This window comes from Lactuca virosa, chromosome 9, assembly GCF_052849685.1.
Source record: "Lactuca virosa cultivar CGN04683 chromosome 9, Lactuca_virosa_CGN04683_v6, whole genome shotgun sequence".
Taxonomy (NCBI): Eukaryota; Viridiplantae; Streptophyta; class Magnoliopsida; order Asterales; family Asteraceae; genus Lactuca; species Lactuca virosa.
This window is the reverse complement of record NC_136434.1, coordinates 155,418,136-155,490,224: the sequence shown is the minus strand read 5'-3', so window position 1 is coordinate 155,490,224 and position 72,089 is coordinate 155,418,136. Positions and strand designations below refer to the sequence as shown.

At 38.6% G+C, this 72,089-nt stretch overlaps 3 protein-coding genes across 4 annotated transcripts; 2 read left to right on the top strand and 1 right to left on the bottom strand.

The window, feature by feature from the left end:
• Positions 1–23,406: 23,406 nt before the first annotated feature.
• Positions 23,407–34,850, bottom strand: LOC145137694 (uncharacterized). Of its 2 annotated transcripts, none has more exons than XM_079071832.1 (2): positions 33,289–34,850; positions 23,407–23,859 (listed from the first exon to the last, which is right to left on the bottom strand). In XM_079071832.1, exon 1 carries the CDS (start codon positions 34,748–34,750, stop codon positions 33,308–33,310), a length of 1,443 nt encoding a protein of 480 aa, XP_078927958.1. In that variant the 5' UTR covers positions 34,751–34,850; the 3' UTR covers positions 23,407–23,859; positions 33,289–33,307. The 2 variants fall into 2 exon arrangements, with proteins under 2 accessions (XP_078927958.1, XP_078927957.1); XM_079071831.1 differs by lacking the exon at positions 23,407–23,859 and adding an exon at positions 24,221–24,511.
• Positions 34,851–43,668: 8,818 nt separating this feature from the next.
• Positions 43,669–44,064, top strand: LOC145139933 (uncharacterized). Its single transcript, XM_079073588.1, has one exon. It carries the CDS (start codon positions 43,669–43,671, stop codon positions 44,062–44,064), a length of 396 nt encoding a protein of 131 aa, XP_078929714.1.
• A 1,917-nt stretch (positions 44,065–45,981) lies between these two features.
• Positions 45,982–47,100, top strand: LOC145139932 (uncharacterized). Its single transcript, XM_079073587.1, has 2 exons — positions 45,982–46,311; positions 46,684–47,100. The coding sequence occupies exons 1-2, from the start codon at positions 45,982–45,984 to the stop codon at positions 47,098–47,100; spliced, it is 747 nt and encodes a 248-aa protein (XP_078929713.1).
• The last annotated feature ends 24,989 nt before the right edge of the window (positions 47,101–72,089 follow it).

Below are 72,089 nucleotides of genomic sequence, written 5' to 3'. Positions count from 1 at the left end.
TTTCCTATTGTAATCGACATTAGGTCTATTTGGAAGGATTGGTCGTTTAGTGTTAGAGTGCATCCTACGTATTTGTCTTTTGTGGTTTCGGTCTTTCCGTTATCCATTTATACGGTAAAGGTTTCATTAAGCGTTTGAGGTTTGTGTTTGAGGAAATGTTCAAATTTAGGGCTCGCGAAACTCCTTTCCATACCGCTATCGTAAGGTATGTATGCATATGGGTTATTTAGGGAGAAACATACCGGTAATCAGAGCGGGGTCCCTCGTTGCTTCCTCATGTCTTGTTGTTGAAATTCTCCCGACGCCTCTGACATTTTTGTTTCTAGTATTTGGGGACTCCCTTTTGAAATGCCCCGCCTCCCTACATCTGTAGCAAGCCTGAACCATCCCAACATTAGTGGCTTGGGTGGTCTGTTGAGTTGGCACCCTGCAGGAACGAGCGATGTGCCCCTTTTTGCTATAGTTGTTGCAGTGCCTCTCTCGGCAGAATCCATTGTGATGGAAATTACACTGGTTGCATTTAGGCAGGTTTCCAGCATATGGTTTCGTCGGCATTGAGGCAGTAGGGACAGTGGTGGTATGGACTGCCACAATTTGTTGTCTTTTGGCAGGCTCTTGAGTCGGACGGCCCCTTTTCTTGTTCCAGAATTTCATTCCTTGGGCAGTACTCCCACTTTGTCGTAGGTGTTCTTAGGTTTCTAATTTGGGAAGTCTTTGCAGGAGTACACTCGTTGGTGTCCTTGGTTGTCACCATGATTGGAACTGTGGATACCGTTCCTGTTTCCGTTCGTGTTGTTAGCGCTATGTTGTGTCATGACGGCTGCTACATCAGCTTGGAATGTAGCAGGGTCCATTTGTAGAACTGGTGTTGTGCCGGTACATTGGTTACTTCCGCGTGGTGGCATGATTCTGTTGCATGGTATGAAACGAGAACGTAAGTAACTATGGCCGTTGCTAGTTGTACCCCATATATATATATATATATATATATATATATATATATATATATATATATATATATATATATATATATATATATATATATATATATATATATATATATATAAATTACATGTTTTGCTGTACGATTCCCAAATTTTCGGCCAACATCATCGTAATGTACTTATGGTAGTAAGTAGTAGTAGGTATTGTACAAATGTTAAGTTACCAAAATAGAACATAGGTGTCAAAACATTAAGTTGATTCGGGTTTCATTTGTTTTGGAGGGCGTACCTCTCTTGATTTACTACTACTAGTTGTGATGAAAGATGCAATAAGCCTAAAAAATAGTGTGAGTAGTGTAGTCACTAACTCACTAGGTTATACTAGTCTATCATATACCCAAAATGACACACAAGGTGCCTTGCCATCTCACACATCTCGCGAGTGGCCTCCTCCGCTCTCTATTCCGCTATGACTGCTCTAGTTTCAGATGCAAGGATTTGTTGTCTTATGGCGGCTATCTCCTCCTCTAAGGAGTGTAGTCGGTCTGTATTGTTCTCTTGATCTGCTTGTAGGTTTGGCATGGCATCCGTATGGTGTTCTTATTCCTTGTGGATGTGTCGAATTCACACCGTCATGTTCCGAGCTTCACCACCGATCTCCATTACCATATGATGAAAAGCCTGAACCCGAGTGCCTAAGCGGGTCACTCGTGGTACAATCACAGGTAGTGCTCGATCTATGGGGGTGCTAGGTCCTGAAGCGTGGTGTAATGGGTGTATGCCGAATGTGGATCGTCGATCGTCTTCTCCAGCCCATGTATGTAGTTGGGTCGCCCATTGCGGGGGCGCACCCTGGAAAGAGAGAGGTGAAAGGGTCTCGTGTCTCTTCTTTATAGGGTAAGGTTCATTAACGATCTTCCCAGCGCCTGCCTCCTTGTTTGATCCCTCCTCATGAACCCCTTCTGGTTCCTCCTCGATCCATCGGTTGGCTGCCGTGGCAAGGTAGTAGGGGTCTTTGTGGAGAAATCTGACCATGTCGTTCGTGCGAGAATAGAGGTACATAAATAATCTAGGTGTATGGTTCTATAGTATCATAAAATACTCCTATAGTATTTTAAACTTTATGTTTGGTTCTAAGGGTTTCTTTTTATGGGTGTTGGTAAGTTTTAGACTTGTTGTTCACCACGACTATTCCCTGAAATATGCTAGTCATATCCTGGATAAATATAGTTAACCAGGCTATATTTATCCCAGATCTGATTGCATACCCCAAGGCCTACTAGTAGTTTTCAACTTATCATAATACTTTTATATGGTTCTTGTTATGACACAACCCTAATATGTAGGTATGTACTTATACTTTACTAAATATCATTATATTTTAAAAGTATACTTCTGCTAAAATGTTTAGTCAGAGGGGTTTAGTCCCATTGTATTTATAGTTGTATATCTTACATGGTGTGATATACTTAGCTCACTATAAACAATGCTCTGATGCCAATCTGTCACACCCCCAACGAGGATGGCGGAAACGTCCGGGGGTGGATGTGACTTCCCCATTTTCACGGCCAGAAAAGACCGATTTTGTTTATGCTTTATAGAAATCAGAGTACTTCTTTTAATAAAAATGTTGCGGAATTTGTTCCCAATAAAATATGATAAATGCGTTATCAAAGCATTTCTGAATAAATTTATTTTTATTCATTTTTAAAACATTTGGGATGTCATCGTCAATACAGAAACATAAGCATAAATAGAACTTACATTCATTTACACTAGTGATCTACATCTCTTTTAAATCCCTCAATGTAAAGTAGCTTCATATCGACACATATGATACAAATAAGCTTGAGTGGGTCAGGTTGGGTAACCTGGTGAGTACATAGGGTTTTCAACCCACAATAATATAATTATTATGTTAAACATCAAACAATCAACCCAATTACCCATCCCCATTATCTTCCTTACTCTTAAGGATCTACCCTAAGAATCATCTATCCTGCATTCGTTCATTTCGAAGCCCATTGCTTCCAGGGTTTATATGATAGGCACTAAGTCCATAGTTGTCAATGCTTGTTCGTAAATCACTAATTCCATAGCTGCTAAAGTTCATTCATCGGGTACTAAATCCATAGTTACCGGTGTGCAGCTAATAGGTACTAAATCCATAGCTACCAACGTTTATTTAACAAGTACTAAGTCCATAGCTACCAATGTTTATGCTATAGGCACTAAGTCCGTAGCTGCCGATGTTATTTGTTAGGCACTAAGTCTATAGCTGCCAATGTTCACTCATATCATCTTTCATCTCTCATCATTCATCTACCCATGTTTTACCCAACATATTCATAGATATAAAATACATATTCATTTTAATATATTTAAAACATGTATAAAATCGTTCATCCAGCATAGAAAGCAAGTATTCAAATAATATGCACACATACCATGTAATTTATATAAAATAGTTCATATCTATGTGTAAGATGAAAGTAACTATGCACTCACCTGCAATGGTGGTGACTCGGTACTCGGACAGCACTTCGTTTACTTTAAAACGGATTTCCTTTGACAAAACCTAGTATCATTTCCACTAGAGTTTAGTCTAATGTTCAACGAGACTAATTAATAGTCTAACTATTATTACTATTATATAAGCGTTAAACAATACTCTTCACCCACTATGTACAGACAGGGGCCAGACATGAAACACCCGAGGGCAGGATCATTTTGGTATATAGCACTTCTGAAATCCAACAACCCAGGCGGCCCTTCAAACCGGATTCTCCGTACTGCGAGTGGTTAAAAAGATATTATAACGACACTTATATAACTCGTAATAGTAGCTCAAATAATTATTATAAGGTCCTAATAACGTTGCTATATTTAAATAAAAGCTATATTAAAAATTAGGTAGGCGTATCTTACCTACGAGGGGGTTTGGCTAGAAGTCGCGCTCTGCAGGGGCAGAACTTCCGAGCCGAAAGCTCTTTTTCTCGGAGCCGTCGAGCGCTCCGGGGCTTTCTTCTAGCGCTAGGGGAGTTTTGGGAGGTTTAGAGAGAGAGTAGAGAGAGAATGGTGGAGGTCTGAAGAAATGAGGGTGGAAGGGGTTGTATTTATAGGGTGAAATATGGCTGAAATTAGTGCCACATGTCACCATCTAGTGGCAAGCCTTGGGGAGAAAGCAATGGCCAAGATTGTGCCACGTCACCCCTTTTGCAGCACCACCCTGCCGACTTCTAAACCCCGTAACTTTCGCATATGAGCTCCGTTTTCGATGTTCTTTATATCCACGCATAGGTAAAAATAAGATCTACAACTTTCATTTTGACTCTGTCGGCTAATTCTCGACCGATCTTAAATTTAACAGTACGAGGAGATTATATTGTTAAATGTCCGCGTAAAATTCATAACTTCTACATACGGACTCCGTTTTCGTCTGTCTTTTTACCGTTGAGTTCCTATTAATGAGATCTTCAATTCTAATTTAGGTGGCGTAGGCCAAAAACCGCTCGATCAAAAATTCGAGTTTCGGGACGTGCACTGCTATGCCAAATTTTAGAAAATTCATAACTTCCTCATACGAAGTCAGAATTGGGCGTTCTTTTTTTGTATGTTCTCGGTTTAACGTATACTACATATTTTGCTTAGATTTCTAAGGCTAAAAAGTCCTCCATAATAAATTCACTATTTACGTCTCCCGGTGCCATGCCGGTTTTGCTGAAAAATTTCGACGGGCCATAACTTCTTCGTTATAACTCGGATTTCGGCGTTTTTTATATGTACGGAACCCTTGTAACATATACTACCATTTGGTTAACATTACTCCTTCTAAATAATCTTCCATAAAAACTCATTTTTGATGTTTATTGTCTCTAAATTGACTAGCCTGAATCTGCGGGCGTTACAGTGGATGACTTTCATGTATTGTATCATAACATAGAGAATAATAGTGACCAAAGCAAACACAACCATCATAAATATAAATGAAATAGTTACATTGTTGTATGAGTTACATGTTTCGAAATCAATTACAATATGATGATAAAAGATTTGACTGACGCCTTAGCGTCTCATCCTCAAAAGCTTGTTGTTACCTGTCTTAGTGGTTTCCTGAGAATAATAATGTGGTTTGAAAAAGTGTCAACAATTAAGTTGGTGAGTTCATAAGAGTTTGTATGAGAAATTGTAAACCTTTCCTTGTAAAATGATAGTGTTTAGTTCCAGAAAATCCAATATTTTCCTTAAAAGCGAAATGTAGTCTTAGAACTCTAAGACCGAAATGTACAAGTATTTCCATACTTAAAATAGTAATATGCAGTTTTATCATTATATAAAACCGTTTGAATGAAAGTTTTCCGTAAAGTAAATGTGTCGTTGTTTCTCATGTGAGTTATTATAACCGTACTAGTGACCTAGATGGCCCGCTGCGACGTTCTTCAGGCATTGGAAATGTTTATGACATTTGTCACCCCAGACCTTCCGATCTAACTGTAGCTAATAGTTAGGGTGCAGGATTGTCAATCCCATATAGATCTATACACAAGTGTCACGCTCTCTCTATGGGAGATTATGGTTATAATTCATGACTTTAGTAGGTACTCTGGTAGGTACGGTGAAGACAAATGTCTCACAAAAATTGATTCGACGAGTTTACGTTTTATTGTAATAAAAACCTTTGTATGTGTAATTATCCCTTTTTCCAGGATAATAAAATAATTTAAAATAAATATATACGTACTTTTATATAATTATACACTTTGCTCAACATGTTACAAAAATGTTAAGGTCTCATAAACTATATTTATATAGTTTATTATAGTAATTAAATATTTATATTCAAAATATATACGTATATTTTTATATATAGGGGCTAGTATACTTAGACGTCCATAAATAACAAATATTTTGTATCTAGCACAAATAAATGAGTTTTTAGTATGAAAAATGTCCATTTTTCTAGTTTTTGACTTTTAGCGTCACAAACGGCGGATATTGAAATATAGTTGCGTAAAAACTTATTTTTACCTTGTTGTGATTTTTAGGTCAAAGTAACCTTATATGTTTAAAATGGCATATCTTAAGTCAAATCTCACAAAAATAATGTAATAACTTTATTTCATGTAAATAATACTTTTGCACAATTTGAAGAAGAAGTTTGTATAATAACTTAGATTATTAAACAATTTTTCTTGTATTCCCCCCCCCCCCCCCTAAAACTTGGAAAAACTCGAAAATAAAGGGGTATGAACTCACCTTATGTGTTTTCTTGATGAGTGGAAGGTTGAGGATAAGAAGTTTCAAGTCAAGAACACTTGAAAAATACTTGGAGATTTGATGGTCCTATGGATATTAATACGTGAATATGTGTGTAAATGATTCAAGATTAGCTTAGAAGTATGTAGAGTTTATTAGAGGTTAGAGGATGTACTTACCTACAAAGACCCAAGAATAATCTTGGAAAAGTCGTTACTAGAGAGGGAGTGAGAGTTCTTTTTGGAGAGAAAAGTAAATTTTTGGAAGAAATGGTGAAATGAGGAACAACCTCTTGATCGTGGGTTATAAGGAAGAAGTAAAACAAGTGGAGGGGTGGTTAGGAGGAGTTATGAGGGGGACAAGGATTTGACCAATGGAAAACTAGCTAGAGTTAGAGAAGTGACATAAAGGAGACTTATGTCATGATGGGGGAACCACTTGTGCTAGTAACTTTATGTATAAAATAATATAAATCTTTCTAACTCTTGATATTATTTTACAAAATGGTGTGCTTTATATAAATTAAAGCTTCAAGATGGGCATAAAATATGAGGTTAGAGGGTCTAAGATATGAAAAATATGAGTTTGATGGAAATCCCGACGTCAAAAACTCCAAAAATGAAGAATTGTCTGAAACTGCCCAAATTCCAGAGTGGGGTCCAAAGCTGAAGGGAAATCCGAGACAAACAGGTGTTCCAGAGTGGCTGGTGCGAAGTCAGAAGACTTCCGGGGCAAACCTGATTCTGAAGTGAGCACTCTTAAGGAGCCGGGTGAGTTCCGTAGTGAGAAGATCCGAGACGTCTGGTTCCGGATTGAGATTGTCCGAGATGAGGAGGTTCTGGAATAACAGAAAAAGGCTTCGAACTGAGAGGGATTCCTGAATGAGAGGGTCTGAAGTCAGGGGGTCCGGAATGGCAAGAGAGGCTCCGAAAATGAACAGTGTATTCCGAGGTTAGCTTGTTCTTTTTGGTTTTCTCCTTTTGTTTTGAGCTGTTTTCAACAAGGGAAGAGGCAGAATGATGTTGGTGTTTATGGGAAAGGTTAGAAGTGTGGTTTTTGTTACTAAGAGAGATTTGAGAGAGAGAGGGATTTAGGAGAGATTAGAGAGAGAGAGATTTGGGAGATATTTAAGAGAGAGAGAGAGAGAGAGATTTGGGAGAGATTTGAGAGGGAGAGATTTGGTGTTAAAGATGGAGTGCCAATGCCTCTATTTATAGTATTCATAGAGCCTTCATGCATCAGGTAAAATTGGATACTTACCCACCAAGGCTCAGAGTAGTGACTTTCATTGCACTTTGAAGGGTGTTTTTTTAAGGTCCGCCAAAGTGGTTGAACCTACACCACGAATTGTGTTTGTAGTCCTTTATAGGGTTTTGCCCCATAGTGTTAGGTTTTTAAACCCTACTACATTGGGTTACGAGTATTATTTAATCCCAAATAATATATATCTGAATTATCAAGTTTGTTACGTTACTAACCCTAATTAGGGTTTATATTAGATAGTTGGCAATCCCGAGTTATAATTTGTATTATAATAGTAAGTTGTACATTAGGAATATTAGGAAACATAGCGTTTATCCTAAAACCCTAATACTAGTCGAGTTGACTTGGTTGACTTGTTGACTTTGGTTGACCCAAAATTGACAGTTGTCACATCATCCCCCCGTTCGAAGGAATTTCGTCCCAAAATTAACATTCTGAGTAGGTCCTCAAGGGTTGGGGGAAAAGATGTGGGCATATATATATATATATATATATATATATATATATATATATATATATATATATTTGTTTCATCTGGTCTTCGCGTTCCCAGGTAAATTCAGGTTCTCGATGGGCGTTCCAACAGACCTTTACTATTGGAATGCAGTTTCGCTTTGTTTCTCTTGGCTTCCTTGTCCATGATTTTCCACTGGTTCCTTGGCGAAGTGGATACTCTTGTCTACTTTGATGTCGTAATGACGAAAGCCTCGGCAGATAGGCAATTCTTTAAGTTGGACTCATAAAAAGTTGGGTGCATGTTGCCGAGTTCCTATGGTAGTCAAAGTTTATACGTTCCCGGGCCGATCCTGACAAGGATCTCGAATGGCCCTATGTACCTTGGATTTTGTTTTCCCCATTATCCAAAACGTATCATCCCCCTTCTAGGGTGAGACCTTCAACTACACACGATTACCAACCTGGAATTCCAAGGGTTTGTGTCGTTTATCCGCATAACTCTTTTGTCGATCCCGAGATGCCTTTAGTCGTTCACGGATCTAAACAATCTTCTCTGTCACCTCCTGTATGATCTCAGGGCAGGTGAGGGTGCTATTGGTCGTTTGACCCCTTAGCCAGTTGGGAGTCCCCAACTTCAGTCCAACCTAATGGTGATCCGCACTTATGTCCGTTTAGTGCTTCAGACGTAGTGGTTTTGATGTCGGCACGGTAGTTACTGTTATAAGAAAACTCAACCAGTGGTAGGTGAGCGTCCCATGCTTTGCCAAAGCCTATTACACATACACGAAGCATATCTTCCAACATTTGAATGTTTCGCTCATTCTGACTGTTTGTTTAGGGATGGTAAGTTGTACTCAAGACGAGATGGGTTTCCAAAGACTTTTGTAACGACTGTAAAAAACGCGAGGCAAATCAACTGTCCCTTATCCGAGATAATAGATAGTGGCACGTTGTGCAGTCTCACAACATCCTTGTGATACGTTCCTGTCAGCTTTTCTATTTCATATGTTGCTTCGATCGGTAGGACGTGTGTGGGTTTTGGTTAATTTGTCCACGATCACCCAAATGGTAGCGTGTCCACCCGCAGTCTTGGGCAACTTTGTCATAAAGTTATTGGTATGCTCCCTACCTAGTCCTTCTATAATCTCTTGGTGTATACCCGTCGTATATAATCAAGATTGAAAAAACGGTCGAAATAAATGATTCTACCCTAAGCCCACAACCAAACAAGGAATAGGAGTTAAAGTGGAATCACAAATCCTAAGTCAGTAGAATCTTAATTATATATAACCCTAATGTATACACTTAGTAATCATAGATTACCAGCAAGGGTCCTTAGTTTCTACGTGAGTGATGTGATTAATTCGGGTGAGAAAGTGATTACGACTACTTTTTCCATAGCTACTGCGTAGGTTTCATGTTTTGTTGCGTTTTGAAACTTATGGTCGATAAGCTTTATTTGGCACTAGTATTAATAAATATCGAGACCTAAACATTGCTGTTATGAAACGTACTGATAACCACAGGTGGTTCCCGGAGAGCCTATCCTGCAGTGATCATACATACCATACATATAACGAGTCTATTTCAACCCCAAGTGAAGGCTATGAGCCAAATCATAGTCTGACAATCACTTGCTGCCATGGGCCAAATCATGGTCTTTCCCCGTGATGCCGAGGGCCAAATCTTGGTCTTACATACAAGTGCTAAGGGCTAAATCCTGTTCTTTCGTATAATGTCAGGGGCCAGATCCTGGTCTTTCATATAAATGTCATGGGCCAACTCTTGGCCTTTCATGCAAGTATTAGACATACAACTAGCATCCTACATAGTATAGTGAGAAGATCTACCTCACACTCGAATCAGACCAACCACAACTCGTACGAACGTGAAACTGGTACTATAGCCCACCTATCGAAATATTTAAAGTTAAACCTTAGTCTGCACTCTAAAACAAGTCGTTTAACCAAAAGTCAACCTAGTCAAAAAGTCAATGGTCAAGGACAACGGTCAAAGTCAACTCCAACCTACCTCCAAGTCGTGGCAGCTTCACGACAAAACAGTCGTGATCATACCAGCCACCATGTCGCGGCAACTGCACATGAACAACTTAATGGATTAAGCTCTTAACTCTTAATCCCAAGAGCTCCAAAGCTTAGATGTAAACATTCTCAAGGTATTGATGGATAAAGTTTCCAACTTTATCCATTAAGACATCCCAATAAGTCAAGATCTTTAATCCTAAGCTCTTAATGGCTGCACCAAATGCATGGACACCGAACCAAGTCATGCAAAACCACTTTCCAACCAACATCATGGTCTAAAAGCCAAATAATGCATTAAAAGGATTTGGAGTTCACTCAAACTCCAAGAACAAGAAGATTGGGACCAAAAAGCTCATAAAATGACCTAAACCAAGATCTAGAGAAGTAATGAGCAAGATAGAGACTTTATACCTCCAAAAGGTCAAGAATATGATGAAGATATTGGATCGAAGCTTGAGCCAAGCTTACAAGCAACTAAATGGAATCCTTCTTCCATTAACTATCACAAAAACGACTTCACATACTCAAATACACACAAAAAGGCTAGGGTTTGGGGGTGACGATTTTAGAGGATGGAGGCTACCAAATGAGGCAGCCCTAAGAGTTAGTGCCTTTAAATAGGGTCAAAGCCTTGCCACGTTGTGATGCCTCGCGAATGCGCATATCCTGAACCTAAAATACCACATCGTGGTCACTCACTCACCACATCATGGCCAAATCCAAAAGCCCAAAAACTTATATTTGAATAAAATAACTTGGAAAAGCATACCTGGAAAATGGATGTTACATAGTGACTAAATGTATGAGACATAAATACATTATTCTCAAAACATTAATCCTTTTAAGTCATATCATATGTCGACCACTATACATGTAACAACTTGGTTCTGATTGTGTTTTTTCATTCTTTGTTTGATAGTTTTAAATTCCAAGGAAGGGTAGAAGCAATGAACGTAGTAGGAGGCGTGAGAATTAATCATAAATTTTCCAGGATTTAACCTATAGGTTGATGTCATTTTTCTCGGGATTTGGGCCTATTTAAGAGCATGGACCTTTAAGGATTCATCATTTTCAACCTCCACCTCCCCAAGAACGCCTCTAATGCAAGGTTGTAAAAATCGTTCGGCGGTAGCTTGGCAGTTGACCGGGTCAAACGATTAATCGGTTTGGTAGGGATTAATCGAGGACCCTAAATTACTAATAAAACTATTTTAAAACTTAATATATCCTAATAAAATTAGTATTTGAAAATTTATTATTTTGAAATTTTTGTTATAATATTGGAAAATTTGAATATTTAAAAATTTAAAATTTTGAAATTTTGTAAATTTTGTTGTAATATTTGAAATGTTGAATTTAATAAGATGCCGCCTAGGAGCGCTAAGGACCACCGAGGAGAATCAAGGACCGCCTAGTCCGAGTTTGACCGTTATTGACCAATTTCCGTCAAACACCCCTAATCGTAATCAGTTGCAGACCGCCTAGGCCGATATTTACAACACTACTCTAATGAAACCCTAGCCTGCATTGAAGTGTTTGGAGCTCATCCTCTCCCCTAAAATCTATTTTGATGCTCATTTGGTGATTTCTGGGTGAAGGAAACAAGAAAGATTAATCAAGGGAGCTTTCTATTTGAAATTTTGAATTTAATAAATTGCTGCCTAGGAGTGCTAAGGACCACCGAGGAGAATCAAGGACCACCTAGTCCGAGTTTGACCGTTATTGACCAATTTCCGTCAAACACCCCTAATCGTAATCAGCTGCAGACCGTTTAGGCCGATATTTACAGCACTACTCTAATGAAACCCTAGCCTGCATTGAAGTGTTTGGAGCTCATCCTCTCCCCTAAAATCTATTTTGATGTTCATTTGGTGATTTCTGGGTGAAGGAAACAATAAAGATTAATCAAGGGAGCTTTCCATTTGAAGTATTCAACCTTCTTATCACTTCTGAACCTTTTTAAGTCTTAAAGATCCAAGCTTTATTGCATTTCATCCATAGATCTAGGATTTTGTGGTGTTTTTGGTCCATTTTAGTGAGTTTTGGTCCTTTTGAGGCTTGTTCGATAGAGTTTGAAGAACTCTTAAGCTTATGGTTGATGTTTGGGTTAAGATCTGGTCATTTGGAGGAGTAGAGAGTGCATGCAAGAGTTCTCTTTACTCCATGAATGAAGAAAAGTGAGCTTTTGGATATTTCTTAATATAGGATTTTAAATCTTGGTTGTTTGGAGTATCTCAATAGATAAAGTTGGAAACTTTATCCATTAAGACACCAGTAGGAATCAAATATGACAGTTGGAGCCCTTGACTTAATGGTTTAAGTTGAAAATGAAATTTAGATATGAAGGGATGTGACGCGTCCTATGGAGCGCCCAGAGCATCTATGAATTTTATTGAATCGCATATGTTTTAAGTTGGAAGTCGACTATTTTTTCCTTTTGTGGACGTTGGGCGCCCAAGAAGGGGCACCGGGGGGGGGGGGGGGCTTTGATATTTTATGTTGACTTTTAGGTTGTTGACTTTGACAGCTGACTATTGACTTTTGACCAGTTTGAGTTTTGGGTAAAACCTTGATGGAATTGAGCATTTGACTAAAGATTGATATTAGGAAGTTCATGATAGATGTTTTGTCTTAGACACTGTTATTAAGTTCTCTATGTTGGCTCATATGAGTTTTCTCGCTATACTATGAGGACTGTATGTATCATTATATGTTAGGATATAGGTATTGTTAGAATAAAGTTATATGAGTAGATTAGTATAGTTTCCAATATGTTTGTATATCTAGTTGTATAATTTGTTTATATGTTTTTATGAGGAGTTGATGGCAAACGGTTAGAGGTTGTGAGCCTATAGACTCATGTTGACGACGAAACACACAAGAGGTTCGTAAGTCCAAATACACATGTTATTGGTGAAACGACAAGATGAGTAAGCCCTGATTTGTATGCTATTGGTGAAACGACGAGAGGTCGTGATCCATTGTTTGTATGCATTGTATATATGTTATGATATATGATATTTTTGATAACTCATTAAGCTTTATGTTTACAGTTGTGAATTAAATATTTCCAGGTTGTGCTTTTGAGAGTGGGAAGGCCACTGCTGGAGTGTAACACATGCTCATCTCATATGTTATGTTTTAGTCTTCCGTTATTTATGATGTTTTGATATAATGGGTTTCACTTGACATGTTTTGAAATTTTAGAAATATTACTACTTCAGTTTTATGAAAGTGGTTGTTTTAATTACATGTTACAAAAAAATTGTTGAAATTCGAGACGTATAGTACATGCTTTTATATTTTAGTTAATAATTTTTATTTATTTGTTATTGTTAATTTTTTTTATGTATTGAACTTTTAAAAGTATTTGTGTCAAAGTTATCTATTAATGTAAACATTGTATTTCCTATGGAAATGTACAAGATTATGGAGTTGTATGATAACCTTTCAATCATTCCGAGGCGCCAAATGAATGTCTTTGAATGAAAACACGACGGTTGATAATGTTGTTGAATAAGTGTGTTGAATGAATTTTTTTTTATCATTTTACTCTTCTGTTTAGAATTACAATCAACCTATTTTGAAAAAAATAATAATAATAATGACATCAAGCCAATTCTTAAAATTGTAAAATTGTACAACAAGATTAAGTTATTTTCTAAATCGTAAAGCAAGACCATATGTGTCCCTCTTAAAATTTAATTATATGATTAAACAAAAGAAGGAACCTTGTGAACACAATAAATGAAAATTATGTTGTTACGATTTTATGGAAGACGATTTCAAGGAATATATTTCAGTTCAACTTCAAATTTAAGAAACAAGGAAGGAGGAAAACAATTTTAACAAGCTTACCAGATCGATTTAGAAAACGAGGAAGGAGGAAGATGACGATGGTGGATGGATGTCACACCCCCGAACCAGACGGCAAAAAACGCCCGGGTGCTTGTGCGTGACTTCATTTTGTAATATCATCACAATGTATATAATTGAAACAAGACAACACCATCATCATACATATCAAAATACAACCAACATTGTTTACATCAAATATAGTATCATAAGTTACATGCCAAAATATTCAATGTATGATAATAACAAAATACGACAAATTCCACATGTTCTTGTTGACCTTTCCGCTTAACGATTCCCTGAGAATACAGGTTATTTTGAAAATGTCAACATATATAATGTTGGTGAGTTCATAAGAATGTTTGAATGAAAAGTTTTGTATTGTTCGTAAAACACCAGAAAATCCAATATTTTCTATAAAATGGTTTGAAAGTGATGTATCAAAATCAAGTATTAATGCATGTGTGTTTTCTGTTTTTGGAATGTATATAAAAATGTAACCCGGATAAAATCCTGTATTTTTGTTGTAAGTAGAAGGTATTGCTTAACTGTATATTTCCCCAGAAAATCCTATATTTTCTGTTTATAAAGTGGCGTGGTCTCAAAACCCTAAGACCGAATATTAGTGTATGTATGTTTTCGTATCATCAAAATTTTATATGTATTCCGTAAAATTATGATCGAGAGAATCTCTATGTGAGCCGTTTTAACCATACTTGATTATGACGATTTCGCTTGTCGTGGCGTTTTCAGGTGCCGACTTGTTTAAGGTAAGGTTTGTCACCCTAGACTGGCCTAGTCTAACTGTAGCGAACAGCTCAGGTGCGGGGTGTCACCCCGTATAGATCTATACACAAACTCTCGCTCTCCCTCCAGGAGACTCTGGTTATAACTACAGGATACGATTGTACACTCGAGAGGTGTCAACCGAAATGTCTCACTAGCATCCTTAACTGTGTTTACGCGAATATTGTATTATGTTATATATAATGTTTCCGTGTACGTTTTATGTTTGAAAAGTCCAACGAGTATGTATGCGAATGTACGAGGCCCAACAGACATGTAGAATGACCACTAAGGCCCAAATAAACATGTAATGTATAGTCCAGGCCCAATAAGCATGTAAATGGACCACTAAGGCCCAATAAACATGTAATGTATAATCCAGGCCCAATAAGCATGTAAATGGGCCACTAAGGCCCAAAACATGCATTGTAAGTATTAGGCCCAATAAACATGTAATGTATAATCCAGGCCCAATAAGCATGTAAATGGGCCACTAAGGCCCAAAACATGCATTGTAAGCATTAGGCCCAATAAACATGTAATCGATGAATTTAGTTCGTTTGTTATTGCATTGTTTGTTTTAGCTTGATTGTTTTCTAAAATGGCATAAAAGTCCATTTTTTTGTAATGGTGACAGTTTTGGCCCATTAAGCCGAAATTTTACAAGTTAGGCATATTTTTGATGAAATTGACACTTTAGGTCCTTCAAGACCAAAAATTTACCTTTATGGGCTCATTTATAATAAAATGACATTTTTACCCCACTTTGGTTAAAAATAACATTTTTGGCCCATTATCATAAAAATTGACGTCTTCGGCCCATATATATATATATATATATATATATATATATATATATATATATATATATATATATATATATATATAAGTTGATGTTTTCGGCCCATCATTATAAAAATTTACATTTTTGGCCTATTTATATGTATAATTTACTTTTTCAGCCTATTTTTGATAAAAATGACATTTTCGGCCCAATTTTTGTGAAAATAACATTTTAGGCCCAAATCCAAATAAAGTGACATTTTCAGCCCATAAAACCATAAATTTACATTTTTGGCTCAAATTTGTGTTAAATGACAATTTAATCCACAAAAGTCATAATTTTTTCAATTTTGGCCCATAAAACCGTGAAGGCCCAATTTAAGCCCATTTTGTGAAAAATTTACTCTTTTGGCCCTTTTTAAAACCATAATGTCATAAAAACCCATTTTTATACAAAAATGGCTCTTTGGTCCTTGAAAATCCGTAAGTATCATAAAAGCTTCATCCTTGTTGTTTATTTATTAAAAATGGTTCCTTTATAAGATTTTGTTTAGTTTTTCAACATCCTTAACATGTTTAACACTTTCATCCTTATGGTAAGTTGTATAAAGTGTTTTAGTTTACAAATATTGTCAAGACTTGATAGTGTTTTCGAGATCTATGAAGTTTCATCACAAAATCACAACACATAACTTAGAAAACACACATAAACATGCACAAATACATAGATCTAGCACATAAGCAACTTGTATCCTCCCCCAAAACATAGTAAAACAGAAAAATAAGGGGTATGAACTCACATTGCTTTGATGTTTTCGGTTTTTTTGTGATGAGATGAGGAGATCTCGGCCCTAGATGTGTTCTTGAGATGATTTTCGAGCTCTAAGGTGTTCTAAAAGCATAGATTATAAAATAATGTGGGTTAAGAAGAGATTTAAGGTGTAAACTTGAAGTTAAACTATCGAGTCTAACCAAAAACTTACCAAAAGTGATGGGTTTTGATGAAGAGATCTTGGTGTGACCTTAAAATTCTCAAAAATTAGAAGGATGGAAGAGGAGAGTTTCTTGTGCTAGAGAGGAAAAAGTGAGAGAGTTCTTGAGTTTGAAGATGAAAAGTGAGGGTGGTGATGAAGGCCCTACGGCCGAGAGTTAAAATAAAGAGAGAAGAGAGAGGGAAAATATTGAGGTGATGTTGCATGGGTGCATGATATATACTTGTTATTTGGTGTGTTATAGCATGGAAGTCCACCATGCAAAGATGAGGTGGCACTTGCAATTTTAATCTCCCCTTTTTTTGTTTTAATTGGGCCGAGAATGGGCTAGGAGAAAAGGAAATGAGATAGTTTGGGCCATTCTTTGACTTAGTTCGAACTCATGAGGCCCAAAATGAATATTTTTCGGCCTATTGGGCCTTTATGGAGGTTCACGACCCGATAAAACCCAAGGGAGTAGTTTACGGCCCATTAGGGCTAATAAAATAATTTATGGCCCAACATGGCCCATTAGAGATAAAATGAACTATTCTAGGCCCACATGACCCAAAATGTTTTAGTTTCATGAATGTGGGTGCAATTAGAGCCCAATTAGGGTTCCTAGGCCCAGAGTAGTCAAATTGAAAGTTTATTGGTCCATTAGGCCCAATAAGAGAATCCTAGTCCATATTAACTTGAACCGATATTTCTAGGGTTTTCAACCTATAGTTGACTATATGCAATGTATTGTATTAGGTTATGGGCTTCTTGAGTGAGGTTCGATTCAAAGGGATGATTTTGATTAAGCATAGAGTATGTGAAATAACCCCTTTCTAAACTTTCATATTTTTGAAAGACCCAAACTTTCAGACTCGACAATTGTTACTCCAAAACATGCTACATGCATATTTATAAATAATATTTTACATTGATAATGTGATTACAAAAGACTGGATACAAACCGACTAAATTTTAGTATATTACATAACTACCCAGGATATTGTAATTTTATACATACGTAAACCGAAGTACAAAAGTAATAGTAAAAACTATTCTACATCTTTCGAAAGTATATAACCATACTGGTTACTTATCTCCTGCAATTTGTTAAACACCGAGAGGGGTAAGCGGTGACGCTTAGTGAGTTCAATAATAGATACAATATAACGTTATGCCATATATATACTTCAATATGACAGAAGCAAAGAGGAACAATGAACAGCAAAGGCATATGCGAATCATGTGACAAACTTTCCACATCAGTCAATGATTTGATACGAAGATATACGATCAATAAAGCTTCGGCCCAAATGACACAGAAGACATACACTTTCAGATTTAAACATTTCGGTAGATTTCAGGCTTATAGCCCTGTCTAACCATCTGCCAATGCCATAGAATAGAAGTCATTCTTTTACGGAGACATGCTCTACATGGCCAGAGGCTACGTACCAGTACCACCGTGAATCTAAGTCCTTTCACTGATCACATGGTCAAAGGCATAACTTTGCTATCATAAATAGCAGAAATAAAAATAACACGGGAAAATAACCCGGGATAATAACACTGAAAAGCACATAGCACATATAACACATAACATACAATTGTTCCTATATATTAAGCTCACCGTGAAATAATCGGGGGTTAAAATAGTAATTTGGGCAGCACTTCGTTACTATAATTAGCTTTCTTCGTTGAAAACCGAGAGTTTTCTTGAAAACCAGGCCCTGTGAGGGTTGGGCTTCAAAACCGAAAAGATAAATTTTTCGGGCTTTCCGGGCACTTCGGGGAGTATTTCGGGTGTTGGAAATGATCTCGGGGCTTCGGGGGAAGTCGAAATGATAAAGATGTTGAAAGAGGGGTATAAAATGGCAAAAATCCAATTTTACCCGGGTAATTTCGCAAGCCTTGTATTTATAGGGCGAGGTCCGAAGGTCGGCCGAGAAGGGTGAGTCAGCAGCGAGGGACACGCGGCTCGGACTTCGCGAGGGTAGGTGGCTCGGACAGATGGCGCGCGTCAGCTGCGAGACTCGGACACCTATGCGACACGCGTCACTCCTCGGACGCGCCACGACTCGGATGACGCAGCTACTTCGGTCACGAGGCGGACACGGGGCGAGATCCGGACGAGGGTGACGTGGCCGAACACCAGCCATGCGAAATTCCTCGGATTTCGGATTTTTCTTGATTTTTGAGCCCCGAACTTCTAAAATCCATAACTTTCGCATACGAGCTCTGTTTTTTACGTTCTTTATATGCACGCGTAGGTAAAATCATGCTCTACAACTTTTGTTTAGACTTCGTCGGCTAATTTTGAATTAATTTTTAATATTATTATTTTTAACAGACCGTGACAGGAAAATCCGTTAAAAATTCATAACTTCTTCATCCGATGTCCGTTTTCGTCTGTCTTTTTACCGTTGTACTACTATTGACGAGACCTTCGATTCTCATTTAGGTTGTGTCGGCTAAAAATCACTCGATCTAAAATTCGAGTTTTTAGATGTCTACTTCTAAGCTGAAACTTAGAAAAATCATAACTTCCTCATACGAAGTCAGATTTTGGCGTTCTTGTTATCAAAATTCTCGGTTTAACAAATACTAAGAGTTTCATTTACATCACCAAGGCAAAAAAGTAGTTTATCAAAAACTCACTTTTTACGTCATTCGGCGCCGTTCCGGTTTTGTCGCGGATCTTCGATTGGTCATAACTTCTTCGTTATAACTCAGATTTCGATGAGGTTTTTGCCTAAATGTTTCTAACGAGATTCTTTACAACTTTCAATAATAAAATTTTACTTATTTCAAATTTTATATTTTCGTTAAATTTCGATATTTGTCTTTTAATTGGAATCTCATAAGACTTCCAATATTTTTCGATTGATTCTAAACATAGTTTTACTTCATTTCTAGTAAAAACTATCCGTTAGAACTCAATACTCATAATTATATAATATTTCATAATATTATTTACTTAAAACACGATTTCAAAACGTGTATGTTACAGTATGATTTTCACTTAGAGTACATGCCTTACAATAGATGATGTTTACATGAGAATATAATTTCCTAGCTAAAATGCTAGTTGTGACATCATCCCTCCGTTAGAGGGAATTTCGTCCCAAAATTCTTTCGAAAGGTAGGATCATGAATGAGAGAATTTGTGAGGGTATTTCTGCTTCATCTGGTCTTCGCGTTCCCATGTGAATTTCGGTCCACGCTTGGCGTTCCATCGAACCTTCAATCGGAATGCGGCTCTGCTTCGTACGCTTCACTTCCCTATCCATTATTTCGACTGGTTCTTCGACAAACAGGAGATTCTTGTTTATTTCAATCTCTTCTAAAGGAATGACAAGAGTTTCATCTGATAAGCACTTTTTCAAATTCGAGAAGTGGAACACGGGGTGTACGTTGCTGAGCTCTGAAGGTAGCTGCAACTTATAAGCTACCGGACCAATTCGGACAAGGATCTCGAACGGTCCGATGTATCGCGGGTTCAGTTTTCCCCATTTCCCAAAATGGATCATTCCTTTCCAGGGAGAGACTTTCAATAGCACCCGATCTCCGACTTGGAATTCAAGAGACTTTCGTCGTTGGTCAGCATAGCTCTTTTGTCGGTCTCGTGATGCTTGAAGTCGGACTTTAATTTGGATTATCTTTTCGGTCGCTTCCTGAATGGTTTCTGGCCCTATGAGAGTGTTGTCTGGTGATTGTCCTTTTGCTAGTTGGGTGTCACCCACCTCAGCCCAGCATATAGGCGATCTGTATTTGTGACCATATAAAGCCTCAAAAGGAGCAACCTTGATGCTCGTGTGATAACTGTTGTTGTATGAGAATTTAACCAAAGGCAAGTGGGTATCCCATGACTTGAAAAAATCAATCACACAGGCTCGGAGCATGTCTTCGAGTGCTTAGATGGTTCGTTCGCTTTGGCCATCGGTTTGAGGGTGGTATGCAGTGCTCATGTCTAGTTGTGTTCTCATTGCTTTCTGAAGTGATTGCCAAAATCATGAAGTAAATCTACTATCTCGATCCGAGATAATAGACACTGGCACCCCATGAAGTCTTACGATCTCTTTGATGTAGATTCACGTCAACCTTTCCATCTTGTAAGATTCTTTTATTGGCAGGAAATGAGCGGATTTGGTTAACCTATCGACGATTACCCAGATAGCATCCAATCCGCCAGTCGTCTTAGGTAATTTGGTCACGAAGTCCATAGTAATCCTTTCCCATTTCCACTCGGGTATTACTGGCTATTGTAATAGTCCCGAGGGCTTTTGGTATTCCACTTTCACCTTGGCACAAGTGAGACACTTGCCTATGTAAGTGGCGATCTCTGCATTCATATTTGGCCACCAATAATGCTTCTTTATGTCCAGGTACATCTTATCCGAACCCGGATGGATGGAATATCGCGTCTTGTGGGCTTTGTTCATGATCATTTCTATGAATTCCCCAAATTTAGGGGCCCAGATTCTGTTCATGAAATAATAAGCTCCATCCTCTTTGGCTTCAAAATCTTTATCCATCCCAAGCAGTGTTTCATTTGCGACGTTCTCCGGCTTCAATGCATCTGTTTGGGCTTCCTTGATTTGTGAGGTTAGGTGGGATTGGATGGTTATTGATAGAGTTTTCACCAGGCGACCTGAGTATTCTTTTTTGCTCAAGGCATCGGCTACCACGTTAGCCTTGCCTGGGTGGTACTTGATCTCGCACTCGTAATCATTTAGCAGTTCAACCCATCTTCGCTGCCTCATGTTTAACTCCTTTTGGTTTAGAATGTGCTGGAGGCTTCTGTGATCGGTGAAGATGGTGAACTTTGTACCGTAGAGGTAGTGCCTCCAAATCTTTAGGGCGAAGACCACTGCCTAACCGTTGATGTGGCTCCTGGTATTAGGTCGATTCGGAATTCGACCTGTCTTTCTGGGGGTATTCCCGGAAGATCTTCTGGAAGTCACATGCCACTGGAATGTCTTGAATGTTCACTTCTTCTTTGGTCTTATCGACAACATGAGCGAGGAATGTGTAGTTCTTCTTGTGTAGGCACTTTTGTGCCTTGATGCACGAGATAAGACAAATATTGGCGCCAGGTTTATCACCATAGATTATTAGGGTTTCGTGATTGGGGAGTTAGAAGGCGAACGGCCTTCTCGCGACACATAATATCAGCATGGTGGGGGCTTAACCAATCCATGACGATTATCACATCAAAACTCCTAATATTTACTGGCATCAAATCTATTTGAAAAGAGTGATTATTTAGTGTTAATGTGCACCCTACATAAACATCTTTGGTTGTTTCGGTTTTCCCATTAGCCATTTCCACCATGAAGGCTTCGTTGAGCTTCTGGGGTTGTTGATTTAGTAGGTGTTTGAATTTATTACTAACGAAACTTCGCTCCGCCCCAATATTGAATAAGATGCATGTGTATGTGTTGTTAAGTAGGAACGTACCAGTAACAACTGTTAGGTCCTGAACTGCTTCACCTTGACCTAATGCCAATACCCTTCCTGATGTTCCTGCCCCCTGGTTGTTTGCTTTGGGGCAGTCGCACTTGAAGTGACCAGTTCCTCCACACCCATAGCAGGTGTAACTGGCCCCAACATTGTTGTTGTTGTTGTTGTTGTTGTTGTGGTGGTTCGACTGTTGGTTCTGTTGAGGCTGAGTTCGACAGTATCTTGCAGTATGACCCTTTCGGTTGCAACTTGTGCAATGCATCTCCCTGCATTATCCGTGATGGTAGAAATTGCATTTGCTGCACTTGGGTAGGGTCCCTGAGTATTCTTTGGGAGCATTTGGTGTGCATGAGGCTGGAGCATGTGGTGTTGTGGTAGTTTGAGTAGCAGCATGGACAGCCACAGTTTGCTGTTTCTTTGATGATTTTGAGTTTTGTCGTCCCTTTCGCTTGTTGTTTTTACCCTTCTTGTTATCACCTACTTTCGTAACTTCTGCTTCCCCTACTTTGGCACCCTTTTGTTGCCATGGTCATATAGTTTCTTGGCTAGTCTTTTTACGCTGTCATAAGTGGTCGGGTTTGCTGCTATCACATTCCCTTGGATTGGCGCGGTCAATCCCCAAATAAATCTTTCAATCTTCTTCCCTTCATATGTGATCATTCCTGGACACAAAAGAGACAGCTCACTAAACCTTGATATGTATGCGTCGATGTCGGAGTTTTGAACCGTAAGGTTCCACAGCTCTTGCTCCATTTTCTGGATTTCTCCCCTTGGACAGTATTCGGCCAACAACATTTCCTTAAGCTCCTCCCATGGTATAGCGTTCGCCACTGGGAGTGTCATGGCCTCTATGTGACCATTGCACCAAGAGAGAGCTTGATCGACGAATGTGCAGGCCGCAAACTTGACCTTTCACCCCTCCGGACATCCGCATATCTCAAACACTGATTACACCTTTTGTATCCATCTTTTCAGGGTTATTACGCCTCCCGTCCCGTTGAAGGTTTGGGGCTTGGCGTTTGTGAAGTCCTTGTAGGTGCAGGTTCTTGTGGTTCAGTGATTTGTTCCCTGATTTGTGCTTCCGGTTCCCTGCCCGTTACCTTCACTGTTGTTTCCGTTGCGAATCTGTGCCAGCGCTGCAGTCACCGCAGCTGACACTGCCGCTTGGAATGCGACTGAGTTTATTTCTGGTGCCGTCGGTGTCGTGTTGTTTCCGTGGTTTGGTCTTTGAGGCATCTTTATGTCATGGAACGGAAAGATGTTGAGTATCCAATGTATTTAGTTTCACGATTTCTTGGTTATGGCACAATGTCAGTGATTCGGTTGTGTATAAGTGTGTGAATGCATACAATCAACATGTAGTAAAAGTAATAGAACACATAACAGATAACAACATCATGATAAAATATATAGCCGTTTTCATTAATGATAATCTTTTGAGTACATGAAAATTTGCGTACATAAGGCATACAATACATGCAGTGAATAAAATTCAACAGAGTAACGACTCCATGAGTAGTGTAGTCACTTAGTCATGTAGTCGATAGTACATAAAGTAATGCATAAATAAAATCACGACGATAGTAAGTGAACGGATATTAGCTGCGATGAGATGGGTCTGACGGCGAAATCACATGCCGAAATGTCGTGCTACAAGATCAGCCATCTCGCTCATCTCCCTGATGACCTCGTCCCTCTCGTGCTCTGCCTGTACAGCTCGGGCCTCTGTTGCTAATAGTTGTTGCCGAAGGGTGGCAACCTCCTCCTCTAGGGAGAGAGTCCTATCGATGGGATCACGTGGTGCTGCGGAGTGATCCTGAACTATCTCTAAAGTGGGAGGCTCACTGGGGACTTCATTAGCATCCCCATCCACCTCCATGATCTCATCGAATTCTCCAAACTCATAGTCCGTCTCCATGTACTCCTCGGGCCCAAGACCGGGGGCTGCCTCCTGACCCATCACAGGGTCTTCCTCGATCATTCCATGGGCCAGTAGGGCCTAATAGAAAAGGACGTCCTGATGTGCCTCGTCCATGGCGACTGCACGAGAAACTGGGAGTGAGAAGTGTGTAAAGGGGGGTATGTGTAAATAAGTTTTCCAAAATACTCCTATAGTATTTTAATTATTTAAGTTTGAGTTCCTTAGAAGTTTTGGATACGAGGTAAGCTTCTAGATCCATTTCCCGCCATGATTACTCCCAAACACATGTTGGTCATATTTTGAATAAATATAGTTGATCAGGCTATATTTATCCCTAATATGACTACATAACTGTTCGGGTTTAATCACAGTGTTCAATTTCCTCCAGAGACTTTTAGTGTTATAGTTTTAATGTATACCTAGGTATCATTTTATTCAGAGTGTTTTAGTCTCATTGTATCTATAGTTGCATATCAAGTATGATTATAAATGCAAGTTCACTATAAACAATGCTCTGATATCAATCTGTCACACCCCGAACCAAACGGTGGAAAACGTCCGGGGGCTTGTGCGTGACTTCATTTTGTAATATCATCACAATGTATATAATTGAAACAAGTCAACACCATCATCATATATATCAAAATACAACCAACATTGTTTACATCAAGTATAGTATCATAAGTTACATGCCAAAATATTAAATGTATGATGATAACAAAATACGACAAATTCCACATGTTCTTGTTGACCTTTCCGCTTAACGATTCCCTGAGAATACAGGTTATTTTGAAAATGTCAACATATATAATGTTGGTGAGTTCATAAGAATGTTTGAATGAAAAGTTTTGTATTGTTCGTAAAACACCAGAAAATCCAATATTTTCTGTAAAATGGTTTGAAAGTGATGTATCAAAATCAAGTATTAATGCATGTGTGTTTTCTGTTTTTGGAATGTATATAAAAATGTAACCCGGATAAAATCCTGTATTTTTGTTGTAAGTAGAAGGTATTGTTTAACTGTATATTTCCCCAGAAAATCCTATATTTTCTGTTTATAAAGTGTCGTGGTCTCAAAACCCTAAGACCGAATATTAGTGTATGTATGTTTTCGTATCATCAAGATTTTATATGTATTCCGTAAAATTATGATGGAGAGAATCTCTATGTGAGCCGTTTTAACCATACTTGATTATGACGATTTCGCCTGTCGTGGCGTTTTCAGGTGCCGACTTGTTTAAGGTAAGGTTTGTCACCCTAGACTGGCCTAGTCTAACTGTAGCGAACAGCTCAGGTGCGGGGTGTCACCCCGTATAGATCTATACACAAACTCTCGCTCTCCCTCCATGAGACTCTGATTATAACTACAGGCTACGATTGTACACTCGAGACGTATCAACCGACATGTCTCACTAGCATCCTTAACTGTGTTTACGCGAATATTGTATTATGTTAATGTTTCTGTGTACATTTTATGTTTGAAAAGTCCAACGAGTATGTATGCGAATGTACGAGGCCTAACAGATATGTAGAAGGACCACTAAGGCCCAAATAAACATGTAATGTATAGTCCATGCCCAATAAGCATGTAAAGGGACCACTAAGGCCCAATAAACATGTAATGTATAATCCATGCCCAATAAGCATGTAAATGGGCCACTAAGGCCCAAAACATGGATTGTAAGTACTAGGCCCAATAAACATGTAATCGATGAATTTAGTTCGTTTGTTATTGCATTGTTTGTTTTAGCTTGATTGTTTTCTAAAATGGCATAAAAGTCCATTTTTTTTGTAATGGTGACAGTTTTGGCCCATTAAGCCGAAACTTTACAAGTTAGGCATATTTTTGATGAAATTGACACTTTAGGTCCTTCAAGACCAAAAATTTACCTTTATGGGCTCATTTCAAATAAAATGACATTTTTTGCCCACTTTGGTTAAAAATAACATTTTTGGCCAATTATCATAAAAATTGACATCTTCGGCCCATATATATATATATATATATATATATATATATATATATATATATATATATATATATATATATATATATATAAATTGATGTTTTCGGCCCATCATTATAAAAATTTACTTTTTTGGCCTATTTATATGTATAATTTACGTTTTCAGCACATTTTTGATAAAAATGACATTTTCGGCCAAATTTTTGTGAAAATAACATTTTAGGTCCAAATCCAAATAAAGTGACATTTTCAGCCCATAAAACCGTAAATTTACATTTTTGGCTCAAATTTGTGTTAAATGACAATTTAATCCACAAAAGTCATAATTTTTCCAATTTTGGCCCATAAAACTGTGAAGGCCTAATTTAAGCCCATTTTGTGAAAAATTTACTCTTTTGGCCCTTTTTAAAACCATAATGTCATAAAAACCCATTTTTATACAAAAATGACTCTTTCGTCCTTGAAAATCCGTAAGTATCATAAAAGCTTCATCTTGTTGTTTCTTTATTAAAAATGGTCCCTTTACAAGATTTTGTTTAGTTTTTCAACATCCTTAACATGTTTAACACTTTCATCCTTATGGTAAGTTGTATAAAGTGTTTTAGTTTACAAATATTGTCAAGACTTGATAGTGTTTTCGATATCTATGAAGTTTCATCACAAAATCACAACACATAACATAGAAAACACACATAAACATGCACAAATACATAGATCTAGCACATAAGCAACTTGTATCCTCCCCCAAAACATAGTAAAACAGAAAAACAAGGGGTATGAACTCACATTTCTTTGATGTTTTCGGTTTTTGGTGATTAGATGAGGAGATCTCGGCCCTAGATGTGTTCTTGAGATGATTTTCGAGCTCTAAGGTGTTCTAAGAGCATAGATTATAAAATAATGTGGGTTAAGAAGAGATTTAAGGTGTAAACTTGAAGTTAAACTATGGAGTCTAACCAAAAACTTACCAAAAGTGATGGGTTTTGATGAAGAGATCTTGGTGTGCCCTTGAAATTCTCGAAAATTAGAAGGATGGAAGAGGAGAGTTTCTTGTGCTAGAGAGGAAAAAGTGAGAGAGTTCTTGAGTTTGAAGATGAAAAGTGAGGGTGGTGATGAAGTCCCTATGAAACACAGGGGAGTAGTTTACGGCCCAATGAAACACAAGGGAGTAGTTTACGGCCCATTAGGGCTAATGAAATAATTTATGGCCCAACATGGCCCATTAGGGATAATAAGAACTATTCTAGGCCCACATGACCCAAAATGTTTTAGTTTCATGAATGTGGGTTCAATTAGAGCCCAATTAGGGTTCCTAGGCCCAAAGTAGTCAAATTGAAAGTTTATTGGTCCATTAGGCCCAATAAGAGAATCCTAGTCCATATTAACTTGAACCGGGATTTCTAGGGTTTTCAACCCATAGTTGACCATATGCAATGTATTGTATTAGGTTATGGGCTTCTTGAGTGAGGTTCGATTTAAAGGGATGATTTTGATTAAGCATAGAGTATGATTTTCACTTAGAGTACATGCCTTATAATAGATGATGTTTACATGAGAATAGAATTTCCTAGCTAAAATGATAGTTGTGACAATGGAAGGAGGTCTTCAGTGCCTGTTGTTGTTGATGGGAGAGATCGTCAGAGGCAAGCAAGACGAGGAGGAGGAGGTCGTCGTTGCTTTGTTGCGGGTTCATGCAAGGAGAATGATGACGTTAGGATGCGTCAATGGTGGAAGACGACAACGACGGTGGCTGTATGGACGACGTTAAGGGTGTAACTGAGTCGAGCCAACTCATGACATACTCGAGACCTACTAAAAAATACTCAAAATCGATTCGATTCAAGTCAATTCAAACTCAAGCTGGAGCTACTCGAGTATATTATCAAGTCGAGCTCGAGTATTGAAATACTTGACTCTCAAGCTTAATCGAGGTTAGTTATATTTATACTTTTACATTTATTTTATTCATATTTTGCACAATCGAGCCGAGTCGAATCGAGATCACAAGCTTAATCATATTTATATTTCAATTTAATGTAATTTTATTTTTTTAATAACTAATCAAGTCGAGTCGAGCTCAAACGTATCGATTATATTATCTAGCTCGATCACGAGTTTGAAATTCAGGCTCGAGTCGGGTTTCGAGCTCGAGTTTTTTGGTAGAGTCGAGTTTCGAGCTTGACCGTAGTCGACTATGTTACACCCCTAGAAAATGTCAATGGTTGGGGCGATAAGGGTAGTCAGTGGGATCTTAGTATATGAACGGTTTGCTTCTATGTGTGAGAAGGACAAAATAAAACGAATAAGAAGACTGTCCATATGACAGAGTCGTTCCGATATTGTGGAACAATTAAATGGGGAAACAAAAATTCCTTAAATACACATAAAATCTTAAATTAGGTTGTCATAATGTCATACCATATCCAGTAAAGTTAAACTCGAGGCCATTTTTTTCAAGATATTAAATGATCAGTGTTTCCTTTTGTAAAATGTTTTTTTGGAGAACTATATTGTTTTTAAAAGAATTAAACGGACATACAATGGAAGTATGGCGTTTTGTTAAATTTTTTTTTTATCTGGGTTTACATAAAATTCTTCAACATAAATATCTATAATGAAGTTTTTAGCCTTTCTATATACATATAATATGGGTATCCTAGGCTCTTAGTTAACAAAATATAACTGAATTCTTTTTCATATGTTAAAATAACATTTGAATAGTTTCGACAAAAATAACGTTGATTATGAAACAAACAAAGGTCGAATTCCACTTCCATTATGGTGGAGGGTGGTACTGGCAGACTGCATGAATATGTGGCTTAGGCCATCAATAATGGCGGTTGAACGAAATGAGTTGAATTGAGTGTCATGTAGGGGAGAGAGAACACAATTCATAAAAAAACTAACATTTTACACCAATAACTTCTATGATGCCTTCAATCTTAATTGAACTCTCTCTCTCTCTCTCTCTCTCTCTCTCTCTTTCTCTTCAATATTATATTCAATTTTATTCTATTAAACCCTCATTCAACTCTCATGAGGATGCCCTTAGTGAACCCGTTTTACAATCTATAAACATAAGCATTAGTTAGTTGTACGTTGTGTTTGTATATTTGTACCAAAATATATGGGTTCAAGACTTTCTCAACCTCAACAATTTCAAGCACAACCATCTTAACCCCAAACTCAAGTCTCATTTTCTTAATCCCAACCTACATGTGACATCCCCATTTTTCACGGCCAGAAAAGACCGATTTTGTTTATGCTTTATAAAAATCAGAGTACCTCTTTTAATAAAAATGTTGCAGAATTTGTTCCCAGAAAAACGTTATCAAAGCATTTCCAAAGAAATATATTTTTATCAATTTTAAAACATTTGGGATGTCATCGTCAATACAGAAACATAAGCATAAACAGAACTTACATTCATTTACACTAGTGATCTACATCTCTTTTAAATCTCTCAGTATAAAGTAGCTTCATATCGACACATGTGATACAAATAAGCTTGAGTGGGTCAGGTTGGGAAACCAGGTGAGTACATAGGGTTTTCAACCCACAATAATTTAATTATTATGTTTAAACATCAAACAATCAACCCAATTACTCATCCCCATTATCTTCCTTACTCTTAACGATCTACCCTAAGAATCATCTATCCTGCATTCGTTCATTTCGAAGCCCATTGCTTCCAGGGTTTATATGATAGGCACTAAGTCCATAGTTGTCAATGCTTGTTCGTAAAGCACTAATTCCATAGCTGCTAAAGTTCATTCATCGGGTACTAAATCCATAGTTACCGGTGTTCAGCTAATAGGTACTAAATCCATAGCTACCAACATTTATTTAACAGGTACTAAGTCCATAGCTAACAATGTTTATTCTATAGGCACTAAGTCCATAGTTGCCGATGTTATTTGTTAGGCACTAAGTCTATAGCTGCCAATGTTCACTCATATCATCTTTCATCTCTCATCATTCATCTACCCATGTTTTACCCAACATATTCGTAGATATAAAATACATATTCATTTTAATATATTTAAAACATGTATAAAATCGTTCATCCAGCATAGAAAGCAAGTATTCAAATAATATGCACACATACCATGTAATTTATATAAAATAGTTCATATCTATGTGTAAGATGAAAGTAACTATGCACTCACCTGCAATGGTGGTGACTCGGTACTCGGACAGCACTTCGTTTACTTTAAAACGGATTTCCTTTAACAAAACCTAGTATCATTTCCACTAGAGTTTAGTCTAATGTTCAACGAGACTAATTAATAGTCTAACTATTATTACTATTATATAAGCGTTAAACAATACTCTTCACCCACTATGTACAGACAGGGGCCAGACATGAAACACCCGAGGGCATGATCATTTTGGCATATAGCACTTCTGAAATCCAACAACCCAGGCGGCCCTTCAAACCGGATTCCCCGTACCGCGAGTGGTTAAAAAGATATTATAACGACAAACCCGTAATAATAGCTCAAATAATTATTATAAGGTCCTAATAACGTTACTATATTTAAATAAAAGCTATATTAAAAATTAGGTAGACGTATCTTACCTACGAGGGGGTTTGGCTAGAAGCCGCGTTCTGCAGGGGCAGAACTTCCGAGCTGAAAGCTCTTCTTCTTGGAGCCGTCGAGCGCTCCAGGGCTTTCTTCTAGCGCTAGGGGAGTTTTGGGAGATTTAGAGATAGAGTAGAGAGAGAAGGATGGAGGTGTGAAGAAATGAGGGTGGAAGGGGTTGTATTTATAGGGTGAAATATGGCTGAAATTAGTGTCACATGTCACCATCTAGTGGCAAGCCTTTGGGAGAAAGCAATGACCAAGATTGTGTCACGTCACCCTTTTTGCAGCAGCACCCTGCCGACTTCTAAACCCCGTAACTTTCGCATACGAGCTTCGTTTTCGACGTTCTTTATATCCACGCGTAGGTTAAAAATAAGATCTACAACTTTCATTTTGACTCCGTTGGCTAATTCTCGACCGATCTTAAATTTAACAGTACGAGGAGATTATACTGTTAAATGTCCGCGTAAAATTCATAACTTCTACATACGGACTCCATTTTCGTCTGTATTTTTACCGTTGAGTTCCTATTAATGAGATCTTCAATTCTCATTTAGGTCGCGTAGGCCAAAAATCGTTTGATCTAAAATTCGAGTTTCGGGCCGTGCACTGCTATGCCAAATCTTAGAAAATTCATAACTTCCTCATACGAAGTCAGATTTGGACGTTCTTTTTTTGTATGTTCTCGGTTTAACGTATACTACAACTTTTGCTTAGATTTCTAAGGCTAAAAAGTCCTCCATCGTAAATTCACTATTTACGTCTCCCGGTGCCATGTCAGTTTTGCCGAAAAACTTCGACGGGCCATAACTTCTTCGTTATAACTCGGATTTCGGCGTTCTTTATATGTACGGAACCCTTGTAACATATACTACCGTTTGGTTAAGATTAATCCTTCTAACTAATCTTCCATCAAAACTCATTTTTGATGCTTATTGTCTCGAAATTGACTAGCCCGAATATGCGGGTGATACACTACAAACCTCCGACAACGACGACGAAAAGGTCCAAGAAACTCAACCACCAGCTAGAAGAAGACAAAAGAAAGGAAATGGTAAAAAAAATACTCGAGTTGGAGTGAAGAAGAGGTGAAGTTTTAGCGAAAGCTTGGATTTTCATATCGGAAGACAAGCAAACTGACAACGCGCAATCGACACAAAGTTTTTGAAATCGTGTTTTAGAGCACTTTCACGCGCAATTAGGAAAACGCCCATATCGGACGTACGACGTGGTCAACGAAAAATGGCGTGAACTACAAGGGGCTTGCACCAAATTTAATGACATATTTGAAAATCTTAAAAATATGCACAAACATGGTAGCAACGATTTCAATATTTTATCAACCGTGTGCTACTAATTCAAGCTTAGCAACGGCGGTAACTCATTCAGTCACCAAAAAACGTGACATGTTTGTCGTGACTTGTGAGGGTCCAAAATGGGTCCTTATTCCAGACGTACATTCGAAATCAACAACCGACTCCAATAAAAGGCCGAGAACATCTGAGTCGAGAGGGAGGGTCAACTAGAAGTCCCCCTTCGTCGACCACCGAGAAGGGACAAAAGGAAACAGGCGACATCTTTTCATCCTGAAAAGCGAGTATCAAAGAAATTCTTTCGGAAAAAATAGACAAACATACTTTTTCTCGAAAAAAAATATAAAAAAAATGGAGGAAGCTCTTTACAAAAAAATTGCACTTAACGATTTAAAAATTTAACACAAAGTCATCGAAAAATAAGGTAATTGGGTTTTATATTTTGATTTTTATGCGTTTTTATAAGTAATGTAGGTTAAAATATATAACATTTAATTTTTAATTTTTTTTCAATTTGTAATCTAGGTTTAAATTTCTAAGTTTTAGTGTTTAATGTAATTATTTTTATTAGTAAAATGTTTATTTATGTTTAATAATTATGTTGTTTATTTAATCTAATGTCTAAAAAAAATATAAATTATAAATTATAAATAATATGAAACGGAAACCATTTCTATGTTTATGATACTAAAAAATATAGTGAATATGATGTGACATACGGTTTGAAAATCAAGGAATGAATGAAGTCCATAAATGTTAAAAACTTAAAATCAACAAATAAAAATGTTTCAAATTTTTCGTTTTCTTGATCAACATGCTTTTAAAAAAAATCAAAATTTATATATGCGAGCATGAGTCGTCTGGAAATGAATGACAAATGATCACATACATGTATAATTCACAATCCGTGATCATTAAATGTCCAATATTTTATTTTCTGAAATACTCAACAAAATATACGACACATATTAACTAATAAATAAATGATTTGTTTTTGTCCATTTACGTGATGATTGACCGTTGAAGTATAGATGGGGGCATCCGGTCATTCAGTTTGCCAAATTTCAAACGCAACCATTTTCATTTGTTGTACATATCAAATTCAATCAATCGCTATTATTATAAACATGGCATGCCTTGGCAACTCATCACCACTTTATGAATCATATCATTTAATTAGGGGTTGGCTAAAAAGACACCTCTTTTTACCATTTAGACAACCCTAATTAATTTTGAAGTATTTTTATTAGTTGAAATTGCATTGTTTTCCGAAAAAACTGATTACAAGTAGTTTATTATAGGTTGACTTTTTATAAAAATGATAAAAATGATGAGAGAGTATTTAAGAGATGTCTTATTAGCAGCACCCTTTAATTATCAACCCCCGCAACAAATCAACACTTGTCCTATGCATCCCCTACCACCCTCCATTATCTTCCTTTTTTATTCAATCCTAGGTCTCTTTTCTCTTGTTTTGTCCTTTTTTTTTTCTTCACAAATATCTATATCTCATATTATTTTAACAAAAATAAACAGATTCAGAGTCACGTACATTACAACTTACTTAGTTTTATCAAACTATTTAATCGTACATATATATATTAATATAACAGCATATATATAAAAGACATTAAGATTCCATTATTATTATTTACTAGAATATTTGTTGGAAAGCATACCCGATTGATAAAAAAAGGATCAGATAGAACCTTGAGAGATCTTCGTCGGAGGAACCATCTTCCCATCTTGATTTGATACTGCTGACGTGGCAGCCATTGTTTGGTGGTACTGTTGTTGTTGTTGTTGTGTAACCAAATTCCCGTGCGCAGGATAGTAGACATGCCTTCCGACGCCGTTATCATACGCTACTTGACCGTACCCTGCGTCGGTCATCGCCGCCGTTGGCTGGACCATTCTAATCCCTTCCGGATGTGTAGGTAACTTCTGCGGTGGTGGTGGTTGTTGTGGAGGGAATATAGGTTGTGATTGTACCGGTTGCATGGCGTTGTATACCGGCTGGTCACGGTAAACCTCAGTCGCCGTCGGCATCCTCTGAACCGCATAATAACCCTGACCATGACCTGGATTGTGACCGATTGGACCAGTCACCGGTCTAGCCATTGGAGCGTGATACTTGTTTAGGGGAGGAGGTACCATGTAAACCGGTTGTTGATCAGGTGAGATAGTAGAAGCTGTGAATCCGCCGGAAATTTGGTATCCCGGTGCCGGAGAAGGTACACTTCCCGGTAGTGTTGTTGGAATTACTTTATCTGATGTTCTCTGGAGGTAATAATCTCCTGTGTAACCTGGAGTTAAGTTATCATCACTTTGTCTCCGGTAGAGAGTCTGTTGTTGATCTTCTGAAATTCGCAACCTCCGTAGATCCTGTATATGTTTCTGGATCCGATCTGCTCCAATTCCACGATCATCAAAAATCGGAACGTCTGCCTCATGAAGACGAATCGGTGGATCCACGACAGGAAGATCTCGAACTTTCGACACCACTACCGGCGGCGGAGGTACAACTTTCTCCGAACCGAAGAGAAAATCAGCATTTCCATGTGTCGGCAAGGCTGACGGCGGAGTTGAAGACTGAACTGGACCGGAATTCAACGCATCAACGAACCGGTCTCGCTCTGATCTTCCCTCGGTGGAGCCAAAACTATGAGCTGGAGTTATTGACGGAGTTTGAGTAGTTACAGGAAACAAAAACAGCCTCAATCTCGCCGGCTTTGGTGAAGCTCTGTTCAACCGATCGTACTCAATCATCATGTGGTCGAGATCGTCGTCGTTGGTGACGGAAATCAAAGCATCCAGATCTTCTCCAGGTAACTGATACTTGAAACAAACATCAGCATCACACAACGCTACTAACTTCGCGATAAGAGCAGTGAACTTAATGGAACGATCGACGGCTAATATCTTAGTCTCGCCGCCGATGTAAGCCAGCTGGTTATCATGAGGCCTTGGGTGGATTTTACCACCGTAACTACACATAAACTTGACTTTGTAGTTGCTGTTGTTGCTATTGTTCCCCGTCGACTGATCTTCCCATGGTGGTGGATTCTCGAAGTCGACTTCACGCGATCTCGGCGAGGATCCGCCGGACTCCGGGTAGGAATTGTAAGAGTAGTTCTCCATGGCGCACGTTAGTGAATAGTGCAGTAGAAAATTTTGAGATTGATAGGGTCAGTCTATCCAGAGACGATGACTGGAATTTGTGGGAGGGAAGTGGAAAATGGGCCTTTATTATAGTCTTTGTCTCGCAATAAATATTTGAATATTAATAAAACAAAATAATAAAAGATCTCAAACAAAAAAAACATTCTTTAAAATTTTTAGATCATATACATTAATACAAATATTTTAATAATAACCAGAAGCCGGAATTAGCTTTATATTTCACAAACTTATTAACTACTAGGCGAAATTCCGAAAATTACAATTGTTATTAATTTAGAATTAATGAATACTAATTTGCTACATATTGCTTAAGAGAATCTTGGTTGATTTGTCGTAAGAATAATGTTTTTAAGTCACATGGTGCGTCAAATTTAGCTTGATTTGGAAATAACAATGTCTGGAACGCCTTCATTTTCTGACACAACGTTCGATTGATGGGTGGCTCTTCGGTTGGATGTGGTTACAGGGTATATATGGCTGTTAAATGGCAGACTTTGATCTTCTGTCTGCATTGTAACCATTGTTTTTTACGTGTATAAATGAGGTATTTTGGACAATTTGTTTAAGAAATAATGTTTGATGTAATTATCGTAAAATTCTTAAAATATCTTATTGATTTTGTTCATGTTTATAGTTTATCGATTGGTAATTTGTGTATTTTGGTTCATATAAAACGTCATAATCATCGTTCTTCCTTGTGGAAGCAATACTCAGAATTTAAACAATATTGATATAGTTTTAATGAAGCACCAGGTAGCTATCAAACATATCTACATTTCCTTGCTTTTCTTTTGCATTGGTATAACAAATGACAAATATAAAATAGTAGAAAAGAACTAAGAAGATTTAAATTGTTTCCATATCTTTTTACGTTGGTTGTTGTCCATTCTTGAAATACTTTATAGGATATTTGTTCATCAATTATCATATGTAGAAAAATGATAGTATTTGCAGTTGCTGTTAAATTTGAGGTTTGCTTTCTAAAGGTCTACGTCATAAGAAGTTCAAGTCTTGGACACTGAATATAAGCTTATTGGAATTGAATAGTGTCCCATTTTACACCGATCGACAATTTTCATTTGTTAGAAACTTATAATCGAACACATTGACCGGAAGAATGACTTATGAGCTTGGTAAACTTATTCACCTTCAAGAGCTTCGATTGGACATGATAAAACTGGAAGGAACTATTCGTAGTGCGAATTCTACAGATTTTGCTTCAAGCATGAGATGAATGTAAGTTAAAAAAATGCCCCCATTGATTTTTATTACATCAGAAGGTTCAAAAAAAAGTTTTGTTTCAGTTATGTTTTTGTTTTGATTTGGTTTTGGTGTTTTTAATATGGATTTTTTCTTGGTTTAGTTTTTATCCGAGGAAGACCAAGGGAGTTCAAGATGGTGGTGGTAAGAGGTGCCCGATGGTGGTTGTTGATAGTGGTGCTAGGTGGTGGTGCTACACGCCAACAAGGATCAAATGTGGATTATTTGGTGGCATGTAATGTGACATGTTAATGGATACCAACTATTACAAGTTAGTTCTTATTAGTACCTAATTGTAGACTTTATACATTTAGACTATTAAAAAAACATTTTAAACCAAAACATAAGCCTTTGTAGGGTCACATTGACATATATTAGACAAACATATTTTCATTGCCTAGTATAATTATGTTTTTTGATTTTTTTTTATCTTTATAATTATTTTAACTTGTGTAGTCTTATTTTGTACCATAGCTTTAATTAGCGTAATGTTCAATATAAATTTGAATATAACATTGCATATGTCCTATTTTTATCTACATAATAATAAAATTTTGTCTTAATTTGATATATATACTAAATAACATATTTTTGATTTCAAAATCCATTTTTATTTTTATCATTATAAAGTATGTTTTTTGTATGTCCTACTGCTGAAATATGAAATTCTATAGACTTTCAAATCCACATGAATTTAATAAATTGTATGTTATTTTTTATGAAACCCAATATTTATGTCTTATTTTGAAATGTATTAAGTAAATTTTTGGTTTAAACTGGATAATTCAATGTTGAATAATTAGAAGGGAATTGATTAGACCTGGCAAAACATGTCACGACACGAACCCGACACGAAATTAGCGGGTTAGGGTCAGAGATTTTGACACGTTTATATAACGGGTTGACACGACACGACACGATAATTAAACGGGTAGAGTTAGGGTCAAGACTTTCAACTCGAATATGACCCGTTTAATTATATATTATTTATTATAAATTTCATATTTTTATAAATATATTATATGTTATAGACTTGTAGTGGGCCAAACTCAAGAATTAGAAATAATATTCAAATTTTCAAAGTTAGTTAATTTTATTCATCCTCACCACTTATCCTCTTTGCTCCCCAACTTCAACTCTTTTCATTTTGCCTTCTAAACTTACTAAAAAAAAATTTATTCCATCTTTTAACTCCAATGTTTCACTTTTTCATTTTTGTATCCATAACTCCTACTTTCCAACCTTTAAAATGTTTCAAGCAGACATGACACAACATATTTACAAGGTCTAGACCTTAACCCGAATCCCGACACGAAACCGACACAAAAATAAACGGGTTGACACGACACGACACGATAATTAAACGGGTCGGGTTAGGGTCAAGCCCTTTCAACCCGTTTAAGGTCTTTACACGACACGAACCCGCCACGACACAACACGTTTGCCATGTCTAGAATTGATTCGGTATTGCTTGATAAGATTGTAGAACGAATCTATTTTTTTTAAACGGCAAACTAAGTTAACTAACTAACCTACTTTTAAATACGCATCTATGTCTCCACTGAATCTATGTAATAAACAAATTACCATTTTAACATTTGGAGAAAAAAACCTACTTCAAAGCATATTATTAACCATAATTATTATTAACCATAATGAGAATTGTCCAAGTCCAAAATTACAATGCATATTATTGATTCATCAAACCCTTCAGTCTTCAAACCCAAATCTCCAAAATTACATATTTCTTAAATTGGACTTAATTTTTTAAAAGCATAATTTAATTCTAACCTTCGTTTCTCCTTATTCTAGCAACTATTTAGAAACATATTTCTTAAAGAAGTTAGTTTTAACTTTTATTTCTCCGTTTACAAAGATTTCTCCAACATTATGCAATATCTTATAAACATATTTCTTGAATGCAACAAATTCTCCATCGTTATGCAACGATTTCAGAAACATATTTCTCGAATGCAACTAGTTATAACCTTCGTTTCTTGACTTTCTTCAATTACTCCATTTTCTATTATACTTTTAAAATAAAATATAATAATAATTTATAAATAACAACTGAATATTTATTTCGGGAATTGTGTGGAATTTAAAAACAATAATGTTATTTTTGCAAGGGAGTTATAAAATAACAGGCGAGTACATGGTTGTTGTGAAAGATAGTTTTGAGGAGGAAGTGGTGGGATCCAGTAAGAAAAGAGACAGAACCTGGGATCCTGCCAACTTAACTATTGCCATTTGCCTGGTGAAATTTTCAAACACGACCAGGTCAAACACCTGTCCATGTGGATGGTGGAAACTAGGGATAAAAATTTGGCCTGAAAATCCAAATCGAACTGAAACCCGAATCGAACCGAACCGAAATAGGACCGAATAAGCAATTCAATTCGGGTTTTGGGTATCTATATTAAACTTATTCGGTTCGGGTTATCCAAATAAAAGCTTATTCGGTTCTAAATACCCGATTCGAATAAGCATTCCTCGTCCCTTTTCTCTGATCGACAGAAATCAAAATCATGATTCATACTTCTGTCCTTGTCATTCATCACAGAAAAAAAAAACCCCAATGCTCGTCCTTGTCGTTTCAAAATCGATCAATCTTCTCAACTATTGTCAAACTCGAAATCACTTTTGTCGATCCTTCCTCTTGTTTCAGACTTTCAAAAATTGACCATTCCTATTAACTCTAAGGATTCATAAATTCTTACTTTGTCTTTTTTTAACAGCTAAATTTTATAAAACACAACATTGGCTGGCAGTTGGGCGCTCGTGGGTCTTCCGATGAGAAACTTATGTTGAGAGTATTGTCGGGTAAGTCGTCTATGCCATTGGCTGGCAGTCGACGCCTGACTCTGCTCCTGAGGCTTGCAATTGCGAATATTTCCTCCTTTTTGATTGGTTGTCTATTCGCATCCTTCCGGGTTCTCCCGTCTTTCCGTTCGGCTTCGAACTTTGATTGTAGAGTCTTCGCAATTTCTGTTAAGTCTCCACTCAGTCGTTTGTCTTCTACTTCTTTTTTTAGGATCGCGCACTCTTCAGTTTCGTGGGTTTTTTTCTTGTGGTATTCACAATATTTGCTTTTCTCTTTTTCCGTCCGCTGAGGGGTTTTTTCTACCGTGTGTACTTCCATCTTAAGGCTCCTGGGTTCATCCTTGACGAATGGGCGGAATGTACGAGATAAGTGTCTCGAATGTCTGTTATGTTTATTATGGCTTCTATCGTTGCGCTCCTTATGGCTATGGCTGTAGTAGGAGTCAGTTGATTCTTGTTTGAGGTAGGCGTTCACTATGGCTTTTAGATTGGCTTGTTTGTGTTCTTCTCCCTCGATCTGTCTGAGGTATTTTTCGACCCTGTATTTAAGCTCGTCCCTAGATTTTGGCACTGTTCCTTGCATTTTCCTTGACAGGGGGCCTGGGAGTAGCCCATGGGCGAAGGCGCCAGTAACTAGAAATTCCTCATGGTCGGGGACGCTCAGGGTCGCGAGGGTAAACCGATCATAGTTTGCTCGGGGAGATTCTCCTTTTTTTGCTTGCATGCCATGATAGAGTTGGCATCTCCTTTGACTTTCCTCAATTGCTTGAAGTTGTGGAGGAAAATGTACCTCAACTGTTCGAAACTGGAGATACTTCCCGGACGTAGTGCCTTGAACCATTTGCTAGCATTTCCCGATAGTGTGACCGAGAAGTAGGTGCAGGTGAATCTTTTGTCCATTCGAAGGGATGTCATTGTCCACTCGTAGGTGTCTATGTGTTCGTCAGGATCTGTCGTGCCGTTATACTTTGGGATGTTTGGTATCATGCCGAAATGTGGTATTTCATACTGTAATAGCTCTTGACAGAACGCCGAGCTAATACTTGTTACGGGGTTGTTCATATGTGCGTAGTTGGATGCTCCGTTGGCCATCGCCTGCTGCACGTAGTATGAGCTGTTGTACCCTTGGCCATACTCGTAATGGTACCCGTGGTTGTATATGGTCGCTTGAGGCATATACGATGCCTGCGTGAGGTATGCGTGCATTAGCTTATTTGGCTGTGAACTTGACTCCGTTGGCCCTATAGTGTGTGTGTTCATCCCCTGTGTTGGCATGCTTTGAATGTTGTGAGTTTGTAGCTGTGTATGAGGGTACACGCATTGGTAGTGGTATGAATATGGGTTGAACAGTGGTTGCTGTGAAAATAGCGGGATATGCGACATGGCGGCCATCGGGGAAGACTGGTGGCCTGCAGGTGGTGTGGTAGGTGCAATTTGTGCACCTTTTTGCACACCTTATAATCCCCTTTTATGCATCTATTTAGCATCGTTGTTCTTCATTTTTTCTTGTATTTCATCATATTCATGTTAGTCTCTAGAACAACCTTATTTGCACACTTTCATGTTCTTGTCAGGCAAACAGGAGGTTGGAACGCGTTTTGGGAGGTGCCGGGAAGCATTGGTGAAGATTTCTGGATGATCGGGCGAAGAGCAGAAAAGTTGAAAAAATTAAGTTTGGAATCAGAGTCAGAGGGGTACATGGGGCATGTTGAATTTACACTGCAAAAGAAGCACGGGTCGTGTTTGACCAGAAAAGGGGCTGTTGACTACACTGAGCACAACCCGTGTCAATTTAGCCTATTTTGACACGGGCCGTGTTAACCCAAATGAGCATTGTACTTTGGAATGAAAAATCGAGGATTGCATGCCAATTCCCACTCAACACGACCCGTGTTGATTTGTTCTATTTTGACACGGGCTGTGTTCGACCATATAACCAACTTTTGGCAGTTTTTCCTATTTTTCATATGACGGGAATTGGGTCATTTTTACACACACACATCATATCAGAGCACTATTGGTGAGGGGATTTCGAAGTTTTTTGCAAGGATTGGATCATTTCTCATTTGGAAACATTATTTCTCTTATTTGTAAGTTGTAATTGCACATTATTTCTATCTTTTGATTTGTGATTTTGTTCTATCCATGTGTGGCTAGAACCCTAGTTTCTCCAACTTTATGTTTTGACTTCTTGAGTTGTGATTTCAATCACATGACTTGATGTTTGCTTTTAATTTCTATCTAGGAATTTGATTTTTCTTTAACCGAATGTTTGATTCTAATTGTGATTCTTATTGGTCATTTGAATTAGGGTTAGGACATTCAAGTTATCTATTTTGCAAAATCCGTAATTGTTTTGTGAAATTGAAAAGTAACAAACACTAAATTGATTTCCATTGAATGAATTTACTGTAAATCTTATTCATACACTCTTATACTCCCGAGCTTGTGAGAAGTATTGGGTGTTGTTGGGAACATTCACATAAAGTTTAATGTAATATTTTGATCTAATTCTAAGAGCTTGTTTAGATTAGGTTGGTAAGGTTAGGGTTAATCAAAGAGCTTGTTTTGGTTAACTAATGTAGTGAATAGGAAGTGTTAGAGCTTATTAACACTTTCAAGTACCAACTTAGATAAAATTGAGCAAATATCTAATCATCTTTGAATCACATTGCCAAGTTGTCATACATAGAGTTTGAGTCCTTACAAATTCTGAAGTTAATTCACTCATTTAGCTGATTACTTGTGTTTTTAATTGTTTGTTTTGATCATTGCATTCAAAACCCACCTCTTTACTGTTGGCAACCATAGTACCTTGCGCAAAGAGGTATAGACTGATTGTCCCGTGTCTCTGTGGATCGACCCTACATGCCTTGTACTACTTTTTAGTGCAATATAGTTGTGTTATTTTGGAGTATATCATATCGTACCCCTTTATTTGTTGGGTTTGACACGCCTAACAAATTGGCGCCGTTGTCGGGGACACGGTATTACTAATTGTTTATGCCTAGATCTTTTCGTACAGGTACACCATTGCCAATTGCGAGATAGAGAAGACTGCAAATAGGTTACGGAAGCAAGCCAAGCTTCGTAAGAGGCGACCGGATTTCGGGACTTCATCATCATCCACCCTTCCCTTCATTAACATTTGGGAGGATATACCCCTCTCAAGTGTATCCGCATCCGAAACCGAAACTCTCTCACTCTCACCACAACCATCCTCACCCAAAAATACCGTTCCACCCTCTTCACCTGTTCATAATATCCCAAACACTACACCCATAGAAACTTCAACCACTACTCACACAATGGGAGATAACCATGGTGGGAATCCACCTCCAAATCCACCACCTGAGCAAACCCTCACCAATAGGCGAGACAAGAGGTTACTCAACAACCTCTTTGTATCACCTACCCAGCAGCCACCAACTTAGACAAACCACTTGCTCCCAATCTTTAGAGGCTAGGAAAATGAAGATCCCCACAAGTTTATAACTGAATTCCATGTTGTGTGTGTGGGCATGAAGCCACACAATGTCACGGAAGATCAAATCAAGCTTAGGGCATTCCCCTTCGTGGTGCAAGATGCAGCAAAAGACTGGCTCTATGACCTCCCACCGGGGACGGTTACTACTTGGGTAGATCTTGCACGCCTCTTTTTGGACAAATACTTCCCAGAGATGAAAGCTTCAGCCCTACGGAGGGAAATCATTGGAATCAAACAACATAAAAGAGAAGCCTTTCACACGTATTGGGAGAGATTCAAGAAACTTTATGCCCGATGTTCAAAGTATGGAATCACCGAATACCAGCTCCTACAATACTTCATTGAAGGCATGAATCCAATGGAAAGAAGGCTTCTTAATGCCTCCAGTGGCGGATCTTTACCCAACAAGACTCCCACCGAAATCCACAACTTAATCAAGAACATGGCTGAAGATTCTAAGCATTCAAGCCATGACGAAGAACGGTACATGGATGCACCTCGAGGTGTAAAAGAAGTCCAAACTCCTCAAATTGAAGCTCAATTTTCCGAGCTTACACAAGTGGTTATGATGTTAGCTAAAGACAAGGGTGTGCAGCCCACACCCCGCCCTTGCGGTATTTGCACTAAAGTGGGGCACCCAACCGACATGTGCCCTCAACTTCAAGATGAAAATTATGAAGAAGCGAAAGTCATGGGAGGTTATTCTGGGTCAAACCAGAGAGGATATGAGCAGCAATAGGGTGATCAGAGATGGAATAATAATCAAGGTTGGGGAGAAAATCACCATGGAGGTTATCAGCAAGGACCACCATTTCCTCAACATCAACAAAGGCCGCCATTTCAACCTCAAAATTTCCAGCCTAGGCCACCACCACAACAACCTCCACAAGCGGGTTCATCAAGTATGTCATTGGAGGATATTGTTAAAAGCCTTGCCACTAGCACACAAAGTTTCCAACAAGAAACCAAGGCTGGCATAAAAAGCTTGGAGCAACATGTGTCACAACTTGCTCAATCCGTGAGTAGAATGGAATCACAAGGCAAACTACCATCCCAAACCGAGAAGAACCCAAAACATAATGCATGTGCCATTACTTTGAGAGGATGAAAAAGCTATGAAGGCCTAAGGATTCCGGATGAAGAAGAGGAAGAAAAGGAGATTGCGGTATAAGAAGCTGTCAAAGAAGAGGAAAGGAAAAATACTTCAAAGTCAAAGAAGGCAATAGATACCGAAGTGAAAGTAACTCTAGCACCATTTTCTTCAAGATTAACAAGTACAAAAAGAGAACGAGAAGATGATGAGATCATGGCCATGTTCCGGAAGGTTGAAATCAACATTCCCCTTTTAGATGCTATTACACAAATTCCTAGATATGCTAAGTTCCTTAAGGAAATTTGCACATCTAAGAAAAAGCTTAAAGGAAATCAAACTGTAAAGGTTGGGGAAAACGTTTCAACCGTGTTACAAAAACGGCTACCAAAAAAATGCAAGGATCCGGGTGTATTCACGGTTCCTTGTAAAATGGGTAACCTTTTTGTGCCACGTGCCATGCTAGACCTTGGGGCATCAATTAATGTCTTACCCTATTCAAGCTATAAAACAATGGGAATTGGACCTTTATCAAAAACCGAAGTCATCATTCAAATTGCCGACCGGTCTTTGGTACACCCAAAAGGTGTATTGGAGGACGTGTTAGTGTAAGTCAATGAACTTGTATTTCCTACTGATTTTTATGTTTTGGACATGGGTGATGACAACACCCCACAATCGAGCTCCATCCTTTTGGGGAGACCTTTCATGAGTACCACAAAAACAAAAATAGATGTAGCAAATGGTACTTTGTCTATGGAGTTCGATGGTGAGGTGATCAAATTTAATATCTTTGAAGCTATGCGTTATCCTAGTGATATTCATTCCTTAAACTTCATAGATGTTATTGATTCATATACTGATGATTGTTTTGAGTTGTCAAGCCAAGATGTGCTAACTACCATCTTGAGCAAGCATTTTGATGAGACAGGGATCAAGAATGTAGCTGATAAGTACACTTTGGAGGACGAATTAATTGAAGCAATAAAATCCTTGGAAAAAGCACAACCTATGAGAGTTGAGCCACCCCGCATGAAGCTCAAAAATTCCGATCCGAAACTCCTTCCATCCATAGTACAACCACCGAGTCTTGACTTGAAGACTCTTCCCGAACATCTCAAGTATGTCTATCTTGGAGAGGAAGAGACATTACCGGTGATAATTTCAACCAAGCTAGCAAAAGAAGAAAAAGAGTTGGTTGGAATTTTGAAAAAGTACAAGGAGGCTATTGGTTGGACCAGTGCAGACATAAATGGGTTGAGTCCATCATTATGCATGCATAAAATATTGATGAAAGAGGACTTTAAGCCAACCCGCGAAGCCCAAAGGAGATTGAATCCACCCATGATGGAGGTGGTGAAAAAGGAGATCATGAAACTCTTGAATGCAGGTGTAATCTATCCCATTTCTGATAGTAAATGGGTAAGTCCCGTGCAAGTTATCCCGAAAAAACCCGGAGTCACAGTTGTTAAAAACTCCGAATGGGATTTGGTACCCACCCGTATGCAAAACGGGTGGAGGGTTTGTATCGATTATAGGAAGTTGAATACTTCCACTCGCAAATTCCATTTCCCTTTGCCATTCATAGATCAGATGTTGGAAATATTGGCCGGGAAATCTCACTATTGTTGCCTTGATGGTTTTTCTGGGTTTCACCAAATTCCGGTTGCCCCGGAAGACCAAGAGAAAACCACATTCACATGCCCTTTTGGCACCTTTGCGTATAGACGCATACCCTTCGGTTTGTGCAATGCACCCGCGACTTTTCAAAGATGTATGGTGAGCATATTTTCAGAATATGTTGAAAATATCATAGAGGTTTTCATGGACGATTTCACTGTTTATGGAAATTCTTTTGATGAATGTTTGCAAAATCTCACCAAAATCTTACAACGGTGTATTGACACAAATCTAGTCCTTAATTATGAAAAATGTCATTTTATGGTTGACAAGGGCTTGATACTTGGACATGTGGTGTCACAAAAAGGTCTAGAGGTTGACAAGGCAAAAATCGATGTCATTAAGAGCTTACCATACCCGACAAATGTTCGGGAAGTACGTTCTTTTCTTGGTCATGTAGGTTTTTATCGGCGGTTCATCAAGGACTTTTCCAAAATCACAATGCCGATGTGTCAACTTTTACAAAAGGAGGTTGATTTCGAGTTTGGTGATGCATGTAAAAGTGCATTTGATCGTTTGAAGGATTTGTTGACATATGCCCCCATCATTCAACCGCTAAATTAGGATCTTCCATTCGAGATCATGTGCGATGCTAGAAATACCGCGGTTGGGGCGGTTTTAGGACAAAAGGTGGACTGAGCTCATCATGTCATTTACTATGCATCTAAGACCCTTGATAGTGCACAAAGCAACTATACCACAACAGAGAAAGAGTTGCTCGCTATTGTCTTCGCATTAGAAAAGTTCCGACAGTACCTCCTTGGAACCAAAGTGATCATATATTCGGACCATGCAGCTATAAAGCATTTACTTACCAAGAAAGATTTGAAGCTGAGGTTAATACGGTGGATGTTACTTTTGCAAGAGTTCGATATTGAGATCAAGGACAAAAGTGGGAAGGAGAATTTAGTTTCGGATCATCTAAGCCGTATTGTATCACCCGAAGATGGTATACCAATATGTGACACATTCCCAGACGAGCACTTATTCGTAGCCAAAGAAGCACCATGGTATGCAGACATCGTCAACTACTTGGCCACGAATCAATTTCCCCCGGATTCCACACGTTGGCAAAAGGAAAAAATCAAGAAGGAGGCCAAGCGGTATGTATGGGATGAACCTTACCTTTGGAAGTATTGTGCAGACCAAATGATCCGAAGGTGTGTTGAGCAAAAAGAGGTACAATCCATCCTTAACTTTTGTCATTCCTATGCTTGTGGAGGTCATTTCGGACCCCAAAGGACAGCTAGAAAAGTCTTAGATAGCGGATTCTATTGGCCTACCATTTTTCACGATTCTTATGTGTTGTGTGCACATTGTGATAAGTGCTAAAGATCTGGGTCCTTAAGCTCTAGGAATCAAATGCCCCTTACCCCCATATTAGTATGTGAGATATTTGATGTGTGGGGTATTGACTTTATGGGACCATTTCCGCCCTCTTTTGGTTGTTCATATATCTTGTTGGCGGTGGACTATGTGTCCAAATGGGTGGAGGCCAAGGCCACCCGTACTAATGATTCCAAAGTTGTTGTGGATTTCCTTCAAGCATAGATTTTCACCCGATTTGACACTCCAAAAGCTCTCATAAGCGATCATGGGACTAATTTTTGCAACCGGATGCTTGAAGTCGTTCTGAAAAAGTATGGGGTGACTCATAAAGTCTCAACAGCCTATCACCCCCAAACCAATGGGCAAGAAGAGGTCTCAAATAGGAAAATCAAAAGCATTTTGGAGAAAATAGTCAATCCAAACCACAAGGACTGGAGTGTAAGGCTAGATGATGCCTTATGGGCATACCGAACCGCATACAAAACTCCCATTGGCATGTCCCCATACCGGCTAGTGTTTGGGAAACCGTGTCGCCTTCCGGTTGAGCTCGAGCACAGAGCTTTTTGGGTTGTAAACAAATTAAACTTGAATGAAGATGAAGCGGGCAACAAAAGGAAGCTGGACATTCAAGAGCTATAAGAGATAAGAAATGATGCGTATGAAAGTGAAATGATTTACAAAGAGAAGACAAAGGCGTATCATGACACAATGATCTCCCGGAAGACTTTTGCAAAAGGTCAAAAAGTGCTTCTTTACCACTCGAGGTTCAAGTTGATATCAGGGAAGTTAAGATCAAGATGGGTTGGTCCTTTCGTGGTCACAAAGGTCTTTGACCATGGTGCAGTGGAAATCACAAGCCAACAAACCGGAAAAATATTCAAGGTTAATGGTCATAGATTGAAACCGTTTTACGAGGGATTCGAGGTGAAGAATGATGAGATATAAGTGGTTGGGAACCCCACGTACAAAGACTGAAGCATATTCAGGGGCCACGTCGAGCCAACAACTTAAAACAAGGGCGGCTAACCGGGGGTATTTTTGTCTTTTCCTTTAAAAACATTTCTATTTCTTCGAAGTTTGTTGTTTTCAATGTTCCAAATGCATTTAAACATGTTTTCAAATCACCAAACGAATATCGGGATGCAAAACCATTTCTTTTGAATGAGTGGGGATTTTTGGGTTCAAAAAGTGGGAAGTGGCAAACAGAGTCGTACACGGACCGTGTTCATTTTTTCCTTATACTAAACACAGGTCGTGTTCAAGCGAGGCAAATTTTTTTTGGAGTCAGAGGGGTACATGGCCCGTGTTTATTTTTGCCTTATACCAAACACGGGTCGTGTTCAGCCATTCTCAGCATTTTTAAACCCCAACACGGGTCGTGTGATTATACACTAAAAGAACACGGGTCGTGTTCGCGCTGCAGAACATATGTGTTTTAAGTCTTAAAATAGGATTTTTTGACTCATTCTTATACAAACACTTCCCAAAACAGCCTCTCTCTCCCAAGAACCCCCAAGGTCCGATTTTCTTCAAAAATCTCTTGATTCTTCACCAATTTTGTCTTAAATCTTCAAAGAGGTTTGATTTCATCTTCTACACTTCATCTCCTACATCTCACACACCATTTTCTTGCACTTTCATGGTGGATTTGGGGGTTTTCCACAAACCATAGGTTCGAAAATCACTAAGGATTTTGGTGTTTTTTGTGCTTAAATCTTTATGTAGGCAAGCTTGGGGAGGTTGAAGAGCAATTTCTCACCAACAACAACGCATTTCCACCAACGATTCGGTACAATCTTTCCAATTTTTCACTTGTGGATTTTGTGTTTTTAAGGTTAAATTGCATTCATTTGTGGTCATATTGGACTTGACAATCACTTGGAAATCATTCAAAACTGAGTTTCCCGTGAATTTTTTGTAACGAACTAGTTTTCAAAGTAAAATTTTCATTTTAGAATAAGGAAACATATTCCCATATATTAAGAAACCCAGTTAAAATTTGTTTTCGAAACATAAGTCAAATACAACTTTTATTCCAAACATCAGAGTGTCCCATAAAACGCCTGTGAGAGAGTGCACGCCGCGCCATCAGGCCTTGCCCTTGCCCTTGGGATCTGAAGTACCTGAAACCATAAACAAACCTGTAAGCACGAAGCTTAGTGAGTTCCCCAGAGCATACCCCACACACAATCCACATAACATGTTAGCTATAAAAGCTACCTCTACCACATAACACATATCAATTAGCTATGCAAGCTACCTCTACCAAATAATACATATCAATTAGCTATAAAGCTATCTCTACCATTAGCCACAAAGCCTATCTCTACCCTTAGCCATAAAGGCTATCTTTACCATTAGCCCTGAAGTCTATCTCTACGCTAGCCCTGAAGGCTATCTCTACTGCTAGCTGTAAAAGCTATCTCTACCACATATCAATGCATAACAATGCCACACACCTCTACACAGGAAGTATACCAACTATCATAAAACGGGCCGGCCTTGGTGCCTTAGACCCATTGGTATGGTGAGAAGACTCACCTCGAATGCAAAAGCTTCCTGAAGAAATCCTTAGCTGCTGCCCTGTCCACTTCCTGAACCATCAATACCGATCAATATACCCAATTAGCAATTGGGTTCCATACCATGATCCTTAATCCATGCATGGGGTAAAATGACCATTCTACCCCTGGCCCAATATGATCCAAAACTAAGGCCCAACTCCGAAAACAAAACCCAACACTAAGTAGGCTTTCCAAACCCACTAGTGGTCCACTAATGGCCCAATTTTCTCAATTGGGCCCAATCCCTCTAACGGGCCTTACCCTAAGCCCAAACACATTCCTGGCCCAAAACATCTGACTCCTGATGGCCCACTAAGGACCAAAGACCCAAATTCCACTGCTTTGCCCAAACTGAGGCCCAAAACACTACAAGCCCAAAACTGATGAGTACGCGGGGCGTACTCCTACGTACGCTAAGCGTACTGACTGTAGGTGGTGTACACTGCGTGTACCTGCATGTACGCCTAGCGTACTCCTCTGTTAAGCAACTTTTCCATTAAGCTCTTAATACTCGGGTTTTCAACATCAAACTTCAGATCTAAGTCCATTAAGACGTCTTAAGGCATAAAGTTGGCAACTTTATGCCTTTGCATGCTCCATATGCTCCCAACAACCCATTAAAACCTTTCCAAGGGTCTTGATCCATGCATGAGGTTAGAATACTCCTCAAGATTGCATTTTTATGAAGTAGATGGACCAAAGGACCTCAGATCTACTCTTCCTAAGCTCTGGAGTTGCTCAACTCTCAAGAGATAGTCCATAAGCTCATAAGAAACACCAAACAAGCCCTAACCTAGATCTCAAGATATAAGATAACAAGGTAGAAACTTTATACCTTCTGAGACTTGCAAATGAGCTGGAGAACCTGGATCCAAAAGCTCTTCCCTGATCAATGAGACTCCAAGATGATCACTCTTCTTCAAGAACACTAAGATGCACTCCAAGATGGCCTTACAAGCTCACACTCTCACAATTAGGGTTAGGGTTTCGAAGAGGGGGGGGGGGGTTAAAGGGTGAGAAGGAGGCTGACCCTTGAGGGTGTAATGTTCTTTATATAGTGTCACACCCTGAAAATTAGGGCTTATTGACTTTGGGCGTACGTTGGGCGTACTTCTCGTACGTCTGCAACACCCGTGACCATTTACTCCATCTATGCTGAGCGTACCCCAGCTTACGCTGGGCGTACTCTCGTGCTGGCCACCTACCATGCATGGGATCTACTTGTCGCTAATTTCCATTAGGGCTAAAATTGACAATAACTCAAAGTGTCATAACTCCTTCATTCTAAGTCTATTTCCTACGAACTTTATATCCACGAAAAGGTGGAGGGAAGCCCTACGCCCCTATCCATGCCCCAAACCTAAAACCTCCTGGATAAGACCCGGGATCCATAAAAGACCAAATCGCCCCTACCATTTGGCTTCCGAGACCACAACTGAGTGCTTTCGAAACAGGGTGTTACAACTCTCCCCCACTTAAATTAGACTTCGTCCTCAAAGTCATGCATCACTATCCCTGACATACCAGACTACCTAAGCAACACGACCACAAACCCGGGAATACCTCAGTCTTTACGAGGAAATCAAAACCAACCCTTGCATGGTTCTAGAACCCGAAGATGAACGAGTTCCTTGCAACTTGATCACATCCGCTCCATCGGAAACCTAAAGTCTCGAGATGGTCTGTCTCCCTGACAGACTGCCCTCATCAAATCATCCTTGAACCAATTCCACAAGAGACCTGCCTATATAGAATACTTCCCACTTGAAATACCTTGAGGCTTCTTAAAGAACAAAAGTCACTGACCAACTGCGACTACCGAATAACCCGCAATTCCATACATAGGCTCCAAATCACTAAAGTCACTCCTACTCCTCTTGCTGCCACATGGCTACTTTCCTGAAGAACGGCCGGGACCTTCCTGGTCCCAACTTGCCTGCCAACTATCTGAAACACCGGGCACCTTCCCGATTATTGAGCTAGAGACACACGCTCAGCAGTCTCACATGACCTCCGAAGGACACCTCGTCTGACAATAACTGCCCTAACGATATCTCTTCTCTCGACTCCTTCAATCCTTGATCCATCCGATCATGACGGGCTGACAACCCGTCGCCACTGAATCCGACGCAAAGATGAATGCTACTAGAACAACCATAGTCTTACATAATACCCGACCTCCTTTGACCTGTATTTTCCTGGTTCCACCATGTCGTGGTCCCATTACTGATAGAACCATCTCGAGACACATCGTGATGGCTTGAGCTACCATCGAACCAAACCCATTCATTACCCTGGTATATTGCATGCGATGCCCTTGGCGTCCTTATGCTCCCGAATCCCATCTCACGGAATCAAAATCCTGTACTGAATCTGCGCGGACCCCGATTCGTAGTTCTCTCCGAAATGGGTCGATATTCTCCCACTACCTTGAGATCCATTATGCATCATAACATCTGATTACCCTTACCCAACCGGTAAATAAATACCCTTAGCCGATCCTCGAGATTACCAGTCTCGCACCCGGTCCAACCACCAAGTTCCCAAGAGATCAAATATCAGGACCACCCAGCCGTAGCCCTCCTGCATCACGCACCGCTTATCCACAAGATCCTGCAACTCACGGTCGCAACCCTTGCCTCAATAGTCTCTACCAATTCCATTCTGAATTCCCATAAACATCCGGGCTCGCCCACAGATATCCGATCGAATAATCATCTCTAACCCTGATTCCACCTATGCTGTGGATTTCCCTATGACCTTGCGAACTGGTCTAAGTCATCTGAACGAATCCGTGAATGCTACAGCTACACCCGTAGACTTAGAACACTTCCCGCACAACCACGATCACTTTCCATATCCCTATCTCTCGTCCATCAATCCGAACGCGTCTCAACGTTGAGCGCCCATGCAGTCTATCCTCCCAGCTGAAATCAAATACTGACTGGAATTCTACCTGGTTCCACCTCCAAATCCTGCTATATGGCACCAAGAAGACGCGATTCCAACGTTGGGGAGTTTCTAGAACTCCCATACCTCGATATCCTGCATTTAGTCGGCCCCTAAGGCCACCTTTCCTCCCCCAATGGGGATGTGAAACGCATCCTCAATTCACACTCGCTTCCATCCTGGATGTCTAAACGATTCTCCGCCACTTAGATTCCACTAAGTCCGCTCGGCACACGAGAATTGAAGGATTCCCCAAACCCTCGCTCGTCCCAATTGACAATCTGCTGACGGTCGGCGCCTAACAGAGCTAGAGCACCACGAATAACTCTTCCGAACAACATGACTCTTAAAAACCAGCTAGCACTTCTCGAATCCCAACAATGCCAATGACTCTAGCTGCTCAACCTAATACCACTCTCGTGACACTCGCCGTGCGGTCATCCACAATCTCTACCTCGTGCGGGAATACAGAGTTCCCGACGCGTCCAAGAACTTCTTGCTAAATGCAAGTGACACTAACGATCGGGTAGCACCCGAATCAAACAAGACATGTACCGACATACCAGTAACCGAAAAGGTCCTTATACCAACATAATGTATACATAAGTCATACGAATAATAAGGAGCAGAGAGTGATAGACACGTACCAGCCACAACGTCTGAGGCTGCCTGAGCCTCCTCCATGCTCAACTGAAATGCGCGACTATTCACCGCTGGAGCATCCGCCATTGCAGGGCGACCATCGATAATCCTCATCGTGGGGGGTGCTGGTGCCGCCACCGCTCCTCCCCCTCCCTGCAACCTCGGACAATTGACCCGCTTATGGCCGGTCTGGTTGTAGTGAAAACAAATCAAGCTCTTCGTGGGGCAGTCCCTGCTCAAGTGGCCCTGCTGGCGACATGCATAGCATCCCGTACCTGTGATACGACAAGCTCCACCATGCACCCTACTGCACTTGGCACACCGGCCCTGACCCTGCTGACCCCTGCTGGAAGTGTCTGAGGTCTTAGGCTTCTTAGCCTAACCCCCTGTTGTCTGCGTCTGCTCCGACTTCCGCTTGGTGCAGAAGTCCAACTCCATCTCCCGTTCCTGGGCCTTCTCTACCATCTCATTCAGGGTTTTGCACCCTGTAAAGCTCACAAACTCCCGGATATCATCCCTCAGCATGGAATGATACCTCGTCCTCCGCATCTCCTCATCGGTAGCATACTGCGGGATCAACAAAGCTCGTTCCCGAAACTTGGCGGTGATCTCCGCCACAGTCTCAGTGGTCTGCTGAAGGTCATGAAACTCCCTCACAAGTCGTTTCACCTCAATGACTGGTGTAAAATCCAAGTCGAATCGCCGAACAAACTCTGCCCAGGTCATCTCAGCCACACCGGCTGCTCCCACCTGACTCGTAACCTCGCCCCACCAATCCCGGGCCCTGTCTCTCAGCATACAAGAAGCAAATCCTACCTTTGCCGCATCCAGGCAAGAACTCGTGTGCTGGGCGTTCTCGATATCCGCCACCCAGCGTCGGCTAACAATGGGGTCCCTGGCCCCGAAAAACTCTGGTGCCCCACAAGCCTTGAACTCCCGGAATGAGGGAGTTTGGGCCCCAACCTGACCCGCAGCAATCTCAGCCCTGAATGCCCTGAATTTCTCCTCCATGATCTCCAACATGCCCTCCTTTACCGTCCCAAAAATTACTGGGGTAGCGTCAAGGATGCCCCTGGTAACCTCAGCTGCAATAAGCTCGCGTAGCCTCTCATCAATCACATTGGTAGTGTCGCCCGATCCTGTCCCGGATCCAGATCCTGATCCTGATCCCCCTGCTCCAAATCGTGTCACCACCATGCTGAACTGAAATTTCATAAATCATAACGATCAGGATTTCCATATACGGGATCTTCCCATACCGGTCCTCCTTGAGGTTGTCAGATCTAACATTGGTTCGGGTACAGGTCATGTGCTTTCAGTAGTACGGGCCCAATACTACCTTCCACACCTACCTGTACCTTTCCCCAATGCTCTACCTGATAACTCCAATTCGTCCCTAAACCAAACCTGTCACACCCCCAAACCGGAAAGACGGAAACGTTCGGGGGCGGAGGACGTCATGCTTAGTATCACAAGACATGCATCATAGTAATCAAAGTAACAAACAACCATTGTACTAATATTAAAGTGTTTACAAGTAGTGACTCACAAAAGATTGAATCCAAAAGTAAATAACAAAACAAGACATGAAGCTACTATGCTCCATCTTCTGTATCCCAGTGCGCGTACCTGTCTACTAGTTTCCTGAGAATACAAGTTATTTTGAAAGAGTAGATCAGCATTTAAGCTGGTGAGTTCATAAGATTTTAGTGATGTAAGTAAGTTGAAAGTTCTTTTAGAAAAGTTCGCCTGTTCCTCCAGAAAATCCTATATTTCCTGCTTTGATGAAAGATTAGTAAAAATGACTCTACAATCCTTTCTATGAGTACTAAATGGATACGAGTTATATAAAACCTAGAGTAAACAAACAATCGATTGTGTGTATCTTCCCTAAGCCCACAACCAAACAAGGAACACGGAATGAGGCGGGAGGCACACATTCCATTGTTTGTTAGATCATCGTTGTATATAACCCAGGCGTATTCACTTGGTACTCACAGAGTTAACTGTAACAGTTCCTTTATATTTGATGAAAACATTCTTTAAGAAAACCCTTATTTCTTTTAGTAAAAATAGTAACCACAATAGTTCCTTCTATAATCACTTAGTTTATACAGGCTATATATAATCTAATATCAAACGAATAGTTAATTGTGTGAATCTGCCCTAAGCCCACAACAAAACAAGGAACAGGAAGTAAGGCGGAAAGCACACATCTAACTACCTATCGAATATTAATTATATATAACCCTGATGTATAAACTAAGGTATTATAGAATTAACCACCTAAGGTCCTTTAAGTTATACATGTAAGTTTCTAGCTTTGTCTACCAAATGTCCTATTTGAAAAGTATGTTTTGTACTAGAAAACGGTGTATTGAATTAGTATACTATGACCTGGCCCATACCTGGTACTCCTTATGATTACTTGGTGTATACGGAATATATATATATATATATATATATATATATATATATATATAGCTAAGATCGAATAGATAGTAGGCTGGGTGAATCTGCTCTAAGCCCACAACCAAACAAGGAACAGGAAATGAAGCGGAAAGCACACATCCTACTACCTGTCGGATCCGATTAATATATATCCCGAATGTATAAACTAAGGAATCATAAAGTTAGCATTATAGGCCCCTTTCTACTGAATGTACTTTGACTCGACTATTCTGTTTGTCGCTTGTATTGATGTAAGTTTTCAGTTGTCTTTCATACTGAAGTAGTGACTACCTTAAATTTAGTTTGTTTTATTAAGGTCATAATGTGATGTGGTTGTACCCATACTATACGCTCTCCCTGCAAGAGATTCTGGTTACAAAACGCGACTTCAGCAAACGAATTGCTAAGCCGTGTAATAATCTCACATTAAAGTTATCTTGTATACCACATTTATTATCATCTTTTGTTTAGAACAATGTGTTAGTGATCATTGGTATAATGCTGTTAATCATGATTTGTTCTTCTGTTATAGTATTTAGTATGTTCTTTCTGTTATCGTGTATTGTATCTTCCTCCCTGTTTCTCTTTATAGTATGTTCTCTATGTTATCGTGTATTGTAACTACCTCCCTGTTTCTCTTTATAGTATGTTCTCTATGTTCTAGTGTGAACTGAACCCCTAAACTATACCTATTATATTTTACTAGTATCTTTACTTTGAACTGTTATTGACTTGAAGAAAAGACTCATTTATCTACTAAGTTATGATTGTACTTTAAAAACGGAGTTTTATAAACTGTAAAGTAACATAACTTAAAAAGAGTTTTTGAAATGTTTTGATCGCTCAAGAAAACATAAACAATCCTTTAAAATGATGTTTATAATAAAAAATTTACACAATGATAATTGTGTTCAACTTGTATTCCCCCCCCCCCCCTTAAAAGTATTTAAAACAGTTTAAAAGATTGATTATAGGGGTATGAACTCACCTTATGTGGGTGATTCAATTGCAGATTCGTGTAAGGATGAGAAGTTCCACGAATGAAGTCCCGAGACACAACGAGTCCTAAATGACATATAATGGCATATATTGGCATGAATTTAGTGTTTAAAAGCAACTAACATGCAAGGAAATATCCTTGGGGACTAGGAAACACTTGGACTAAGTGTTAGAATCACATGTGATTCACTAAAGGGGTGTATACGGCCTAACCATGGAGTGTACGGCCATGGGTGTACGGCCGTACACTCATGGTAAAACATGCACAAGAGGGTGTTTGAACCATGGGGAAGCTTGTGGGTCTATTGCTCATCAAGATTATGAACTAAGTTCTCATTTTGGAGGGCCTTTTGGGGTGTTTTGAGGTGTGTACGGCCATGCAAGGGTGTACGGCCGTACACTCTTTTTTCTCCAGCTAAATGGTCTATTCTAAGGTGTTTAACATGAGTTCCTAACGTGTACTAAGCATAAGGAAAGGATACTTACGTTTTGGAGGCTCAAAGAGGGTTCACGGCCACCAAGAACAAGTGTGTGTTCTTGGTGTTCTTGGTCAAAGATGAAGATCTTGAAGATCTACCCAAAAATATGATTTTCATGGATGAAATCAAAGGATGATACATGATTAAGAAGGAGAACAACTCAAAGATGGAAGAATCACATACGTTTTTGAAGATCTAGGATGAAGAACTCGATGATACTTGAGAGAGAATCGATTTTCTAGACTTGGAAGTGTGAGAAATGACTAGAAATGAAGGGATACTCTATATATGGGGGTGGGTGTACGGTCATCATGGGTGTACGTCCGTACACCCATGTGTACGCCCATACACTCCCTTGGATGGAGTGTTCGGCTCGATTGCAACGCGAAGAACTTTAGCTGACACATCCCTAACCCAATATCTTGATTGTACTGAGCTTAGAACCCTTAAACAAACTCTAAACGATGCCAAAAGATAGCAGAAACAGGTCTGACACTCGGTTGAATTAAATGGCTGGACTTACAAGGCAAAAATTTTCGGGTTGTCACAAAACCATATCCCACAAACCACCGCATACATCAATCTCAGGTGATCCTACGATTTGCTCTACTTATATCAATCAGACCAATCATAACAGGTTGCCTTTATGCATGAAAATTATACACAGAAAAGGATCAAATAAACTTTCGAATAAAAGATTCTACCCTAGGACTACAACCAGACAAGGAACAGGAAATAAGGCCAAATCAATCATTCTAAGGCTATAAGCTCTTAACCGTATATAATTTTAAAAGCATACACATAGCAAGTTCCATACGATCATCAAAGCTCAAATATCGAAATAACATGGCTAGCACATTGGGGAATTACTTACTTGGCTCGGCTGATCACGCGCGTTGCACTCTCATCTTTTCCTTTCTTTCAAAAGCTTTTATGTAATTTTTGAAAACAATTTTACCATTTCCTTAGTTTGATTCCTGACACACCTGAGGGTGTGCCCGAATCCCTCATACCAAGGCTCTGATACCAACTTGTAACGACCCAGTTTTCAAAGTAAAATTTTCATTTTAGAATAAGGAAACATATTCCCATATATTAAGAAACCCAGTTAAAATTTGTTTTCGAAACATAAGTCAAATACAACTTTTATTCCAAACATCAGAGTGTCCCATAAAACGCCTGTGAGAGAGTGCACGCCGCGCCATCACGCCTTGCCCTTGCCCTTGGGATCTGAAGTACCTGAAACCATAAACAAACCTGTAAGCACGAAGCTTAGTGAGTTCCCCAGAGCATACCCCACACACAATCCACATAACATGTTAGCTATAAAAGCTACCTCTACCACATAACACATATCAATTAGCTATGCAAGCTACCTCTACCAAATAATACATATCAATTAGCTATAAAGCTATCTCTACCATTAGCCACAAAGCCTATCTCTACCCTTAGCCATAAAGGCTATCTTTACCATTAGCCCTGAAGGCTATCTCTACGCTAGCCCTGAAGGCTATCTCTACCGCTAGCTGTAAAAGTTATCTCTACCACATATCAATGCATAACAATGCCACACACCTCTACACAGAAAGTATACCAACTATCATAAAACGGGCCGGCCTTGGTGCCTTAGTGTGACAACTGTCAATTCAGGTCATTCTCGGACTCATGCATCTTTATAATAACCATTCATGCACATCATGCTATGGCCTAGTAGTATAAATTAGGTCAAAATCTTACATAAACTAGGATCCATCTAAGACCTAGGACTAATATACTTGACACTTACGATTCTAGTAAGTTGCTTAACTACAATAGGAAATGCCAATGCTATAATTTGAATGAAACTTTCAAGCTTTGTTATAATTGAAAAAGGGTATAAAACCCTAAAAATAAATTAAAATATTCTAATTATACTTCATTATGATGATGAATATCAAACAATATTCCAAAAACCCTAAGAGAGCTAAAAATCCAAATTTATAAATCATAAAGCTTAAAAACTTTATAAAATTTGGCTATAAACTTTCTAATATCAAATTTTTATTAATCAAATTATGGATTATAATCATTGAAATAGAAATTAAATTATCATGCAATAATCATAATTTATTAGTTAAAAACAAGATTTTTTACAAATAAATCAAGAATTGCTTAATAAATATTTTTATAAAAATTAGGGTTTTTATAAAATTATTGGAGGGAATTTTATAAAATTTGAAATTAGGAGAGAGGAGGCCTAATGCATGATAGAGCCAGCCATTCTCCCCTCCCCATGCACTCACTCTTCCCAAAACTCAATCATTAGACTTAAACCTTCACTCTACCTCTTCTCTCTTCACTCTCTCACACTCCACCCTTCTAACACACAAACTCTCTTCCTCTCTCTCTCTAACTCACGAAATTTCTCTCATTTCTCTGCCAAATTTCGAGATTTTGAAGACTTTGAATGTGTTCTTACTTCCCTCAAGATCAAAACCAAGGTAAACAACAACATCTTCTTCCATAATTTCATGATTCTACTACCTCTTCTTCTTAGTTTTCTCTTCTTTTCGGATTCTATGCCTTTCCATGGCTAGAAATCTTTATTTTTCCCTTGTGGTTTGTAGATTCTCACCATAACACAATGCATGTGTTTGAAATGGTGAAAATCCGGGATCAAACCCATGCAAGGAGTGAAAATGATGCACATATGTTCATGTGACTTCAAAAACAAGTATTACATCTTCTTCTCCATTTCTTTTGTGTTCTTGCATGGTCAAAAGCATTTAAACCATTTATAGTACATCTTGGATGCTCATTCACTCCATGCATGTGCTAGAAATCGGACCTTATCAAAGGCATGCATGATGTTCTTGTCAAAATGTCCTAAGGATGCACTCAAAGCAAACATGCAATCTGCCATATTACTTTATTCAGCTTTGAACGACCATATCTCGGTCATTCCTTAACCAAATCATGATATTCTTTTTGCATTGGATAGCTCCATGAGTTAACTTTCAAACCCAACTGGTCTTACTGTAAAATATTAAATATCCGATTTTTGGCAATTTTTACAAAATGGTTGCACAAACAGCTCTTTTTCTATGATCACCATTTTTGCCTTGCATGATTAATGGCCTTAAACCCAACCATAAATCTGGGGAAAAATACTTTAGAAACTTAACATATCCAGTGAATGATGGCTGAAATTTCGTGGCTTAAAACCCCACAGAATGTGCTTCACAAATTCATGAACTTCAGCCACATTTACATCTCATGCACCATTGCATGCAACATTTCTTATCTTGTTTGGGTTCAATACCCCTATTTCCCTTCTGAATAAATTTCGAACATTTTTCCTTTTGAAAGCCCTCACATGCATGTGATAATCTGTAAAATACCAAAAGCTTTATTTGATTTATTAAAATTATTGCTAGAAACCAAGGGCATAAATCACATAAAATATTTCCAGAGGTCAATAAATCCGGAACAAATTCATGAATGACCCTTATGATGGATAATGACCCCTCACTAAATTTCATCAATTTTTGTTGCTGTTTGGTATGATTTCCAATTTTCTTTTTGTTAGGATATAATAAATCACAAAACCACTTTGGAGAGTGTGAAAATTTTATCTAACAATTTTCGCATACCTTACCTGTGATGGATGACTCAGAAAAATAATTTCAACATTTTTCATCATGCCTTGCTATTTTTCCCAATTTTTGGTAATTATAATGGTTTAAAAATAGGAAAAATAGTTCTTATTATCCAAAATTCATGAAAATTTACCAGAACATCATGTTTTACAGTAGGAGGTTACATAAAAATTTTAAGGATTTTTCTCCGCTGTAAACTATTTTTCTCTTAATTTCTAAAGTTAATTACACTTAAATACACATAAATACCCAAAACCGGATTATATAATATGAATACCACTTTTGATATTTTTCTCAGGTTATTTATACTGTAAATGATGTTACAAAAATTTTTGGTAATTTATTTTAACTGTTTAATATTATTTCTTCAATTAAAGATTATTTAAAGGAATAAAACAAGGAAAAATAGAAATACCCACTGAAAAATATCTTTTATATTTTTCCCAGCCTATTTATGTATAATAACAGTTAATAAAAAGTTTGGGTAATTTTAGAAACTGTTTTCTATTTATTTCAATTTTTATTGGAATAAATGCTCAAAAATCATAAAATATAATTAAACAGCTTGGAAATCCATTTTTATAATTTTCCCAGCTTAGTATTGTGTAATAACAGTTAAATAAAAAGTTTGAGAATTTTTATCCTTTGAATGCTATTTCCGTGAATTTATGTTGTAATAAGGACTTAAAAATTTGGAAAATTTATATTCCAATGTTGTAATTAATCGCACGATTTGTAGAATTTCATTATTTCAGAAAAAGTGTAACCAATTAATATAAAATCAAATACTAAAACATAAATTGGCATTTCACTATATGTAGAATTTAGTATATTAGCATTAGATTTCGACATGGAAACTCACTAGTGTGTGTTTGATGTCGTAGGATCCCGGTAGTAAGACGTTGGTGCATTCCGAAGTACCACTTGTACCTACTCGAAACGTTGTGAGTATTCACGACTCCCCTATTTTCGGTTTTTATGTTTTGGGGTGGAAAAGCATGTCCTAAACTATTTATATTCATTATATTTAGTTGACTCGTATAAACTTGATAACTATATTTTGCATATTGTGAGTATTCACGCACTCCCCTATTTTCAGTTTTTATGTTTTGGGGTGGAAAAGCATGTCCCGAAAAACTATTATTTTAATGTTGTATTTAAATTGATTTGTATCAAACATGATTGCTATTTTATTGCTATGTCTCTCTATGTATGTCTATGCAACACGGAACATGAGAACTTATCGTACTAAGGCCCTTCCCTTATCTCTAACCATTAACTCTTTGAGCCAATGGTCATTATGGATAGCGCTATTAGGAATTGACAACTCCTCACTCGCCCTATTGCTGGAGTGCATGATACCATATTCATCTATGGAACGATAAGCATAGATCTTGATAGGGCTTCAGTCATAGGTTTGGTTGAGACTCATTGTTTGCTCATACACATACAAACTCGTTACACATTATAGCAATAAACTTGTTATCTATTATGGCAATAAACTCGTTTATCAATTTTAGCAATCAACTTTGTTTCTCATTATAGCAATGAACTTTGTTCTCATTAAAGCAATGTACTTGTATTTATGAAAAGTCTTATACCAAATCTTGATTTTATAAACCTGTGAACTCACCAACTATTTTCATAGTTGACGCTCGTTTTACATGCTTTTTCAGGAAATAATTAGTAAGTGGATATAGAGATTCATCATCATAGAGCATGTTGCATCGTGTGGAAGTTATTTTATGAAGTTATATTTTGAACAATGTCATTTTGGAAAACTTGTACTTTGTTTTGTTTAAACTATGGGTTGTAAACTTTTAAATATTGCTATGGTGATGTATCTTTATCTTTTGCAATGAAACCTTTGTCGCTGTCATACCTTGCGTTTCCGCTTTAGCGGGGTGTGACAGAAATGGTATCAGAGCTAAAAGTTATAGAGAACATCAGTTTTCCTTTAAGAAAACACAACCTATAACCAAAACTTATAAAAATTCTTTTTACATCAAACATATTACTAATATAATTAGGTCGGGAATTGTATCGTTGGATCTCAATTAAACATAGCCTGATCACCTATGTTTAATTAAGGAAAGATTTATACAAAGCTTGAGCTAATTATAATGGGAATATGTTCAACAAAATTCTTGAGAAAACTTTATTTCAAAAATTCAAAAAGGTTAATTTTGGTGTGTGTAAGCATTGCATATTATAGCCATGCATTGTCATTTATTTCATATCTCATTGAATCTATGTCTCAGTCCACTATGTCGACATCGTCATCTTCTCACGCTACCGTCTCAGCCGATGAGTCCGGCTACGTCACTATTATCCCTCGACGTAATCCCCCCGCCTCGGTAGAAGAAGACCCATCAGAGGATACGGAAGATACAGGGAACTCGTTGGAGATCAGCAATGACAACGCCCCGAGTCAACGACGCGAGGCATCACCTACATCAGTGTTGCCACAGCCACCACTTTATGGGCTTCGTATTCGGAGGACAGCAAGGAAGAGTGTCCCTATCCCGGGAAGGATAGCAACCAAGCAGGACTTGGCACGGCAGGAACCAGTCAGGTAGGACCCAGCATGGCAGGACCGAGAGCACCCCCACCTCAGCGAGTTATAGGGATACCTGTCAGGCAGTCAGGTATGACCTCGGAGGAGTCCCGGAGGATGCATTCGATGGCAGCGGGCCTACATCACAGTCTTGCTGTGATAGCTGAGCATCGGGAAGTTTTGGATGAAGTGTTAACAAGGATGGAAATCCTGTTTCAGCATTCGATGGAGACTGCTGACACTGCTAGTGCTGCTAGACGAGTGGCAGGTCGTGCGATGACCGCATGTTATGTGTTTGGAGGGCTGTTACTGATTGTGGTGTGGATGTTTCTTGTTGGGATAGCGATTCGTACTTGGTTCTGATTTTAGTATTTTATTGTGTCATGAAATGAAAACCCATGTTGGGTATCTTTTGGGGAAAGACATTAAAACTTTATTTTGGGATTGATGTATTGTTTTGGTTTTAAGACTATTTCAAATGGTAATGAAGAAGTTTATTTTATGTTTGAAAACTTTTACTATGAGGTCAAACCCTAGAACTTATTTAGTCAATAGTTGAATAAAAAGATTTTTCTTTTCTTTCCTTTCTAAAATCTATATGCCTAGTATTAATGCAAACCATTAATTTGACAACACTTACGGTTTTCAAAATAGTAGTGAACTAAATATTATACATTATTTTATGTATTTATACATATTTCTTCTCTTGTGTCTTAGAACCATGTCAGGAAGGCCTAATCGCGGGCGCCCACAGAACGAAACACCCGATGTTGCTCAAATTGTAGCACAGCAACTCATGGAAGCAATCCCAAACATTGTTACTCAAGTAACTGCAGGACTTAATGCTAACCAAGGAAGTAGTGGAGGAAATCGGGGAAACAATGAAAGAGAATGCAACTACAAGTCCTTTATGGCCTGTAAACCTAAGGAGTTCCATGGAAAGGAAGGTGCGGTCGGGTTGCTGAAATGGATTGACAGCATGGAGTCGGTCCTTCACATTAGCAAATGCCTCGAGCGCAACAAAGTTGAGTATGCATCTTGCCTATTCCAAGATAGGGCATTAACCTGGTGGAATACTCTAGTGCAAACCCGAGGCCGTACATCGGCATATCAGCTAACTTGGGAAGACCTAAATAAGCTGCTGATAGAGGAGTATTGTCCCAAGGATGAACTTCAGAAGCTTGAATCTGAATTCTGGAACCATTCTATGGTTGGAACACAAATAGAGAAGTACACAGTCCGATTTCATGAACTAGCAAAACTGGTACCTCACATGGTTACTCCTGAGGAGAAACGGATAGATCGTTACATCTGGGGTCTGGCACCAGAGATTCGGGGAATGGTTACCTCAGCAAACCCAACTACTATTCAAAGTGCAGTAAGTCTAGCAAATCGACTAACCAATGCTGTGATAAGGATGGGAGCATCGACAAAGGAAAGCTCTAGTAGCAAGAGGAAGCCAGCAGATCAGGGAGAGAAGAAGTATGGAGGCAAGTCAGGGAGGAAGCAGAAAGTCTCAAGAAACTTTATGGTAAGAGCCCAGGAGCAAGAACCAGTGAAAACTCAGGAACAGAAAGTCATGGAAGTGCAGGAGCGAAAGCAGTACACGGGACCGCACCCGAAGTGCAATAAGTGTAACTTCCGTCACAAGGGAGCTTGCCCAGTGTGCCAAAACTGTAAACAGACAGGCCATTACCCGAAGTATTGTAAGCTGAATAAGGATGGAAAAAGGGCATGTTACGAGTGCGGGAGTACTGATCATCTGCGTAGTGCTTGTCCCAAACTGAACAAGGGGCCTGGTAACAATGGACAAGGCCAAGCTAGGCAAAACTTCCAAGGAAATCAAATTGGACGGCCAAGAGGTGTAGCCTTTGTGATTGGTGCAGAAGAAGCTCGTCAGAACCCTGAAGTGATAACATGTACGTTTCTCCTGAACAACCATTTTGCATCAGTAATATTCGATGCGGGAGCAGATAGGAGTTTTGTTTCTTTAGCATTTAGACCGTTAATTGGCTTGAAATCGAGAAAGATGAGGAATGCTTATGCTATTGAACTTGCCGATGGGTATGAAATTAGGGCTGATGATATAATTCCTGGTTGTACTCTGAATTTAGCTGATAAACTCTTTAGCATTGACCTAATTCCTATAGAGCTAGGTAGTTTTGATGTGATAGTAGGGATGGATTGGTTATCCAAAAATAAAGCAGAAATTGGTTGTTACGAGAAAGTCATTAGAGTGCCTCTCCCTAATGGAGAAACCCTTATCATACACGGTGAGAAGCCAGGAAGAAGTTTAAACATAGTATCAAGCGTGAAGGTTCACAAGTACCTGAAAAAGAATTGTATTGCATTCATAGCCCACGTGCTAGAAAGAGAACCTGAAGCTAAGCAACTCAAGGAGATTCCAGTGGTTCAAAACTATCCCGAGGTGTTTCCGGAGGAATTGCCCGGTATACCCCCCTATCTATCATTTCTGATAGAGATAGTCGTTTTACATCTCGATTTTGGTGGATGTTACAGAAGGCACTAGGAACCAAGATAGATTTGAGCACAGCTTACCACCCTCAGACAGATGGGCAAACAGAGAGAACAATACAAACATTGGAAGACATGCTACGAGCGTGTGTCATTGAGTTCAAAGGAAATTGGGATACTCATTTGCCTCTAATTGAGTTTTCCTACAATAACAGTTACCACACGAGTATCCAATGTGCTCCATATGAAGCATTGTATGGACGCAAGTGTCGTTCGCCCTTATGCTGGACAGAAATCGGAGACAGACAGTTGACTAAAGTCGAACTTATCCAGGAAACATCTGACAAGATTTCTATCATCAAGGATAGGCTTAAAGCTGCTAGAGATCGTCAGAAAAGTTATGCAGATAATCGTCGAAAAGCATTAGAATTCCAAGTAGGAGACAAGGTACTTTTAAAAGTGTCGCCTTGGAAAGGGCTTGTGCGTTTTGGTAAGAAAGGAAAACTAAGCCCGAGATATGTTGGACCCTTTGAAGTCATTGAAAGGATTGGTCCGGTAGCTTATAAACTCCAGTTGCCCCAAGAGTTAAGCACCATTCATGACACATTCCACGTCTCCAATCTTAAGAAATGTCTAGCCAACGAAACATTGATAGTACCCCTGGAGGAAATTAAGATCAATGATAAGCTAATCTTCGTTGAGGAACCGATAGAAATCCTTGGCAGGGAGGTAAAACAACTTAAGCGGAGTAAGATCCCGATTGTGAAAGTTCGATGGAACTCAAAACGCGGATCGGAGTACACCTGGGAGCGTGAGGACTTCATGAAGGAAAAGTATCCACAACTTTTCCCATACGATGACAAGCGATGACATAGAATGAATTTCGGGACGAAATTCTTTTTAAGTGGGGGATACTGTGACAACTGTCAATTCAGGTCATTCTCGGACTCATGCATCTTTATTATAACCATTCATGCACATCATGTCATGGCCTAGTAGTATAAATTAGGTCAAAATCTTACATAAACTAGGATCCATCTAAGACCTAGGACTAATATACTTGACACTTACGATTCTAGTAAGTTGCTTAACTACAATAGGAAATGCCAATGCTATAATTTGAATGAAACTTTCAAGCTTTGTTATAATTGAAAAAGGGTATAAAACCCTAAAAATAAATTAAAATATTCTAATTATACTTCATTATGATGATGAATATCAAACAATATTCCAAAAACCCTAAGAGAGCTAAAAATCCAAATTTATAAATCATAAAGCTTAAAAACTTTATAAAATTTGGCTATAAACTTTCTAATATCAAATTTTTATTAATCAAATTATGGATTATAATCATTGAAATAGAAATTAAATTATCATGCAATAATCATAATTTATTAGTTAAAAACAAGATTTTTTACAAATAAATCAAGAATTGCTTAATAAATATTTTTATAAAAATTAGGGTTTTTATAAAATTATTGGAGGGAATTTTATAAAATTTGAAATTAGGAGAGAGGAGGCCTAATGCATGATAGAGCCAGCCATTCTCCCCTCCCCATGCACTCTCTCTTCCCAAAACTCAATCATTAGACTTAAACCTTCACTCTACCTCTTCTCTCTTCACTCTCTCACACTCCACCCTTCTAACACACAAACTCTCTTCTTCTCTCTCTCTAACTCACGAAATTTCTCTCATTTCTCTGCCAAATTTCGAGATTTTGAAGACTTTGAATGTGTTCTTACTTCCCTCAAGATCAAAACCAAGGTAAACAATAACATCTTCTTCCATAATTTCATGATTCTACTACCTCTTCTTCTTAGTTTTCTCTTCTTTTCGGATTCTATGCCTTTCCATGGCTAGAAATCTTTATTTTTCCCTTGTGGTTTGTAGATTCTCACCATAACACAATGCATGTGTTTGAAATGGTGAAAATCCGGGATCAAACCCATGTAAGGAGTGAAAATGATGCACATATGTTCATGTGACTTCAAAAACAAGTATTACATCTTCTTCTCCATTTCTTTTGTGTTCTTGCATGGTCAAAAGCATTTAAACCATTTATAGTACATCTTGGATGCTCATTCACTCCATGCATGTGCTAGAAATCGGACCTTATCAAAGGCATGCATGATGTTCTTGTCAAAATGTCCTAAGGATGCACTCAAAGCAAACATGCAATCTGCCAGATTACTTTATTCAGCTTTGAACGACCATATCTCGGTCATTCCTTAACCAAATCATGATATTCTTTTTGCATTGGATAGCTCCATGAGTTAACTTTCAAACCCAACTGGTCTTACTGTAAAATATTAAATATCCGATTTTTGGCAATTTTTACAAAATGGTTGCGCAAACAGCTCTTTTTCTATGATCACCATTTTTGCCTTGCATGATCAATGGCCTTAAACCCAACCATAAATCTGGGGAAAAATACTTTAGAAACTTAACATATCCAGTGAATGATGGCTGAAATTTCGTGGCTTAAAACCCCACAGAATGTGCTTCACAAATTCATGAACTTCAGCCACATTTACATCTCATGCACCATTGCATGCAACATTTCTTATCTTGTTTGGGTTCAATACCCCTATTTCCCTTCTGAATAAATTTCGAACATTTTTCCTTTTGAAAGCCCTCACATGCATGTGATAATCTGTAAAATACCAAAAGCTTTTATTATTTCTTTGATTTATTAAAATTATTGCTAGAAACCAAGGGCATAAATCACATAAAATACTTCCAGAGGTCAATAAATCCGGTACAAATTCATGAATGACCCTTATGATGGATAATGACCCCTCACTAAATTTCATCAATTTTTGTTGCTGTTTGGTATGATTTCCAATTTTCTTTTTGTTAGGATATAATAAATCACAAAACCACTTTGGAGAGTGTGAAAATTTTATCTAACAATTTTCGCATACCTTACCTGTGATGGATGACTCAGAAAAATAATTTCAACATTTTTCATCATGCCTTGCTATTTTTCCCAATTTTTGGTAATTATAATGGTTTAAAAATAGGAAAAATAGTTCTTATTATCCAAAATTCATGAAAATTTACCAGAACATCATGTTTTACAGTAGGAGGTTACATAAAAATTTTAAGGATTTTTCTCCGCTGTAAACTATTTTTCTCTTAATTTCTAAAGTTAATTACACTTAAATACACATAAATACCCAAAACCGGATTATATAATATGAATACCACTTTTGATATTTTTCTCAGGTTATTTATACTGTAAATGATGTTACAAAAATTTTTGGTAATTTATTTTAACTGTTTAATATTATTTCTTCAATTAAAGATTATTTAAAGGAATAAAACAAGGAAAAATAGAAATACCCACTGAAAAATATCTTTTATATTTTTCCCAGCCTATTTATGTATAATAACAGTTAATAAAAAGTTTGGGTAATTTTAGAAACTGTTTTCTATTTATTTCAATTTTTATTGGAATAAATTCTCAAAAATCATAAAATATAATTAAACAGCTTGGAAATCCATTTTTATACTTTTCCCAGCTTAGTATTGTGTAATAACAGTTAAATAAAAAGTTTGAGAATTTTTATCCTTTGAATGCTATTTCCGTGAATTTATGTTGTAATAAGGACTTAAAAATTTGGAAAATTTATATTCCAATGTTGTAATTAATCGCACGATTTGTAGAATTTCATTATTTCAGAAAAAGTGTAACCAATTAATATAAAATCAAATACTAAAACATAAATTGGCATTTCACTATATGTAGAATTTAGTATATTAGCATTAGATTTCGACATGGAAACTCACTAGTGTGTGTTTGATGTCGTAGGATCCCGGTAGTAAGACGTTGGTGCATTCCGAAGTACCACTTGTACCTACTCGAAACGTTGTGAGTATTCACGACTCCCCTATTTTCGGTTTTTATGTTTTGGGGTGGAAAAGCATGTCCTAAACTATTTATATTCATTATATTTAGTTGACTCGTATAAACTTGATAACTATATTTTGCATATTGTGAGTATTCACGCACTCCCCTATTTTCAGTTTTTATGTTTTGGGGTGGAAAAGCATGTCCCGAAAAACTATTATTTTAATGTTGTATTTAAATTGATTTGTATCAAACATGATTGCTATTTTATTGCTATGTCTCTCTATGTATGTCTATGCAACACGGAACATGAGAACTTATCGTACTAAGGCCCTTCCCTTATCTCTAACCATTAACTCTTTGAGCCAATGGTCATTATGGATAGCGCTATTAGGAATTGACAACTCCTCACTCGCCCTATTGCTGGAGTGCATGATACCATATTCATCTATGGAACGATAAGCATAGATCTTGATAGGGCTTCAGTCATTGGTTTGGTTGAGACTCATTGTTTGCTCATACACATACAAACTCGTTACACATTATAGCAATAAACTTGTTATCTATTATGGCAATAAACTCGTTTATCAATTTTAGCAATCAACTTTGTTTCTCATTATAGCAATGAACTTTGTTCTCATTAAAGCAATGTACTTGTATTTATGAAAAGTCTTATACCAAATCTTGATTTTATAAACCTGTGAACTCACCAACTATTTTCATAGTTGACGCTCGTTTTACATGCTTTTTCAGGAAATAATTAGTAAGTGGATATAGAGATTCATCATCATAGAGCATGCTGCATCGTGTGGAAGTTATTTTATGAAGTTATATTTTGAACAATGTCATTTTGGAAAACTTGTACTTTGTTTTGTTTAAACTATGGGTTGTAAACTTTTAAATATTGCTATGGTGATGTATCTTTATCTTTTGCAATGAAACCTTTGTCGCTGTCATACCTTGCGTTTCCGCTTTAGCGGGGTGTGACACTTAGACCCATTGGTATGGTGAGAAGACTCACCTCGAATGCAAAAGCTTCCTGAAGAAATCCTTAGTTGCTGCTCTGTCCACTTCCTGAACCATCAATACCGATCAATATACCCAATTAGCAATTGGGTTCCATACCATGATCCTTAATCCATGCATGAGGGTAAAATGACCATTCTACCCCTGGCCCAATATGATCCAAAACTAAGGCCCAACTCCGAAAACAAAACCCAACACTAAGTAGGCTTTCCAAACCCACTAGTGGTCCACTAATGGCCCAGTTTGCTCAATTAGGCCCAATCCCTCTAATGGGCCTTACCCTAAGTCCAAACACATTCCTGGCCCAAAACATCTGACTCCTGATGGCCCACTAAGGACCAAAGACCCAAATTTCACTGCTTTGCCCAAACTAAGGCCCAAAACACTACAAGCCCAAAACTGATGAGTACGCGGGGCGTACTCCTACGTACGCTAAGCGTACTGACTGTAGGTGGTGTACGCTGCGCGTACCTGCATGTACGCCTAGCGTACTCCTCTGTTAAGCTACTTTTCCATTAAGTGCTTAATACTCGGGTTTTCAACATCAAACTTCAGATCTAAGTCCATTAAGACGTCTTAAGGCATAAAGTTGGCAACTTTATGCCTTTGCATGCTCCATATGCTCCGAACAACCCATTAAAACCTTTCCAAGGGTCTTGATCCATGCATGAGGTTAGAATACTCCTCAAGATTGCATTTTTATGAAGTAGATGGACCAAAGGACCTCAGATCTACTCTTCCTAAGCTCTGAAGTTGCTCAACTCTCAAGAGATAGTCCATAAGCTCATAAGAAACACCAAACAAGCCCTAACCTAGATCTCAAGCTATAAGATAACAAGTTAGAAACTCTATACCTTTTGAGACTTGCAAATGAGCTGGAGAACCTGGATCCAAAAGCTCTTCCCTGATCAATGAGACTCCAAGATGATCACTCTTCTTCAAGAACACTAAGATGCACTCCAAGATGGCCTTACAAGCTCACACTCTCACAATTAGGGTTAGGGTTTCGAAGAGGGGGGGGGGGTTAAAGGGTGAGAAGGAGGCTGACCCTTGAGGGTGTAATGTTCTTTTTATAGTGTCACACCCTAAAAATTAGGGTTTAGTGACTCTGGGCGTACGTCTCCAACACACGCGACCATTTACTCCATCTACGTTGAGCGTACCCCAGCTTACGTTGGGCGTACTCTCGTGCTGGCCACCTACCATGCATGGGATCTGCTTGTCACTAATTTCCATTAGGGGCTAAAATTGACAATAACTTCAAAGTGCCATAACTCCTTCATTCTAAGTCCATTTCCTACGAACTTTATATCCATGAAAAGGTGGAGGGAAGCCCTACGCCCCTATCCATGCCCCAAAGCCTAAAACCTCCCGGATAAGACCCGGGATCCATAAAAGACCGAATCGCCCCTACCCTTTGGCTTCCGAGACCACAACCGAGTACTTTCGAAATAGGGTGTTACATTTTTGGTGGCCAAACTTGTGTTGTCTGGACCCGTCAATAGTTGACTTTTTGACTCGTTGACTGGTTGACTTTTTGCCCCAAAATTTTTGCATATGGAAGGCGAGCATTCTAAACGACCTAGACACACTAAGTCGTTGGCCCATCGTCGTAGGTCCCCATCACCACCGCCTCCACCTCCACCCGATCCGACACATGGTGGTGTGGTTTGTTCTGGCCCAATTCAAGTTGCCAAACTTGAGGCCTTTCTCCAGCGCACTCATACCATTCAGAAATTTGCGCATGTGCCATCTCTCCGTGAGTTGCACATCTATAATCAAGTCCACACCTTGTTCCGGAACATTGGATGACAAGGGTTGTTGCAGGTCCACGAGCTCCGCTATAAAGTCCCAACAGCCGAGTTCTTGTCTTCACTCTATTTGGACCATGGTGTCCTACATTTCTGAGTTATGAACCACGAGTATGCCCTGTCCCTAGACCAAATCAATGCCATTGTTGGGGCCCCAACATAAAACACCTTTGGCCCCAATGA

Bases quoted from the DNA above. Each gene is read 5' to 3' on its own strand.
- LOC145139933 (XM_079073588.1), top strand. From the start codon at position 43,669: ATGGCCATGTTCCGGAAGGTTGAAATCAACATTCCCCTTTTAGATGCT.
- LOC145137694 (XM_079071832.1), bottom strand. From the start codon at position 34,750: ATGGAGAACTACTCTTACAATTCCTACCCGGAGTCCGGCGGATCCTCG.
- LOC145139932 (XM_079073587.1), top strand. From the start codon at position 45,982: ATGTTACTTTTGCAAGAGTTCGATATTGAGATCAAGGACAAAAGTGGG. The intron at 46,312-46,683 runs GTACAATCCATC...CTTCAAGCATAG, and splicing joins GGTGTGTTGAGCAAAAAGAG to ATTTTCACCCGATTTGACAC.